This window comes from Diospyros lotus, chromosome 8 (genome assembly GCF_014633365.1).
Source record: "Diospyros lotus cultivar Yz01 chromosome 8, ASM1463336v1, whole genome shotgun sequence".
In the NCBI taxonomy this organism is placed as follows: domain Eukaryota; kingdom Viridiplantae; phylum Streptophyta; class Magnoliopsida; order Ericales; family Ebenaceae; genus Diospyros; species Diospyros lotus.
In genome coordinates, this window is record NC_068345.1 from 7,834,467 (window position 1) to 7,904,377 (window position 69,911).

Below are 69,911 nucleotides of genomic sequence, written 5' to 3' on the forward strand. Positions count from 1 at the left end.
TTTCTACCTTCACTTGCCATTTTTTTGAAAAAAGTATGATAATAAAAAAATATAATAATGATAAAATAATATAGTAACAAGTAATAAATAATTAACAATATAATTGAATAAATTGATAAATAACAAAATGAGAAGATTGAAGAAATTGAAATTAAAATATTAAATGAGAGACAAAATTGAGAGAATAATAGCTTGAGACTTGAGAGAGAGAGAGAGAGAGAGAGAGAGAAAGTGTGAAAAATGAGTGGGGGAGGGAGGGGTATATATAGATAGGAATTATAAAATTTAAAAAAAAAAAAAAAGTTGGGGGTGTCCCAACGGTCCAAATTGGACCGTTGGGGGAGGGGGGGTGTCCAACGGTCCAAATTGGACCGTTGGGGGAGGGGGGGTTGCACGGCCGCACGCGCACGGGGGGGGTTGGGGGGTGTCCAACGGTCCAAATTGGACCGTTGGGGGAGGGGGGTGTGCACGGCCGCACGCGCACGGGGGGGGGGGGGGGGGGGCCGGTTCCGGTTCTCCGGAACCGGACCGAATTTCGCCGGTTCGGTCCGGTTCCGGTTCGGCCGGTTCCGGGTCCGGTTCCGGTTCGAAACGCCGGTCCGATTCAATTTTGGCCATGTCTAGTTGCATTCATCTGTCCCAAAAAATAAATAATTATAAATTTTATCTATGCCCAACGCAATCAACAGATCAAATTCATAATTTGATAATTTCTCGAATCATAATCAAATCGCCATATGTTTTAAATTACTTATATTTTAACTTAGGTCTTGATGAGGGGATATTTTACTAAGGACAAAATTATTATACCACCCTCTGAGACTACTAACCGATGCCGCCATGTGGCACTCTCAGGAAACGTCACGTGTCATCTAGATCTTCAGCCCACGTTCAATTTTGAACGAGGCTGACTCGGTCAATCGAGATTATCTCCAACGTCTGATTCAGAGGTTATCTTATCTTTTCAGAATATGCTCTACGCCATCTTTAAATAGCGGTCAACTTCTACAGGTATAGATTATCTGACTACTGTGTGACTTTCCATTTTGAGTATTTTTCTTCTACTGACTTGAGCGTCGGAGTTCTCCCGAGAGATTAAAGGCCCCGCCCTTGCAGGTACTTGTTTCGAGACAGATCTCGGTGATTGGTCCAATATCATCAGGTCTTATTCTCTTTATTAATTTCAGGTCATTTTTAATTTTCAGTTTGTTAAAACAGTGAAAACGTATTTATTTTTATATTTTAAAAAATAAAAAAAATATAAAGAAAACTCAAAAAAAAAATCATTTTTATTATTTTCATCACAAACACACCCAAAATTTTTAAAACGTTAAAATATTACAGACAAGAAGAATACGTTTTCAACAATTTCAAAACAGATACTCAAAATACAAAACTTAATATAAATTCAAAATTTAAAACTAAAAATTAAAATACAAATAGCACATCCGCTCAATAGTTTGGATGAAATAAATTGTTTCATTGGTTTGAAGAAACATAATATAATAGGAATTGATGTGCATGTATTTCATAGAAAAACTTAGAGATGCATGATAATTAATCCTCAATATATATAAAAATAATTAAAATTACTTAATCATGTATAATAATAAGTATCTTAATTTATAAAGACTTTTCAACTTTCAAAAGTATTGCGATTTATTTATAATAGTTAATATTCATAAAGAATCAAGTATATATATGATCTTATATCGTGAATTTATTACTTGAAATTCATAACTTTATGATTGAATAGAAAATCTAAATTTAAAAGACTTTATTTTAGTGGGGTGCTTGATCGGTTTTGCTATTTATTTGAGACGCAAACATTTGGACGTTTGCAATATGCAATGATTTCTTGCAACCTTCTCAATTTGAAATTTCAATTTGATTCCCCCATTTCAATTTTTTTATCATATTCCCTAACATGTCATCAAATTCAAATGGAGGTTGAATTACGAGAGCTTAAAAAATACTTGAAAATTTTATTGGATATTATGAAAGTAAAATTTTTAAATTTCAAAGTGATTAGAATCACTGCAAAAGCCATTAACTTGATGTCATGATTCCCTACCATATTCTCTGTCATCAAATTCAAGTGAGGGTTGAATCATGAGAGCCTAAAAAATGCTTGAAAATCTTATTAGATACTATGAAAATTCAAAGTGATCATAATTTTGTCAAGCTGTGCCACAAGCCACAAAGCACTGGCCTACATTTTTTTGGCTGAGCCAGGCTGGGCTGGTCGGCTGGACTCATGGGTCGCCTAGCACATTTGCCAACTCTAGTTTTACCATAACTTTGGCAAGTGATTTTGACAATAGCAAGTAATGTTGGAGGTGGACAAATCCAATTTACTGGCTATCATTTGGCTTGGCGAGCGATTTAGGAAGCTTGCTGGAGTCAGCTTAAATAAAAATATATGAATACCATTAAGGCTATTTGAAACATCATGTCTCAATAAGTTTGGACAATGTTTAACTTATAAAGAGAAATGGAGATCGACACTTTGCTAGAATATCATTATCTAAAGGAAATAGGTCATTTTAGTTGGACGCTATCTTCGTAACTTGGAGGTCCAAATTAAACTGAAATCCCAATCCAAGAAGAGATTATAGGCAGTGAGTACATTACGTTAATTCTTCGCTAAACAAACAAACATGTTTAAGTTGTCAATTAATTTACTTTTCCAACTCATCTCTCTCTTACACTCTCTATTATATTATAAACAAATCACTCTCTATTTTTAGTTTACCTACAAAATTATGCGTGTTTCAACCTACACTCTATATTATCCTCTCTATTTCACTTCTTATTTTATTTATTTATTTTCATAAATTTTAATTTTATTTATTTTACTTTATCTATAATTTTCACACATACACAAAATTAATAATTAAATACACAAAATAATCAAATATACACATATACAAAATCAATAATTAAATACACAAATCAATAACTAAATACATAAAAAATTCCCCAAACAATTCCACAAAAATTCCCTAAAAAGAAGCTCCTCGTTCAGCTCAGTCTTTCTTGATTTGCTCCTTGTTTAGCTTGGAGAAGACGAGGTTCTGTTTGTTGCCGATACCAAATCCGATTGTCATTCTACTGGTCACCGTTGCCACCGTTGAATCTGGTGTCTGTAACTGGTCTTCGCCTACAACTCAACTTTGTTGCCGTTACTGTTCGTCGCTAATCGTCAACGACTATATTCCAAATCTATGAGAGAGATTCGTCGAGACAAGAAACATAAGAAGCGATTTGAAACTCAATAATTGTAACAAGCAATTTGAAATTCAACAAAAATTTGGCAAGGGATAAGACAGATAGAGAGCCCTGTTAAAATGGATTTTCAGCAATTACTTCAAGTACTTTCCTTTCGGGTTGAAAATGGCCTTACTATCACAAAAAATAAATACCCCAAGATCGTACAATGATGCTCTTTCATTATATATATGGTCCCAACTCAACCTGTAACGAAATCAATTGACAAAAGAAAGTATTAGAGAATTCAATTTTACACGCTGAATCAAAGGAATTAAAGTGGTCACAGTTGGCATTTAATATTTATATATAGAAACCTTAGAGATTTTTAAATAACCTCATCCTTGAACATAACAAATAAATCATTTTTTAATGAATAAACTACATTCTTATAGTTGGCATTTAATATTTTAAAATTATTATTATATAATTTAATCAATTATATTTATAATTTTTTTATTATTTCAATTATACTCTTAAATTATATAATTTTGAATCAATTACACATCTCAAAAAATTTATTAAGTACAATGAATTAAATATAATTTATGGGTATAATTAAAATAATAAAAAAATTAAAGGTATAATTTACTTAAAATAGATAATTTATGGATATACTTTAGATAATAAAAAATTAGAGTGTGTGAAAGTCGGAGAGGAGATAAAATATGTATTTTGCCGTGGCTTCTCCGTAGCCATCGAAAAGAGAGAGAAAGGGAGAAGGGGAAGAAGTCGAAGTAAACGAATCGCCGTTGCTTCATCTCCGACGCCGTTCATATTCTTCTTAGATTCATTGTTGCTATTGTTTATTCTTCATCTTTCACGTCAATTTGGTTTTATTCGCAATAGAGAGTTGCAGACCAGGAGTCTTCGACTACTTGCGGCGGTAAACAAATCTGGGTCGCCGACGAGTTATATAGTGAATCGTGGCTAGGGTTTTGCCACCGGAGAAGAGGACGAAGAAGTGATGGCGAAGGTAGTAGTATTGAACAACCAGATGTGGCAGCTATTGGTTGGTGGGCAGGTCGGGTCAGAGGTTTCCAAAACCTGCCAGCGGTCAGGACCTATCAATCCACGACAAAAATCGAGTACCCAGATTCAGTTCAAAGTGAATATAATTATTATTATTATTATTATATACATTATAATGTGACAGTAAATGAAAAAAATACAGACTCTATTTGCCTAAAAACACATTTATGTCCCTGCACTTATTCCATAACCACTTATATTTCTTAACTTATTGTACCCCTCAAATTATAACAAAGGCCTATTATACTCTTCAAATTAAAATTTTTAACCCTATCTTATTGTCTAGCTAACACCACACATAAAATAAAGCACGATTAAAAAGAATGAGCCATGAAATAGGTCTTTCCTCTCTTTATACCCATCTCAAGCTTTTTCATTGTTGTCGACACTCCATCTCCTCCATGGAAGTTGTCGACCATTGCCTCCATCCCTATCCTTATCGGTCATCACTTCTAAATCCATCCCCAATGGCTATTGCCTCCTGCCTCTATCGTTGCCTTCTCCATCAGCTTTTCCATTAGTTGTGCCATCATCCGTCTCCTGCATTGTCCAACACTTATGCCTTTATTATCGGGGTCCCCATCCCCCATCACTTTAGGTGTGTATGTGTTTATATATATATAACAGTAATATATATTATATTAATATATTTTTTTAATAAATATATATAATTTATTAATATCTAATAATAAAATTTTATCATATGGACATCAATATATATTGTATTAATATAAAATTTTGATAAATAATTATTTATAATTTATTAACATTTAATGATAAAATTTTATTAATTGAACATCAACATACGTGTGTATGTATATATATATATATATATATATATGGTATTAATACAGAAAACTCGACGACGTGAGCACTAGTAAGAATGAAAGCCTAAGAGACAGAGAAAAAAAAAAAAAAGAGAACAACTTCAGCCCTTTCACATTAAGATTTTAGGGATAATAGAACAACACGTATATGTCATGTGTAATATTTTGAAATAAAAAATATAATAAGTCCTTGTTACAACTTGAAGACACACACAATAAACTCCCCTCAAATAGGGTAAGTTAGTTTTTGGCCAACTCTCTTTAGGCTGGGGGTGCATGAAATATGAATCAGGATGCGTATAAGAAAGGCAAAAGATCAGTGCCAGATATGCACTTTTCTGGTTTCTGGTATCTTCCAGACGTTGAGAGTGACAACTAAAGCCTGTGAATTGTAACACCTACATGTACATCCCCCCACCATGCCCTCCTTGTGGTCTGCAGCCTGCCATCATCGTCTCCTGTGCACCACTTCATTTGCTCCATCTATATCAGAACACGACTACAACAACAAAATCATAATAAATTATTGAATTTGTAGAAATATCAAATAAATTATTTTATTTTAAAATTTGGGGCTTAATTGGCTGGGTATCTTTTAAAAAATACAAATTATTATTTTATAGGAGCTTTCAAATTTAGGCATGTATGACTATGTGAAATTATTTTAATTGGAAGATATTATATAAAAAAATTATAATAATGATTAATGTGACCTCAAAATTGTAATAAGACACTTTAAAATTTTTAATAATTAAAATGTTTGAACGTGTATTTAAATAATTTTCTTTTAAAACTCATGAAATCTCGTTAAAGTTTATAATTTGAGATATTATCACAAAAAATTCTCTTTTTGACACGAAAAATGTGGCAACCGATAATGCTCCAAAACCAATACACTAAATCCAAACCAAAAAAAAAAAACTCGCAATCACAAGAACTCAAAATCAAGAACAACTTTAGTCAAAATACCCCCAAAATATCAAAGGGAGACCATTTATCAAGCAAACCTCTTCTTTAAATTGCCAAAGCATGATAGAGAGAAGCCAAAAATATCAGGGACTGCATTGGTAGGTAAGTGATCATTGGCTTCCATCGTAGTCAATAATTTTCTGGATGCGGCTAAAATCCACAAAATCTCTTCAAAATTAATAATTTGCAACACTTTTAACACTTTATATTATTATTATTATTATAATTAATCATCGTGGTTGTCATGATCATCAGTTTATATTTTACAATAATCTTATAAGTTACGACCTTACGGGTAATGTTAATTATTAATTTTAGGATAATAATTTAAATAAAAATATTTTATTTTTTAATAACGTGCATCTGTATTATTTTTTTAATATTTAAATAATTTTTACTAATTAATTAAATAATTTAAAATACAATATATTTATTATTATTAATCTTAAATTCATTTATTTATTATTATTTAAATAATTTTTATTATAATTTAACTTTTTGCTAAAAAAAAATTTGCTTTCCTTATGTAATTTTAGAAACTTTTTACGGTCATTTTATAATATTAAAAGACTATTAGAAGTGTGTTTTAGATTTTGAAATGTGTTTTATGTCTTTTTTTGTGACTACGTTATAAACGGAAGCAATTTCATCTTTAATTGAAAAATTTTAGCCCTAATTTATTATTTCTTCTTCATTTTATAAAAAATTAAAAGCTCCTAAATTCTTTATATCATTATATTGTCTTTCTAACTTCTTGATCTTGTTTTGGTTCGAATATTAATTTGCCTATCATCATCCTTCCACCACCTGAGTCTTGTTGTGGTTCCACCGTTCAATCATTCCATCCATCTTCGACCAACAATTGTAGCTCCAAACTTTTTGACTAAAGATTATTTATTTTCTTATTTATATATATATATATATATTCGTTCACGACCATAAATGTATTGTGTTTGCATGTATGTTTTTGTGAACCTTTCACATGTAGGCCATGAATGTATTTTATTAAAGAATTTTAATAAATTATATTATATTTGATTATTTTTTTAATTTATTATTTATTTTTTGTTATTAAATTATAATTCATAGATAACAAAATTTATATGTATACTTGATAGAACAATTATTTTTTATAATTTACATATAAAAAATTATATTTACAAAAATACTTCTAAATTTTTTATTTACACATTTTAGTATTTTATTTTTAAAAAAATATGACGCAAATAAAACAAAGGCGAAGGGCTGTAGCGTGAAGGACGGCAGGGTTGGGCCATGACGTGAAGGCGACGGGGGCGTTGTTGGGGGCTATCCGGTGATCCGCACTGCGCCACGTCTCCTCCATCTGAATCTCCCAGTCCCCACTTCCCCATCCTGCTTCCACCAACACCCCTACTCCTCCCCCCCAATTTATTGTCGTCAATTATGATTTGTCAAATTCCGCCGCCCAATAATAAAATTATTATTATTATTATTACTCACGTTCTCAATTTTTTAAAAATTCCTTTAATATATAATAAAGATAAAAAAAAATAAAAATATTGTTATTACTCACCCCTCAATTAAACTTAAAATCTTATAAACTTATAAAACTTGGACAATTAGATATATATTATGAGATTATTTAAAGTATAATTATCGTAACGTTGACTTAGTTAGTGTTAGGGATCTAATCTAAGTACTAAATCTTCAATGGTATAATGATAAATTACATATATATATATAATTATATAAACTTTAGAATCCCAATAAAAAGCCAATTATTTAATGAAGTTGGATTGATTTTCTTGATTTCAAATTAGATCATAATTAATTAATTTTAATTATGATCAAGCTTGTATAAAATCCAAATCGACTGATCTAGCATGACAATTTTATTTATAAAATTTGAATCACCATAAAGTGGTGGCCTAGAAATAGACAAGTTAGATTAATGAGCGATTGAGAGTAGCTAATTGCATAATAATCAAAATTATATGTCGTACCTAATCTTACAAATACAAGTTTAATTAACAAAATTAATGGGTATAAGACTGAGTTAGCCTTACCCATGATTTTCAAATCAAGTAATTAAGGGATAGTAATAATACGGTTAGGTAGGCTACTTTTACTTTAAGGTGTAACAAAACCTTAATATTTGAGCAATATCGATCTACGTACCAAAAATAATATATATATATATATATTTGAACGTTAAAAGAAAAACAACGTTAATAAATTTCTTCTATAAAAGGGGACTAGGGGTTATCAAAGTAGCGGCCAGGCCAGGAAGAGATATATATATATATATATATTTAGAGAGAGAGAGAGAGAGAGAGAGAGAGAGAAAGAGAGAGATTACAGAAGAATGGTGGTGGAGAGAGTGCAAGACCTAGCTTCTAGCTTGTCCAGATGCCTGGACAACATTCCGGCGGAGTTCATAAGATCGGAGAACGAGCAGCCTGCAGTCACCACCTTCCACGGCAAGGTCCTGGAAGTTCCCGTGATCGACCTTGGCTGCGGCGAGGAGGAGGAGGAGGAGGTGGTGAGGCTGGTGGCGGAGGCCGGCCGGGAGTGGGGCATATTCCAAGTGGTGAACCACGGGATACCGAACGAAGTCATTTCAAATTTGCAGAGAGCCGGGAGGCAGTTCTTCGAGCTGCCGGCGGAGGAGAAGGAGCTCTACGCCAAGCCCGCCAATTCGAAGAGCGTCGAAGGCTACGGAACGAAGCTCCAGAAGGAAGTGGATGGCAAGAAAGGCTGGGTTGATCATCTCTTTCACAGGATATGGCCTCCTTCCGCCATTAACTACCGCTTCTGGCCTAAGAACCCTCCTTCTTACAGGTAATTCTTAATTTCATCATCATCATCTTCTTCTTCTTCTTCGTCTTCTTCTTCTTCATTCATTAATTAATCTCATTTCCCTTATTAGATTCTTACGCATTGTTTAATAATGACAAATGAATTCTTTTTCTTTTTGCTAGGTGAAATAAAATATAAAATACTTCACTTTGGTTTTTAAGTCAACTAAATAGATAGATGCTCATTCAACTTTCACCGAGTTTAATTTAGTATACTATTTTATAATTATAGTTAAATCTTTTAAAAAGAAGTTAATGAGATATTGATATTTTTGTATTTTAAAACAAAATTTAGTGACTTTTTGTAATTTAATGAAAAGTTTAATAATTCTTTTATACTTTAGTGTATTTTTGTATTTTTATACAAAGTTTATAATTATTTATATTATTTAATCGTCCACATTATTAATATTTTGTTATTCTCTTTTAATAATAAGTTACTATAGTTATATAATTATAAATTAAATTAAAATTTAATTTTTTTATATTTTAATACAAAATTCACTATTTAGCTATGAATTGTTTGAATATAAAACGCTACATTTACTGTATATTTTTTTATGATTTTCATTTGGTTCGAAGTTAGGTGTTTGGTCAGACGTAAGATAGTATGAAAATGACCAAAATATTTCTGTCACAAAACCCTAAATATTCATCTGTTGATAAGCTTTTATACTTGGGGGGGCAAAATAGTCATTTTGCCCATATATTATGCCCCTTAGAAGATGAATCCCAACCCTCGGGTATTAAGTTATCTCTGTCCATGGGATTCAATTAAACCTCCATCCCATTTATTATCTCATTTGTATATATAAAAACAAACTAAATAAGGGATTATTTTTATTTCTAAATTTATCCTATCCCGCAAACAAATTGAACCCTTCATAGGATAATTAAGAGGTTATGATATTAAAAATGAAATTTTAACACGTAATTTTACTTATAAAGAATGGACAATCAAGTGGATGAATTGAATTAAATTAAATTTCTATGTATTTCAACGTGTAGCCTTAATTACCCCTTTAAACAGAAGACAGACCCTACCATATATTAATTATGAACGCATCCAACCATACCTATCCAACAACCCTAAAAAAGGGATTATGGAGCTGAAGCTAGTCTGTTGTAATTAATGAATTTTAGTATCTTGAATTTAATCAAAATATATTATTTATATATATATATATATATATAAATTCCATTCCGGTCGGATAATACACACCTCTTTAATTAGTTCTAAAGATCATTTTGAAAGGGTAGGGGTTTTGGGGGGGGGGGGGGGGGGTAATTCCTCCTAATTCCTAATTACAGTAGTGTATGGGTTGCACTTAATTATTATAAACAAACCACGAGAACGAATGTGCAGGGAGGCGAACGAGGTGTACGTGGAGAAACTGCAGGGAGTGGCCGAGAGGCTGTTCAGGTGGCTGTCGATGGGGCTGGGGTTGGAGGGGGGGAGGATGCATGCGGCGCTGGGCGGCGAGGAGTTGGAGTATATGATGAAGATCAACTACTATCCGCCGTGTCCGCGGCCGGACCTGGCGCTAGGGGTGGTGGCGCACACCGACATGTCAACCCTCACCATCCTCGTCCCCAACGAGGTTCCGGGCCTACAGGTCTTCAAAGACGAGCGTTGGTACGACGTCAAGTACATTCCCAACGCCCTCGTTGTCCACATTGGTGACCAAATTGAGGTACCACCATCTACTGTCTAATTAACAATTCCCTTTCATTTTGATTTGATATAAACGAATGATCTCATGTGATAATTGATAATTATAAAAAAAAATTGTCTTTAGTTACTAAATTTTACGATTTCGAGATCATTATATTTGTTATATTAGTATTTATTAAAATGAGTAAAATAAGTTTTTACTAAAATAAATTATTTATAAAATTTAAGTTAAGTTATCCCAAAGGAAAAGTGATAAATTTATCTTGAAAGTTTAAGATTAGAAGTCATGTGATTTTTTTTTTAGAAAATTTAACAAATATACAATGATAAATATTTTTCATATTTTACATTTTCTTATTTATATCTTGATAAATAAACGCTATTTATGTAGAATAATAATTTTTGTTATGAATTTTGGCTTAAATAATAAATACTCGTGCATGGGTAAAAGGGATAATTTGGTCTCTCTAAATGCATTTTATATTTATTACCAACTTTAGAGAAAACATCAGATATAATTTTACCCTAAAAATTTTTAATTGTATAATTTTTACAGATACTAAGCAATGGCAAGTACAACGCTGTGTTTCATAGATCGACCGTAAACAAGGAGACCACCAGAATGTCGTGGCCGGTGTTTCTGGAGCCACCGCCGGAGCTCGAAGTGGGGCCGCTGCCGGAGCTCATTTCCGACGAAAACCCGTCAAAATATAAGACGAAGAAATACAAAGATTATATGTACTGTAAGCTGAATAAACTTCCCCAGTGAAGTAATAATTATTGGAGGCAGAGGCTGTGCCGTTAATTACCGTGTGCTTCAGATTGTTGTATATTCAGGTTTTTGTTTCATTTCGTAATGCCAAATGTTTTGGAGTGAATTTTAATATCATGATGCATTGATCTTATCGAGTGATGTAAGCATTTTTGTCTTCATTGTTTAATTATAAAAATAAGGTGTAATCCATATATATTATTTTCAAATAAGGTCTAATCATCTGAAATATTTCTGATTTTTTTGTTAATTTTTAATTTAATCATGTTTTGAGAAATGATTTAATTTATATTTAATATTTTAAGATCGATTGCAATTGTATTTTATTTTAGTACGAGTCTCTATTGATGTGGTGAGATAAGTTGGCTCTGATGTGTTTTAATGTCAATTTATCGTGTCAATTCATTCAAAACTCTAAAATGGCGGTGATTGAAACCCAGAATCAACTCCTTTATTTGCAAGAAACAGTGATATTTTTGTAATGGAAAATGAATCCAAATAAACACGCCTTAAATTGCGATTTCTTTAGGTTTAGAGACAAAGGAGCTTAGGAGAAATTTCCTCCCACCTCAAGCTACCCCACACTGAAAAGGTAAGGAAGAGATTCCTCCATTGACTCAAAGCACTTGTGGTCCAAAGAAAGAAGCGACGTGACTTTAGGTGAGATCGACATTTGTGAATATTCTGCGCAATCAACACTAAAGAAAGAGAGAGAAGGTTCTTTCACTCCAAATGACATGCATAGATACTGTTCCAATTGTGTCTGAATTGGTAGGTAGGAATTTATGATATAGAATTTAAGATTTTAGGTATTCTTTAAGAATTTAATAAGTTAAGGTTTTGATTTTGCAATTTCAAAGCTATATTGTTATTATCGAAATACAACAATTGAAACTTATTTGTTTTGAGAAAATTTCGTAGAAAATCAACGCAAGATTTTCTTAGAAGAGGTCATTCGAAGGGGTCTTGAAAAAATGTGGCTCTAGAAGAGTCTTTGGTGTTTGAAGTCGTGAAAAAGTCTTCTTATTAGCAAGGCAGAAGACAGCTAGAAAGCACAGAGGGATCTTTCTTGTGAGGACCCTCTGATGCCTAAGTTAATGCCATGTTATTAAAGTAGTTATGCAAATACAATCTAATGCAAATGATGCCTTTGAAAGAATAGACTCTTTGGAAGAGATATGTGTGGAAGACTCACGGAAAGTCTTCAAATTCACTAGAAAGATCCAAAAGGTGAGGGGTCAAGGGGTATTTATACTCTTTTAAGGACTAGGACACATTACAAGCCAAGATATGTGATGCACATGCGTGAGGGCATATGACATAATCCTTTCAAATAAAGATGCCTCGCTATCCATGGGTCAGGCTTCGAGAGCCAAAGGGACCTTGGGCCAAGCCTTCAGAAAATTAGTCCCCGAAAAATCTTCAGAAGACTACCAAAACTTTCAAAAAAATTGGTCCTCGAAGAAACTTTGGAAGACTACTCAAGTTTTCGAGGAACAAGGCCTTGGAAGACCTTTCCAAGAAAAGGTAGGGTTGACTTTTAAAACTCCCTCTCGAAGGACCTATGGAGTAAATCTGGCAAAGGGTATCTTTCAATCGCTATCTACTCGTCATTTTAAAATGGGAAGGGCCTTGATATTTAATGGGTTAGGTTAATATTATATATTGATTTTGTATTCTTTTGATAAAGTAGTAAGCTGTGTCAATGGTTTGTGCTTATAAAACACTGTTTGATTTCTGTAAGTGTCATATAAAAACAATGATGGCGCATGTGGGTTCTGTTGAGAATTTTTTTTACTTTATTTGTATTATATTGTTTGTAAACACTATTTGATTACTGCAAGTGTCATATGAAAAAATAATGGTGCAAGTGGGTTCTGTTGAGAAATTTTTTACTTTATTTGTATTATATTGTTTGTCACTAACATCTAAATATGTATAGAAATATATATTTGTCAATATGAAGCTCTTTTAACATATATTTTTCATTGTGACAGCATACATGTGGAGTTATGGCATGGGGGTATTTTTGTAAATGAACATGTGATGATGTATCATGTAAGAAGGTGGGAAGGCCATTCTGTTACAAAATGAGGAAGGTTTGACATATAGGGATTTATTTAATAGAATGGAAGATTTGGGATACAGGCATACAGCTACATCATGAATGCGGCATATCAGAAGTCCAGAGCTGAAGTCTGAGAAGGGTTGGTGTATGTCTCAAGTGATGAGAAATTCTTCAAGATGTATATATAAAGATGGTCTAGGGTATAGGTTCTTGAAGGTTTATGTTGAAGCTACCAACAATAAGGATGCACTAGCTGAGGATGGATTGCATACAATTAATGTAGGTGGAGAGACAACAACAAATGCACATGCAAGAGCTAATGAAATTAATGAAGAGTATGATGAGGGTGATAATGATGACTATCAGTCTGTTAGACGTAGAAGAAAGAATCAAAGAGCTTGTCAGATTTTGCTCCATGGTCCGATGATGATGACGACTATGAGATTGTAAGGCAAAATATAAGGAACCTGAAAAAAAACTGTTATAGACCATAAAGTTTCGGCCCTAATGTTTTAAAAACGGTTTTTGGTCCATCGTTAACTGGCACATCACTAATTGTTTACTGACGAATATTTTTGTTTCATCGCTATTAGAGATGAAAAAAAATTATGTCTCTAACTTTAGAGATAGATTTTTTTCCGTCTCAAAAAAAAAAAAATTGTCTCTAATTAATTTGGTTATGTAATCAGTTTCAAAATTGGTCAAATTTTACATTTGGACATGAAATTTTTTCATGTCTAATTTTTTTCTATCTCTAATTCAAATTAGATACGAAAAAAATTTCATCTTTAAAATTAGAGACGAACTTAAAAAAAATTATCAGTCGTCGACCACCGTCCATTATAGATTTCGACAATCGAAATCAATCATTAGAATTGCCTTCGTCTGATGACCAACATACCCAAAAAATAAAATGATTCAATGATTAGATCTCACTAGATATAGAAATCAATTTTTTGAAAAAATGATGCCATTTCTAGAAGGGCATCATCGGCCACCATCCATGGATTAAAAAAATGCTATTTGGTTCTAGAAGGCAATTGCCGACCATCGTCCATGGTAGATTTCAACGATTATAATAGATCTTTGGAATTGCCTTGGTCTTGTGACCAATATACCCAAAAACCAAAACATTCCAACGGTTGGATCTCATTGGATTTGAAAATTAAAATCCAAGAAAATAAATTTTTATCTTAAATTGGAGAAACTCTGGTTGTCAGCATTTGGGACGACAATTAAGGGCTGAAAGAGAGAAAAAGGGAAGGAAAGTCGATGACTAGCGATTGATGGCCAAAGAAGAAGAGGAAAATGAAACACAAGAGAAAAGGAAAAGAATAAGCAAAGGTGAAGAAAAAAATGTGGAGGAGAAAATAATGAAGGGCATATATATATATATATAGAGAGAGAGAGAGAGAGATTTAGAGACGAAAAAATATTTCATCTCTAATTTCTATCTCTATTCAAATTAGAGACAAAAATTTTCATCTTTAACTTAGAGACGAAATTTTTTTTCCCATCTCTGAGAACAAACAAAAATCAAAGATGAAAAATTTTTTGTCTCTAATTCCAAAAAAACTTTATAGACGAATATTTTTCCATTTCTTATTTCGTCCCTCACATCAAGAAAAATTCAAAGACAGAAAAATTTTCATTTCTAATTTCGAAAAACTTCAAAGATGGAAATTTTTTCAGCTCTAAACAATCAAAAACAAAAAATTTCGTTTTTGATTCTATCTCTGACTTGGAAAACGCTCAAAAACAATTTTTTTTTCATTACTAATTTTGTCTCTAATTTAGAGACGAAAAAATCTCATTTCTAAAGTCGTCTATAAAAGAAATTTCGATTATTTTGGTCATTTGTCTCAAAATCCTTTTCTATTATAGGCAAAATTTATTTTTGTCTCTAAAATCCGTCTCTATTAAAGACAAAAATAAATTATATCTCTAATTTTTTTTTTTGTAATAACTATTAGGGTGTGAAGGAAGAAGAAGGCAAACATTTACAACCCTAGATGTGATCACTTAATGTTTGAGTTTTTTATTGGTATGAGATTTGGCAATGGTGCATAGTTCAAGCAAGTTGTTCGGAAATATGCAATTAATCAAGGGTACAACATTAGATGGGTTAGAACAAGTGCTGCAAGAATGGAAGTTAAGTGTCATGAGACATGCAAATGGAAGGTATATGCCTCTAAGAACAAGATTGAGAGAACTTTTCTAGGTAGGATTTATAATTCTAACCACACTTGTTTTAGAGCCATGATCAATAGGCAAGCCACCATAGAGTGGTTGACAGCATAATTTTTATCAAAAGTTTAGGAAGAACCTAACTATCAAGTGTAGACAATGACAAAAGATTTGATGGAGAAATATACATTGTCTGTGAGTAAAGCTTTGTGTTATAGAGAAAGGAAAAGAGTTTTGAGCAAGACTAAAGGAAACTTGGAAGCTCATTATGGATGGCTGAGAGCAAGACTAAAGGAAAAGAGGGTGATCCTAATGGCACATTTGAGTTGAAGTTGATAGGTCAATGAAAAGAATGAATCTATATTTAAATTGGTGTATATAGGATTCAATTGTTTGATAAAGGGGTTTATTCAGGCTTGTAGGCTTATGATTAGTATAGATGGTGATTTCCTTAAAACTCTAACTGGTGGGGACCTTTTGAGTGCAATAAGAGATGGAAACAACTAGATGTTTCCAATTGCATGGGCAGTTGATAGAGGTGAAAACGAAGCTATTTGGACTTGGTTTTTTTTCTATTGACAAGAGATTTAAGGATGAATATTGGAGTTGGTTATACTATCATAAGTGACCAACAAAAGGTCAATCACTATTACTTTTTCCCCTTATGTCTTATGTTTAGTTTACAATATTGTTGCTCTTTATCTGTTATTAAATCTGATTTTGTTTTGTATTTTTTCTAGGGAATATTAAATGTTGTGACCCAGGGGCAGATCTAGAAACAGATCGGGGGAGGACTAGTACCCAGATCCATAAGCCATTAATGAGGCTGGAGAAGGGCTGCCTAATATTTCAGAACTATGCCTAATAAATGCGGGGGGCCTAATAAATCTGGGGGAGAGGGGGTTGCAGCCCTTGCCTGCCCCCCTAAATCCGCCCCTGTTGTGACCAATCTCCTATGACATGTTGAGCATAGAAATTCTGCATGCCACATCTATTCAAACTTGAAAAAATTGCACAAAGGACAAGAGATGAAAACTGTCTTCTGGAAGGCTATGTATACAATTTATGAGGCTAATTTCAATACTGTTATCAAGGAGTTAAACAATAGAGTACCAAAAGTTGCTAAAGATTTCTTGAACAAAGGGGTTCACTACTTCTGCAAAGATCCTCTTCCTTATCAACAACCTACTGGAAATCAGTGCCAATCTATCCAACCAAGTACTACCACTTATTTGCCTCATTACCAACTACCAAGACCAAAACTATCATTAAGGAAGTTATCAAGGCATGCAAGTCAAAAAATGAATGAAGTTACAAGTAAACAACTCAAGAATAGTTTTAACAAAAGCCAAATACATGTTTATACAGTGAGTACACTAAAGCTAAATATCTTGAGCTAGCTACTTCATTCTTCATCACCCAAAAAATCAACAGAAGCCAACCCAATCCTAACACTATCAAATCTCTAACAAACTTAATTTTTCTTTAATCTTATACTTTTGGAGCTTCATTTTCAGCAGAATTTTTTTTTTCCATAATACATCTACGGTCTTTCTCAAGCTTCAATAGCTTTTTTTTTTTTTATTCTTAATGGGGCTTTTTTTCAATAATCCTCACTTGTTCTTGTAGTATTTCCTTATTTTCAATCATTTCTACCATGTTACGTTTCATTCCATCTAACTTATCTATTAAAACTCCACATAATGCTTTTTTAAGAGCTGTGTTCATAAAAAAATCCGATCAAATCATCTACGATCATTATTGTAACTACCCGTTTAATGGGTCTTAAATAATATTTGCATTGTGGAGTAGAGCATGTCATGTGAGCCTTAATTGTTAGTTGCAATTAAAAAAATATATATATTTTGGTTAAATTTTTCTTGAAAGTAAATTATTTTTAAGTGTGTAAAATTAAAGTATAAATGGTTGTTATAAAGTGGGCTTGGATCAAGTGCTTAAAACCCAATGAAAGTGATGGGTTAAATAGTTTCATGGGCCTTTAATGAATTGGGCCTTGTATGGGCTTGGTCCATGTAGACAAGTGGGTATTCATAATGAATTATATATATATATATATTGTGTGTAAAATGTTTGATTAAAGTAGAAGAGAAATAAAATGAAATAAGAAGCAAATGTCTAAAGAGGGCATATCTTTTGTATGCGGTGAGAGAAAAAGGCAAGGGAAATGTGGAAAATTGCATAATGAAGTGAATAAAGAAATTGGAAAAGGAAAAGGAAATTCAGTTAAAAGTCCAAAAATGGGCTTGATAAAATGTGGTGTGTGTGATATGTATGTGGAGTAAAATTGGAAAATGATGCAAGGTTGGTGGGGGTTGGTGATGGGCAAAAGGGGTGGCCATACCCTCTTGCTCTCTTCTTCTCTAAGCTTCAATCTTCATTCTTCTTTCTCCTTCATTTCTTTTCTCTCGGCAGCCCTCTTGCTTCTTTTTCTTCATCTTCTTCATTCCTTCTTCTTCCATTGTTGATTGGGAAGCAAGCTTCAAGTGGAGGGTCTTTGTCATCTTCTTGGTCTCTCCATTTAAAGTCAAGAATTCATCTTATCTTCTCTATCTTTTAATGCAAGATAACGATTATGTCCTCATGTGCAACCAAGTTTATACTTTCAAATCTCCAAGTGGTGTTTTTAAAAGCTTGAGTTAAATGGCTTGTCTCTATCTTTTTCCAAAAAATAAGGGTGTCCTTCAAGAGGTCATGGAGTCTTGTTTTTGGTCTCCATGGGGCTTGTTCATCCCATTTTTCATTCAAGAAATGACATTTGTGGGTTAGGAAACTAGTGGAGATTGTTTTGGGGTGTTTTGGGGTCATTTCGTGTGTTTGTGTAAGTTGAGTCAACTATTTTTGGGGTTTAGTCGACTCAATGGAAGTTTATTTTCTCATTTTTCAGTGCTAGCCTTAGCCCAGTCGACTAATGGGGGTTCATCAGTCGACTAAGCTTTAGTCAACTATTCCCTCCCCAAAAGTCAACTAATCAACTTTTTTCAACAATGCGCATGTTGCGCTATTTTGACCATAACTTTTGATGTAAAACTCGGAATTACAATCCATTTGAAGTGTCATAAACTAGACTTCAAGGGATTTAATTTGATATATAATATGATATAATTTGGATATACTTTAAGTCATTTAATGTTTTCCTAAATCTATATTAACCATAACAAGCTTGTTCAGGGAAGTTGTTAAGTAATATTTTTGGGTGGCATGTCCACGAAAATCTCTTATCTTGGGTGATGCATTGCTATCATTACCTTTGCACCTCTTATTATTATTTTGGTAGAGCGGCTAAGTCCCGCAAGTGTGAGACGGGATATCCCATTGAGCGCCTAACGCTAGTAAGGTGGTCATATACCTGGCAAGTGATGCTCCTGCCATTGTGGTGGCTGATGGATTATGATATCTATATGTATGCCTGCTAGTCATGGGTATGGAGGCCTAGAGGACCAATGTGGCGCATGTATTTCTATCATTATATAAAAATTGCATGAGCATGAATTGGTGGCTTTTTGTGTGCTATGAGTCACATATGGAAAAAAATGGGTTTTATGCCAACATTTAAATTGTGCAAATATCACTCTATGAGTGGCATGTGTGCCTTGGTGCTAAGTAAAGATATCAATTAATGGGGCATTAATAATGTAGAAGGCATGTTCTAAAGCTTTGTTCTAAATGTTGAGTAGAAGTCTTCCATTGACTCTTATCTTACACAAGCCTTTAGGGATCCATCTATCTTATTCCCTTTGCTATACTTATGTTTGTTGAGCCTTGTGGCTCACTTGTTTTCTTGTTGTCATTCCAGGTAAGGGAAAATCGATAGCAGAAAGGGAATCTAGTAGGGCTTGAAGTTGAGTTCAATAGTGTATAGAGATCTCCCCCGACTTAAAGATTTTTAGGACTTGTGAGGAGGGCCAATGTCGAAGGTTATTTCTTTTGTATGTTAATGGCGCCTTTGTTTATTTTGAGAAGTGTATGGCTTTAAAAGCCTTAAGTAATGTTGTAGGAATGGTTATCGCTTATATTAGAAATGAGGCTATTTATATTATGAAGTTGTTGGATATGTATGTTTCTGTGTTCCAATTTGGAAGGATCTTCTTTCGAATGTCCTATGCTAGCAGGTATACCCAAAAATGGGCCCTAACAATTTGGTATCAGAGCGAAGGTTGGGATAAGAGTGGAGTCTCTGTACACATAGGCAAGTCAGGTAGAGTTAGGACTTAGTTAATAGTCCAAGAGAGATAAATATCTAGATGATATTCTAAGATAAGATGATTTGTTTATGCAAGAATGAGTGGACATTGAGGTAAACCACCCACCTGGGCCTGAGGTAATAGGGATATTCCTGTCCCTACTCCTGCTCCACCACCAGCACCTATTACTTCGGGGGAGCCCATCCCAGGATGACGTCAGGAGATGACTAAGTTGAGGGGTATAGTGACAGGCATGATGAGGCAATTCGAGGCCTTTATAGCTAACCAGAGAAGGTAAGGGCAGGAATCATAGGAGGCTGAAGGTGAACCAGCCCACAATGAAGGCAACGTGAGGCAGACTTCAAACCAGGTGACTCAGGGAGTGGAAGTCCAGAAGGCAGAGGGTGGTGCGGGGAGTCAGTTGCTAAAAAATTTTATGGCTCTCCGACCCCCAGAATTCCATGGAGGACCTGATCCATTAGCTGTAGAAAATTGGATGGAGTCTATTGAAAAGCACCTAATGGCTATAGAGTGCAATGATGCCCAGAGAGTCAGATTGGCTATGTTTATTCTAAGGGAAAATGCTGAGAGATGGTGGGCAACTACCCAAATGAGATTTGTTGCCAGGCAACCAACATGGGCAGAATTTCAGGAGTTATTCAATGGGAACTTTTTCCCAGTGTGGGTCCGTGAGCAAAAGACCTACGAATTTATTAAATTGATGCAAGGGGACAAGTCAATGGCACAGTATGAGGCGGAGTTCATTTCCTTAGCCAGGTTTGCTCCTAACTTAGTGTCTACCGAAGAGAAGGAAGCGACAAAATTTCATAGAGGTTTGAATGTGGAGATTAGATATGCGATGGGCGGTGCTAGATTTTTAGATTATGCCACAGTGGTTCAGAGAGCTTATACCCTTGAAAGGGAAAGAAGCAAGTTAAGAGCAGCACAATTGGTTTCCTAAGGGGCAGGTTCAGCTCACGGGAACAACAGCAATAAGAAGAGAAAATGGGAGGCAGGTTCTTCAAAGAACACAACAGAAATTCCACCTTGTAAGACTTGTGGGAAAAGACACAATGAGCCATGTCGTTTCATCGAAGGTGTATGCTACTTATGTGGACAAGCTGGGCATTTGCAGAAAGATTGCCCTCAAAATTCTAGTACAACCGTCAATAAAGAAGTAGTATGTTATCGATGTGGCAAGAAGGACCATAAGGCTAATGCTTGCAGCCAGCCACAGCAGCGTGGAGGTCAGAGATTTGGGGGTCAAGGGCCAAGCAGAGACCAGCAACACCTCAAATTCAAGGGACAGCTCCACCTTTGGCACTACCTCCGGGGCAACATTCTTCGGGAGCTAATAGGCCTCATGTTTAGGGGCGAGTGTTTGCTTTGACTAAAGCTAAGGCCGAGAAGGGAAACAACACTATCCAAGGTATTCTTACTTTGTATGAGATTGATGTGCATGCTTTATTCGATACAAGGTCTACACATTCTTTTATACCAGTCCTGAAAGTATCACTGTCCTACTATTTGATTGTGACCACGCCCAGGAATACAGAGTTGGTGGGTAGTGAGATTTGTAGAGATTGCAGGATTAAGGTGCAAGATAGAGAGCTGCCAGGTGATCGCGTGGTGTTAGATATGAAGGACTTCGACCTTATATTGGGTATGGATTGGCTATCCAAACATCATGCTAAGGTTGATTGCTATGGGAAAATGATTCATTTCAAATTACCTCAGTAGGCGACCATTGTGTATAGGGACATCAAGCCAATGAGTGCAATTCCCATGATTTCGGTAATAAAGGCAGAGAAGCTAGTGCGTCACGGTTGTGAGGAGTACTTGGCCTTTGTGACAACAAGCAAGGAGAATAAGATGGAACTATCAGAAATTCCAATGGTTCGGGATTTTCTCGATGTGTTCTCGGAAGAGTTGCCAAGATTGCCATCTCCAAGGGAGGTTGACTTCATCATTGAGTTGGTGCTGGGGACGCAGCCTATTTCTAAGGCACCTTACAGGATGGCCCCAAATGAACTGAAGGAGCTGAAAATGCAACTGCAAGAGTTAATTGAGAAGGGATTCATCCGCCCGAGTACCTCGCCTTGGGGTGCTCCGGTGTTTTTTGTGAGGAAGAATGATGGATCTATGAGATTATGCATCGATTATAGACAGTTGAATCAGGTGACATTAAAGAATAAGTACCCTCTCCCACGTGTTAACGATTTACTGGATCAGCTTCGGGGAGCCTCAATATTTTCAAAGATAGATTTGAAGTCGAGGTATCACTAAGTGAGGGTTAGGGAAGAAGATATGTAGAAGACAACTTTTCGCATCCTTTATGGACATTATGAGTTTGTAGTTATGCCATTTGAGTTGACGAATGCCCCTGCAGTTTTTATGGATTTAATGAACAGGGTTTTCAATGAGTAATTAGACAATTTCATCATTGTGTTTATCAATGATATACTGATATACTCACCAAGTTTGGAAGAGCATGAGGCTCATCTTCGAATAGCCCTACAAAAGCTTAGAGAGAAGCAGTTATATGCAAAGCTAAGCAAGTGTGACTTTTGGCGGAGGCAAATCGGTTTTCTTGGGCATATGGTGTTCGAATAAGGGATTGCAGTGGATCCAGATAAGGTGAAGGCAGTAGTGGATTGGCTGAGACCGACTTCAATGACTGGCATTAGGAGTTTCTTAGGATTGGTGTGCTACTACCAAAGATTCATTGAAGGTTTTGCTCGCCTATCATCCGCCACAACTAGATTGACTCGAAAATGAGTCAAGTTTGAGTGGAATGAGGCTTGCAAGGAGTGCTTCCAAGAGTTGAAAAAAAGGTTGACAACGACTCCAATGTTAGCAATTCCAAGAAGTAAGGAGAAGTTTATTATTTATAGCGATACTTCACATTTAGGTTTGGGGTTTGTGTTAATGCAGGATGGGCTAGTTAACTCCTATGCCTCGAGACAACTGAAGAAACATGAAATGAATTACCCCACACACAACTTGGAGTTGGCAGCAGTGGTGTTTGCACTTAAGATTTGGAGGCATTAGTTATACGGGGAGAAGGTGGAGATTTATACAGATCATAAGAGTCTAAAGTACCTTCTCTCCTAGAGGGAGTTGAATATGAGGTAGAGGCAGTGAATTGAGTTGCTTAAGGATTTTGACTGCGAGATTTTATACCATCTAGGGAAGGCCAATGTAGTAACCGATGCTCTGAGCCGTCGTGGAGTTTCTATGGCAACTATGATGGTCCAGGAGTGGATCTTATTGAGACAGATGGGTGAGATGTCTATCTCTTCCTCTGAGGAGAGTCATGTGGTATATTGTGCATATATGAAGATACAGCCAGATTTGATTGAGCAGATTCGATCTCGACAACCTAGGATGAGAAACTGGCTCAAATTCTATCTAATGTGGAGAAATTTTCTTTCGTGGGATTCAGTTAGAGAGGTGATGGCTTATTGACATTCCAAGGTCGTGTTTGTGTGCCTGACGATGAAGGAATAAGGCGAGAGATTTTATCCAAAGCTCACAAGACTCATTATACCATTCACACTGGTGTGACAAAAATGTATCAAGACTTGCGTCGACAGTTTTGGTGGGATGGAATGAAAAGAGATGTGGCAAAATTTGTATCTTGTTGCATGGTGTGTCAGCAAGTCAAGTCTGAACATTAGAAAATAGCAGGTTTGTTGCAATCATTGCCCATTCTATAGTGGAAGTGGGATAACATTTCTATGGATTTTGTGACGGGTTTGCCTAGAACGAAAAAATGAAATGATGCCATTTGGGTAATAGTGGACATGCTGATGAAGTCAGCCCACTTTTTACCAATTAAAAAGACGTATCCCTTGAGTAAATTGGCGAAGATGTATATAGAAGAAATTGTAAGGTTACATGGGATTCTAGCAAGTATCGTGTCAGATATGGATCCTCAATTTACATCCCATTTTTGGGAGGTATTGCATGAAACTTTGGGAACAAAATTGAAGTTCAGTACTACATTCCATCTGTAGATTAACGGTCAGACGGAAAAGATGATCCAGACGATGGAGGATATGTTGAGGATGTGTGCATTGGATTTCCATGGGAGTTGGGATAACCACTTGCCATTGGTAGAGTTCGCCTACAACAATAGCTATCACTCCAGTATTGGTATACCGTCTTAAGAGGCATTGTATGGTCGGCCATGTAGGTCTCCTATTTTTTGGGAAGAGTCTAGGGATAGAGCATTATTGGGGCCGAAGATAATTGAGAAAACTTCAGAGAAAATTAAGACTATTAGGGCACGAATGAAAGCAGCCTAAGATCGACAAAAGAGTTACGCAGATAGGAAAATGCGTGACTTGGAGTTTTCTATAGGAGACCATGTATGGCTGAGAGTAATGCCCATGAAAGGTGTGCGCCGATTTGGGATTTCAGGGAAACTCAGTCCCATATATGTTGGGGCTTTTAAGATTCTGGAGCGGGTTGGCTATTTGGCTTACAGATTGGCCTTGCCACCGCAGTTAGCCAGCGTTCATAATGTCTTCCATGTATCCATGTTCAGGAAGTACGAGCCGGATCCCCAGCACATCATCGACTATCAGACTATCGAGATTGGGGAGGATGTGGCATATGAGGAGATGCCAGTTAGCATTTTGGAGTGAAAAAGAAAGTGCTGAGGAACCGATCGATTCCTTTTGTGAAGGTGCAATGGCAGCGTCACTCCCTAGACGAGGCTACCTAGGAGCATGAGGATGAGATGCGGTGTCTCTTTCCCCAACTATTTGCTTGACCAAGTACGAATTTGGAGGACCAAATTCTTTTAAGAATGAGAGAAACTGTAACGACCCATTTAATGGATCTTAGATGATATTTCAATGTGGTGTAGAGCATGTCATGTGGGCCTTAATTGTTAGTTGCAATTAAATAAATAATAATGTTTTTGGTTAAATTTTTCTTGAAAGTAAATTATTTTTGAGTGTGTAAAATTAAAGTATAAATGGTTGTTATAAAGTGGGCTTAGGTCAAGTGCTTAAAACCTAATGAAAGTGATGGGTTAAATAGTTTCATGAGCCTTTAATGAATTGGGCCTTGTATGGGCTTGGTCCATGTAGACAAGTGGGTATTCATAATGAATTTTATATATATATATATATATATTGTGTGTAAAATGTTTGATTAAAGTAAAAGAGAAAGAAAATGAAATAAGAAGCAAATGTCTAAAGAGGGCATATCTTTTGTATGTGGTGAGAGAAAAAGGCAAGGGCAATGTGGTAAATTGCATAATAAAGTGAATAAAGAAATTGGAAAAGGAAAAGGAAATTCAATTAAAAGTCCAAAAATGGGCTTGATAAAATGTGGTGTGTGTGATATGTATGTGGAGCAAAATTGGAAAATGATGCAAGGTTGGTGGGGGTTGGTGATGGGCAAAAAGGGTGGCCATACCCTCTTGCTCTCTTCTTTTCTAAGCTTCAATCTTCATTCTTCTTTCTCCTTCATTTCTTTTCTCTCGACAGCCCTCTTGCTTCTTTTTCTTTTTCTTCTTCTTCTTCATTCCTTCTTCTTCCATTGTTAATTGGGAAGCAAGCTTCAAGTGGAGGGTCTTCGTCATCTTCTTGGTCTCTCCATTTAAAGGCAAGAATTCATCTTATCTTCTCTATCTTTTAATGCAAGATAACGATTATGTCCTCATGTGCAACCAAGTTTATACTTTCAAATCTCCAAATGGTGTTTTTAAAAGCTTGAGTTAAATGGCATGTCTCTATCTTTTTCCAAAAAATAAGGGTGTCCTTCAAGAGGTCATGGAGTCTTGTTTTTGGTCTCCATGGGGCTTGTTCATCCCATTTTTCATTCAAGGGATGGCATTTGTGGGTTAGGAAGCTAGTGGTGGTTATTTTGGGGTGTTTTGGGTTCATTTCGTGTGTTTGTGTAAGTTGAGTCGACTATTTTTGGGGTTTAGTAGACTCAACGGAAGTCTGTTTTCTCATTTTTTAGTGTCAGCCTCATCCCAGTAGACTAATAAGGGTTCATCAATCGAATAAGCTTTAGTTGACTATTCCCTCCCCAAAAGTCAACTAATCAACTTTTTTCAACACTGCGTATGTTACGCTATTTTGACCATAACTTTTGATGTAGAACTCAAAATTGCGATCTGTTTAAAGTGTCATAAACTAGACTTCGAGGGATTTAATTTGATCTATAATATGATATACTTTGAGTCAGTTAAGGTTTTCCTAAATCTATATTAACCATAACAAGCTTGTTTAGGGAAGTTGTTAAGTAATATTTTTGGGTGGCATGTCCACGAAAATCTCTCATCTTGGGTGATGCATTGCTATCATTACCTTTGTGCCTCTTATTATTATTTTGGTGAGGCGGCTAAGCTCCGCAAGTGTAAGAGGGGATATCCCATTGAGTGCCTAACGCGGGTGAGGTAGCCATAAACCCGACAGGTGATGCTCCTACCACTGTGGTGGCTGATAAATTATGATATATATATATGTATGTATGTATGCCTGCTAGTCATGGGTGTGGAGGCCTAGAGGGCCAATGTCGCGCATGTATTTCTATCATTATATAAAAATTGCATGAGCATGAATTGGTGGCTTCTTGTCCTATGAGTCACACATGGAAAAGAATGGATTTTATGCCAATATTTAAATTATGCAAATATCACTCTATGAGTGGCATGTGTACCTTGTTGCTAAGTAAAGATATCAATTAATGAGGCATTAATAATGTAAAAGGTATGTTCTAAAGCTTTATTATAAATGTCAGGTAGAAGTTTTTCATTGACTCTTATCTTACGCATATCTTCAGAGATCCATCTATCTTATTCCATTTGCTATACTTATGTTTGCTGAGCCTTGTGGCTCATTTGTTTGCTTGTTGTCATTCCAAGTAAGGGAAAATCGATAGCAGAAAGGGAATCTAATGGGGCTTGAAGTTGAGTTCAGTAGTGTACAGAGATCTCCCCCAACCTAAAGATTTTTGGGACTTGTGAGAAGGGCTAGTGTCGAAGGTTATTTTTTTGTATGTTAATGGCACCTTTGTTTATTTTGAGAAGTGTATGGCTTTAAAAGCCTCAAGTAATGTTGTAAGAACGGTTATCACTCATATTAGAAATGAGCATGTTTATATTATGAAGTCGTTGGATATGTATGTTTCTGTGTTCTAATTTGGAAGGACCTTCTTTCAGATGTCCTATGCTAGCGGGTATACTCGGAAGTGGGCCCTGACAATTATCCTGTCTGCCAAACCACCCAATGATCAATTTCATTCCTCATTCACTACATACATTCCATTCACATCAAATGCTTTGTCATTTATAAGAAAAAAAAATTATAAATTACCTTCCAGAATCGACACTTTAAGAAGTGTCTCCCAAGATTAGATGACTTACTACGTGATCTGTAGCACCAAATAAATGCATCATGCTCACACACGAGTCTTTGACGCTAGATAAAATAGTTGATTGAAACTTTACCCTTTTCACAAATTGGAAGCCATCTCAATTAAGAACACATTCAATGGCAGAAAAGAAAACAGGTTATAGCGTTGAATGATTTAGCTTTACCCTAATTCACTTCACATCATTAGTTCATGAATGAAGAAAAAGAAATTGATTCAGTGTGAAGAAAAAGAGACGAAGGAAATTATTGAGAGGAAAGATGACATCGAAACCATGTGAAAAATGAGAACGCTGGAAACTTGAGTTGTTTTGTTTCACTGCTCAAATGAAGAAGAAAGCTAATTAGGGTTCCTACTCACTAACAGTGATTGAAAAACACCATCATTCCTTGCAAAGAAAAGGGTTGATCTTGGGTTTCTAACGACACTGTTTTAGAGTTTTGAAGGTTTGGTTTAATGAATCAGCATTAAGACACACACGAGCGTGCTGCCTCATCTCGCCACATCAACAGAGGTACACATTACAACAAATTATGATACAATTACAACTTAAAGTATTAAGCATAGATTAAAGTAATTCTCAAAACATAATTGAACTAAAAATTGACGAAAAGTTTAGAATAAATCAGGTGGTTAGGCCTTCAAACAATACCTTACCAAATCTATATAAGTTGCATTCAAACTTCAATATCAAATTGTAGTAAATCGATTATTTTAGAGATATTAAAATTGTAATACGATAAAATTCCTTTGTATTTTTTCTCTCTTCTACTTATACGACCAATTAGCTAGAATCCAATTGTCTATTGGTCTTTTTCTCCCTAATTCAGTGATGAGTAAACCATCATCAAATCAAAAAGAGAAAAAGATCAATAAATTATCGAATTCTAACCAATTTCTCGAATAAGAGGAGAGAAAATGTAATGGTATTTTTTATCACAATAACTACAATAAAGAAAAATGTAAATAGAGTTATAAAATTAGAAAAATCATTACCATCCTTCAAGTATTATAAATATTTTTGTCTTTTCTTAAATATCAAAAAGTGTTTTGAGTCTTATTTGAATAAGAAAAACTTTAAAAAAAAAAAAGAAAAACTCAGCTACAGTTTTATTTGTGAGTGTAAAGTAAAGTGTGAATGCAATGTAAAATTGAGAATTGAGAGTTGAAATAATATTTTTATGCTTAATTAATTAAATTAAGTAACTTAGAATTTTGTTAAATGGCTAAAATCTATCCAAATAAAAAGTCATTTAATGCTTGTTTTATAATTTTTTAATAATATTTAACAAAATAAAAGGACAAATTTAATTTTATAAAAAATTCAAAAGTTGTGATTGGAGAGGGTATTATTGATAAATAAAATAATAAATAATATAATTATCTTAACATCAATAATTAAAATGACAAAAAAAAAAGATAATTTTATCATTCTATTTAAATTAGATCTACAGTTATCTGAAGCTATAGAGTCTGTAGCTTCTCTGAGCTGTATTAAATGCAAAGGTCTCACATTGAATTATCATTGAATGATTGGACTCCTCTGTCACCCAATTCGCCCATACCTTACCCACATTAAATTAATTAACGTGATATATATAATTTTATTTAAAATTAATAATATTTTATAATAAAATGTAAACTTATTATTAATTTTAAATAAATTTATTTATATTACATCAATTTATAATAATTATTTTACTAAAATTATTTGCTAATATAATCTGTATCATTTCATATCTTCTAAGAAGATTTTTTATTTTATTATTTAAATGTTAAATTCGTTGTTTTAAAACATTTTTATTTGACAGGGTCGAAATAAGTTCAAATCTAGAGGGAAAAATTTTTAAAAACAAAAATTAAAATGTAAAGTCCATTAATTTTATTATTTATTACTAAATACATTTTAATATTTTATATTTCAAAAAGTAATGACATCCAATTTTATCATATTTTGAAAATATCTTTTTAATATTTTCTAATACATACTATAAAGTTGAAAAATTAAAAAAAAAATAAATTTTCTATTTTTTCATTAGAGATTCAAGAATATAATAAAATATTAAAATTAAAAAGTAAAAATAAATATTTTCTATAACTGAACATACATTCAAATTACGATTTTAAAATACCATTAGTTACGATCCCTCCATCCAAATGCATCCTTAAATTTGTTTCATTCACAAACAATTGTAAAAAGTTAATTTTGCTAAGGTTCTTCATTCTACTGAATCTTCCTCTCGTCTTATCAGAAAAATAAATGAAGTTCAGACCACCAAGCTTAGATGCAACTGTGGCTTCCCCATTGACTCTTGTGCAAAAATGAAGTGCCTCAAGTGATGTAGCATAAACACAACTTTGCAATATTGTTGCTACCAAAATTTTCTATTGCTTGCGCTAGAACATAAAATTTGTCTAACGTGAACAAATTAAGAGAGGGACATGGGACCCATACACGAACCCCAACCCCCTGGCAACCCGCATTAGACAACATAACAGGCCTCGTTGTTCCTAAATAGATATGAACATTTTGACTAGAACAGATGTAAAAACAGTCTTCTGCAATAGCTATTTACAAGCAGCCGAGATCAATAGTTTATTGTGCCATGATATATTGGCATAATAAACTTCAGAAGCAACTTACCATGGATGATTGTTGCAGAGTTCCTTTGCATCGGGCGAAAGAGAAGACAATTAGATCGACGTACTAATTGTAGCCCTTGGCCCAAACGGGTATCGAGTAAATCAAGATGCCCAAGCCGAATGACATGAGAATAGTGATCAAGGCATAGACGTAGGCTCTCCAAGACTGCTTGGTTTGCCTCATTGCATGGAACTCGGCAATGAAGGTAGAAACAGTGCTTAGGCAACCCAACAGGCCAAACTGTACCCCGTTTGCAATCGTATAAAATTCCTTTGTATTCACCTGAATAAATAGAATCAGAATCCAAGTAGCAAAGTAATTAGTAATACTAGCAGCTAAACCAAACTACAGAAATTGTTATGATAAGGCATTCTTAACAATCAAACCGTAGACTTTTGAATGAACCTCACCGCTTTCTTTAATGTTGCAAGAGCTGCCATGACGCAAGCTGCAGAAACGTTGGCAATTAGAGTCCCGAAAGGAATCCACTTCAACAATCCGGCTTTTCCTATGCCACGCCCGTTCAGACGTGCTAAGAACCACCTGATCCAAACACCGAATGGTCCAACTAAGCAACCCAACCATAGCTGAGCTTCACTGCCACCATTTTTAAATTCTCTCTTCTCCAAGGCACCACTGACGGCCAACAACAAGGCTAACATTAACAGCATAACAGCCATAGCTGCAAGCTGACGCCTGTAGTGGTCAATCTTCCCATTGGTTCCAGAATTAGAGAACCCGTTCAACTTAAGTACGTCTAATTTTTTAAGAACCCAACGGATGCCTGGAGCTATCTCTACTGCACATATGATGGAAAAGGCAACAAGGAACAAGCCTGCACATTAATGTGAAAAGTTATCATCTTACACATTGAAATGAGCGATGAAATGTCTTCTTATAAAATTTTCAACACCTCTGCCAAAGAGACCAGGATGATGGGAATAAAATTCAAATTTCGTTCATATCATGGGCCAGTTTTGTATGTTACTTGCTCATCCTAATAAATTCACGTGCAATTTTATATTACCTATGAGAAAACCAAGCACAACAAAAACCCATTGCCCTTCTACACTGAGGTCAAGCATTTTCTGATTCCAGCCACTGAAAGTTGTAAGGCTTCCCAAGTAACCAGTGGTCAGTCCAATGGCCAAATGATCTGAAACTCTGGATATGTCTCGTTTGAAGACAATGCCAAACCACCCCATTAAGAATGAACCGACCTTCAATTAAAAAAAAGAAGCAGCAATATTTGTGTGAGAACAAAAACAAACAAGTGCCTGATGACAATACAAGAGAAAGTGACAAGTCCAGCAAATTGAGCTAATGCCTACCATAAAGCTTATAAGAAAATTCCCCACATAAGTAAATTCTAACAGAAAAAGCAAACATAGGCAACCATTACAACTGTGTGCTAATTTCTTGATCCCAAGCCCACCATAATGAGAGAGACCATCAGGAATTGCGGCAGATTTAAGTGGTACAGTCAGTGCAACAACATGATGTAGAAAAAGGTAATTGGCAAAATTGTCCAGACTACTAAGCTACCTCCTATCATCTACTGTCACACAAAAATAGGGTGTCCAGTAGCCCAAAAGAAAGAAATAGAACAGAGAGAGAGAGAGAGAGACCATATTAGAAGGAAGATCAAGGTACATGTAGAATCCATCACTTGTGGCACCAACTACTCCAGGGCCAAATAGTTTCTGTAGTAAAAACCTCGTCAAAACCTACAAAAATGGCATAAAATGTGTTCAGAATTTTTGCAAAATCGTAGAGAGAGAGAGAGCAGAATTTGCTAAATGACCATTAATAGAACAACCATAACAAATTCACAGGTGAGAAGTGCCATCTGCTCCTCTTTTTTGATAATAATGATTTCCCCACGCTTCAAGAAAAAGTATCATCCAGTTGATAAATTCACAGGTCAACATGCTTAAACAAACTGTCAAAAAATATATGGAAAAATATGGGCAAATTGCTTAAACATATATGGAAAAAGGAGCACGGATACAATTTCCACCAACTGTCAAAAAATTAGATGGAAAACATGACAGTTGCCCATTTCCTTCCACACATAAGTAGATAAGAAGAGTATGGAGGCAAGGAGTTTAGATACTAGGACCTTCAAACTTGAAAATTGGTAATGTGGTATTAATTCACCATCCAAACTCGACACATTTATAAATCACTAAGATTCACGTGCTCGTATAATAATGTTCAATGAAGTGAAGATAAGAAAGTAATTTGGTAATAATTGGAGACCCAAAAGCAACATACTTCTCCCCTATTGTCTTCCAGATGCTAGGATGTAAGATTGGGATATTGTCTTCAGCAGAGTTCAATATCTGATAACAAGAGATTCTGAATTATGATAATATGCTAATTGCTCTGCAGCAACATTAACATTGAAAATTCTACAATCATCCAACAGCCAGACACCTGTTGTTAAGAGACAATAAAAAAAAAAACAAATTCAAGGCTTATGACACCAACAATCCAGTAAACATTAATTATGACAAATTTGGCTTTTGAAGTAGCCTTTGCATTTATTCATCGTTAGCATGACTTTTCTTGAATCTTGAAGCAGTATTGGCATTCAATAATTTTCAGCCACAATAAAGACCCATACAAGAAAAAGACAAAAATAAGAAATAAGATCATATGTAAAAGCTTTGGAGTGACTCCAATTGAAGATAAGATGAGGAAGTTATAATTAAGATGATTTGAACATGTAAGAAGAAAATCAATAGATGCACTAGTTATGTGAGCGGATGAAATGGAGAAGGTTTGTAGCAAAAGAGGAGAGAAAGACCAAAAAACTTGGCGGAAATCGTTAGACATGACATACAATATAATGACCTTATAGAAGATATGGCCCTGGATCCAAATGGTTGGGGTCTAGATTTCATATAGTCAATCCCACCTATTAGGATTAAGGCTTGAGGAGTAGTTGCGGTAATAAAAGACCCATAATTTCTAATTAGTTGTATAAGATAAATGCCAGGGATATTTTCAATGATATAACTTCTTGGATGCAAATTAACTTCATATGAATGACCAGTCACCTCTCTTCATCATTATCCTCCATTCCAGTAAGGCTACATATAAGTTCAAAGTTATCTTAATCCTCTGCTAGCATTTTGTTTTCACTCATAGGTGATCTACTTAGTAGCACGTACTGAATAAATACTTCTGGCCAGCATTTTTCAGTCTTCACATTCTAGATCTTCAAGAGAAGCAATCCCCAACTGCAAAGTTAATCACCTCTCCAAGTATCTCTCCAGTTGTCTTTCTTGAGGATTACCTACCATAACATTTTTGCTAATAAATTGATTGTCTAGAAGGCAGGGAAAAAAGAGTAAAAGTAAGCTACTTTAATAAAGATTCTCCACAACATGCTTACATTTTGATACTTAGAAATTCCAGATGTATAAAAGCAGAAGTAAAATAAACACTCTGGTGTATAAAAGAGTAAAATAAACATACAACGAAATCACTCTTGTGTATAAATGAGAAATAATAGTGTAAAATTACAGTCAGAGCTAGATCAGTTATTGCTAAATGGAGGAAAATACAGAAAAATTGAAATAGGCATTAAAAAATGACAAAGTAAAAGTTTGGCACATTACCCCAAGAATTCCGAAAACAGATAGATGGATAAGGCATGAAACATAATCCAATAGCCAAGGTAGCTCTTTTTTGTTCTCCTACATATGGAACATGTGAGACAATTACAAGTAAATATTTGGAAATAGAAGGGAAAACTGAACAAGTTTCAAAAAGAACCATCTATATGGCCACTTCCCCAGAAATTTGTATCACTAACAATAAAGGCAAATCCTGGATGAAAACTCACTTGCTCCTTGTCTTCAGAATGTATGATTGCATCAGTGGAAAGAGGAGATATAATGTCCAAGGTTGACGGTGATACAGGCGAGGCAACTGTTGACAAAATTGGATCACGAGATCGAAGTACATATGACTGTAACAGAGCATCCTCAGGAATGGGCATAACACTGCCATTTTCCATATCAACAGATAGACGATTCCTGCCACTTCCACTGTACCTGTTACTGTGAAGTGCTCGATCTCCAATATCACCAGCCTCTGAAACAGACTCACTGTCAAGGTCATCATCTTTACCAGGGGCGACTGCATCTGTGAAACTAAAAGAATGCCTTCTCAAAGAAGAACCACCACTGCTTGACCGACTAAATGATCCAGTTCGCCTGGATTCAGAATCATTATTCTGACGATCCATGAAGCCTGCATCAGGGCTCTTGAAAGATTGTTCCTGTTTCCCTGGCTTCACAAGCAACAGCAGTGGGACTCCAATGTTAATTCAACAAACAGGAAACGATGACGATCATAATGATGTAACTACTTGCAATTTTCAATGAGATAATATCAACTACTCCACTTGGGAAATCTAACAAAAAATATGTGTGGCAATTAGTAATTCCACCGGCCTGGAGTTTGATGTCAAATAGACAATCTTGAAATAAGTCTAGACAGGATAGTAATTGTATTTGATAGATATTGTTTACATGGAAGCAGGAGAAAACACATAAACAGTTATGATTGCAACTAAAAGAAATCGTTGGTAAGTGAGACAGATCTGCATATAATTCAGCTTTCTAATTAATTAATACCCATACCTGACACAATAAGGGGCTCTTAAGGCCATTTGTATGCATGAGTATATAATAATAGATTAAGGATATCACGCTTGCAGCTGCCGATTTAAAAGAAATATACAGAAAAGAAATAACAACAAAAGGAAATCAAAAGCAATGACGTAATATAAGATACGGTTGCTTTACTGTAACTTTGTTGTTGATTTTTCTCAACCACTGGGTTAAGACTTAGAGAAATGACTGCTACAACCCAAAAAATGAAACAGCACGCTCACAAGAAGAAAGCCAGCAAACAAACAAACAAAACGAAAATAGGACACTTTTTTGTCATTTCTAAACATTGAAGCATCAAGATACTTCACAGTACTGCATAACTAGTAACTTCTCCAGGTTTATCAACAGTCATCTTGAAACTTAAAGAGAGTACTAAAGTAGAATACTGTAAACCTAATAAAAATTTAAATAAAAAAAAGCAATTTGAACTATTTGAAATGTAGAGAAATACACTCCCCCTTCCGTCCCACCTACTACTCCCCCTGATTCCCTGGAGGAAAAAAAATAAAATAAAAAAAGCCCTTGTATATTCAGATACACTAGAAAAAGGAAATCACACAAGAAAGAAACCAATAAATTTTATGAAATAGGTCATAATTCCAGTCCCCTCACCATGATACCAACGTGATTAATAATAACAAAGTATATAATTTTGACATAAATTTTGTCATAATTTACGAAAGTGCAATTTTATACCAAGACAAGATCACCAAACGTACACATTCTAGATGAGACAGATCACGGAACCAACACCACAAAAAATATATTAACAGCTGAAGTAGACTACCACTTGATAAAACAGTGTAACTTATGAATCTAAATATAATGACTATGAAATGCCCACACCAAACAAAGCAATTTGGTGATGCAGCACCAATAGGGGAACAGGGACGCAGAAAGAGAACATGAACAAAAGAGAAGGAAAAGAAGAAGAAAAAGAGGAAGAGGAAGAGGAAGCAGAAGAAGAAAAGTAGAATAACAGAAAAGAGAGAAAAGCCAGAAAATACCGAGAGGAAGACAGATCTGCCAAACCCAATAATTGAGTAAGGTTAACCAAATATTATTATTTTTTACAGAATGAGCCCCATATATACTGGTGATGAAGGGATTGCCCAATAATGAAACAAGCAATAAGAAAGAGGGAAGAACTAGAGCATCTAATACATAATTTAAAATCATCAAAAAATGGGTATTAATATTCTTGTGGCAAAATGACAGAAATGGAGGAAACAAAAGCAGGCAGAAAAGAAAAATACGCTAGATATATCAATGGTGCACAAAAATGATTAAGTTGGACGCAAATTTAAGTGGGTCCAAGACTTCAAGCATAATTACCAACTTTTTTAGTTGTAGAAAGCCTGAAACTGTAAAGAAGGCAATTTTGGCCCACCACCACTATCGAGGGACACAAATTTATGTGTGCTTCAGCGTTCAAGATATGTCCTCAGCCGAGAGTGCAGCACAAAAAAGCCAAAACGAAACTAAACACCACTAACCAATCCAAAGTTAATTAGGGTGTTGAACCAATATTTATATTGATTTCATGCATATTTACAGTCATAACATTAAAAAATATAGAAAAGAGCGAAAAAGTGACACCCAAAAAGGGTTGCCAAGTGAGGCCATGAAACAAACGTTCAGTTGAGAAAAGACAAAGCATACAATTCCTCCAACCAAATAACATGAAAAAGATGCATTCATGTCACACCAAAGATCTGTTCTCTGCACTTTCCAAATTCATATTGAAGAATCAATTAATTAATCATACAGCAAAACCCAGATGAACAAAAACCATCAGACAAGCGAGATATATCCCAGAAGTAAGATAACAATAGGGCCTGATTTGATCCACGCATGATATTATATATACGCACATACAAGAGACGGTACCATGAAAAACTATGATGAATCCCCCTCCAGACGCCGGCCAAATCAAATCCAGGAAACTAGGATGAAAGGCGAAACAGAAACGGCCGTGTTTACGCTCTTCAATATCTGCAACAGATATGCATTGTCTTCTCGTTCTACTTTCCCCAAAACCCAAATGGTTTGGATTTGAGAACACAATTTAAAAAAAAAAAAAAACAGATTTACAGAAACTAAATTGAAAGTCGCTATACGCATCACATGAATGTGGGTTGAATATATATATATATATATATATCCTTAAAATTTATTATTGGAAAAAAAACTAAAAGAAAAACCCTCAAAAGTCAAATATTGCCCGCTTACGCCGCAGTATTTGACCCGACTTACGTCTCCTACACGCCTCCCCAAACAACCATTTTGGGGGTTATTCCATTTTACCATTGGTAATATCCCTCTTTAACTTTAATTCCTTCTTTTAATACTAATCTTCAAGTTCTAAATCTTTAATTTAATTCCATAAAAAAACACATTTATTTAAGTGCTTCAACTTTCATATTAAAATCAATATAATGCAATTATTCTTTGATAATATTAGCAATGTTACTTTTGACATAATTTTTTTTTTTAATTAATATTTAGATTTAAACTACAACGCAAAATGCATAGAGAAATTAATCGTCCTTGTTTAGTTGAAAATGTTTCGATTTGAACAAAATTTAACAGATAATTTATTAGATTTAAATTTCCATCTAAAAACAAGCCCTAGTTTTAACTTCTATTCTCAGTTATCTAATATAGATTCTAGACAATTATGATTTGAATCGAAAGTTAAAGTAAAAAATATAATACAAACAAATTTTCACATACTTTGTAAAAAAACAAAAATTCACGCATTTGACTTAAAAGAATTATGATTAAGTAGTTAATAACTACTAATTTTTATTAATCATTTTTATAGCATAGACTGCAGAACGTTACAAGAAAATGACGACAATAATTTTAAAATAAATGTTACGTTTCATAAAATTATAAAAATTAGCATTTTTGTTAGTGGATAATGCTATCGGTATTCCTTGAACTATCTTCAAGCTACAAAAAAAACTTTTGAAATGATAAAATTACCTTCACTCAAATTACAAAATTGCAAAACACCCTTCCTTTTTCTTCCTCTCTCCTCTCACCTAGCGGCCATGGCTACCTCATCTCTATCTCCCCTCTTTCCATAGGTAATTTTCTTCCTCTCTCCTCTCACCTAGTGGTCATGGCCGCCTCATCTCTCATCTCCCCTCTTTCCATAGTTATCTCTAGTAATTGTTTATCACTTTCATCTTGTTGCATCACCTTCTCACCTCACGCACATCAACTGTCAGTGCACGCAAGGTGAGGTGATAGGATGGCCATGATGGGCGATTGTTGGAGATGACTATGGAAAAAGAGGAGAAAAGAGACAACGAGTCACTGGATGAGGGGAGATAGAGGAAGAAGAGGGAAAGGCATTTTGTAATTTTACAAGTTGAGTGAAGATAGTCATTTCAACTCTTTTAGATAGTCTAAGGTGTAAGGAAAATTTTATATGTAACCACCTATTTTACTCTCTACACTTACATTAAAAAATACTTAAAAAAAATCATTTTTACTATTACTTGCGGCCACCTGTCATTATTGGCGACTACCCATCATCGTCGGTGGCCCAAGCTTCCACCGGCAGCCACGTTCCTCACGACTACTGGCGATGACGGACGATGCAAATGGAATGACTCTTTGCAAGGATATTTTGAAGAAATAATTATGTAATTATAGAAGGTAAGTATGAAAAAAAAATGAATATAAATAAAATTTCCAATTCGAGGAGTACTAATACTATTTTCCTTTGTTAGTTGACTTCTTTTCTGCTTGGTCCCATTCCTCTAATGAAAAGGACTTTAAACACTGTACGTGGGCAATATTGGTTTGACCCCACAACAGTTCATTTCAACTTAAAAAGCAACGCTTATCGCTTCTAAAATTTTCAACTCAAACCAAAATTGTACACCATGACTATGGGCTATTGTATATTTTTAGGGTAATTTTCTTGATCGATTTAAATGTATTTTTTAAATAAAATTTATGTATTATATACTATTTTAATTACAAAAATATCTTATTAATTAATAAAATATTACAAAATATAATAAATTTATCATCAAATAATATAAGTGTTTTTTAATTAAAAATATAATATAATATTATGTAAAAATAAAATATATATTTATTACATCATCCTAAGCTTTCAAGGGTCATTCAAAATAAATTGTAGCAAACACAATTGTTATTATAATTTTGAAAAATATGCTCTTGGGACATATGAAATTTAATATAAATATAAATAATATTCTAGACGTTTGAGAAAATGTAACATCCCGCATCGAGCGATAGGAAGGACCGGAACAACTTACCCTGATGGGCCTACACGAACTTCCCAGGGGGGTCACCCATCATTGGATTGCCCCAGGTCAACCACGCTTAACTTGAGAGTTCTTTGCCAACATTCAGCCCAAAAGGTATCCAGTTGGTGTTGTTTTCTTTCTTACACTATCCTCGATATATACTAACCTCTCTGGGCTCTCGGGGTATTACATTCTTCCCCCCTTAAGCACATGACGTCCTCATCATGCGACCTTACAACTGGTCCCAGACCTTATCCCCTTGGGGGCTGCCATCCTAGAAGCCTGCCAGAAGCCACTCCTTGTACATGCCCTCAAGCCCCGGCACCACTCCTCGCCCTCATCGAACCGCCTTCGCCAAGGGTCGACTCTGATACCATTTGTAACGTCTCGTTCGAGCGATAGGAAGGACCGGAACAACTTACCCTGATGGGCCTACACGAACTTCCCAAAGAGGTCACCCATCATTGGATTGCCCCAGGTCAAGCACGCTTAACTTGAGAGTTCTTTGCCAACATTCAACCCAAAAGGTATCCAGCTGGTGTTGTTTTCTTTCTTACACTATCCTCGATATATACTAACCTCTCTGGGCTCTCGGGGTATTACAGAAAATACAATAAATACTTTTATATTTTAATATTATGTTATAATTTCCATTATCATTAATTAACCCCAATTGAATGTTCAAATATGACCAAAATACCCATATAACTTTAAAAACTTCTATTTCTCTCTCTTCTTGAACTTATTTTTATATCTTCTCTTCTTCAAGTTCTCTCTATCTTTTGCAACGATAGAGATGGTTGTTCTTCTCTCTCTCATAGGCAATTAGATTACAAAAACTCTACCATATCGCTAATCTCACTTACAAAGCTATTTTTTCTATCTCTTTTTATTAGTCAACTATGAGATTCATAATAATGACGTCCATAGTTCTCCATGCATTTAATTTGAGAAAAAATATTTTTTTTCCTTTTTTAGTGCCTAGTTGTTATTTTGATCTATTGACTTCAAATAACGCTAGCCTAACCCTCCCTCTCTTATTTCGTATTCTTCTTTATATTATCTCTTTCTTACATTTTTATTAGTGTGAATCTCAAGGTCGAGGCTCATGTTGGAATTCCAAAAAAACAAAATGTATGTATAAAAAAATGGCCAGTATATTTACAATAATTAAAGCAAACCTAAAAAATGATTATAGTAATTTACCTATAAATTATAAAATTCTTTAGAAATTAACAAAACAAGTATATAGTATCGTCTTAGGTTACATGGGACATGGCATCTATAAATTCTAAACGTATGTTTGTATCTTATGGTTATAAAAGTGACTTTTCCGATTTGAACCCAGAAAACCTCAAGAAAATGTGTTTGAGCAATTAGAGTTTAATTAGCATTGCTAATAGCTTTATATTATTTCTTTAAAACTAACATTTAATAAAATATAATTTTATTTTAAATAATATTAAGAGTCATGTCATATCGTCTTCTCATTGAAAGAGGTGAATGAGACTTTGTGCTATTATCTTCTTTGTCTACCACTTCCTTCAATGAGAATCCAATATACCGTCATCAATCATGACTCTTATTATTATTTTTAAAAAATAATTATTTAAGAAAAATAAGTTATTTTTAAACAAAAGTATGGATAGTTCCTGTAGTTTTGTATAAAAAAACACAGTAATTTTTAGTGGACATACTATTATTAATTAAGTTGTTTATTTTTCTTTTAATAATTGCCACTTTCTAAAGCAGTTTTTTAATACCATAGTGTTTTTTTAGTATTTTATAAATTTATAGCACAATAATAAAATATTATTATTTATTTTTAATATTAACAAACACAATACCTTACTCAATTATTAAATACTATTTTATCAATATTACTTTTACAGCACAAACATAATAAAACACAATATAGTACCCACAGCACAACAATACCCAATAGAGCCAAGTCTTGGAACTACTTTTAGATATAATTTTATAATAATTTTGTTTTATAAACAATAAAATACTTTACCTGGTTTTAGAGATTATTATTCATGAAACATGGAATACAAATAATCAATGTTTTAAAAATCGAACCAGAGAAGGAATCGGCCTATTAATTGAGTCCCGAGTCACTTGGTCTGATCGATTAGACTGGAGTGGTCCGATCAGATGATGTCATAAATATATATATATATATTTTATAATTAAATAATATATATTAAATATATATTTAAAATATTAATATTTTATATATTATTATGAAAAATGTTATTATTAACTAATATACAACTAATATTTCATATATAATTGTTATATATATTATTATAGAATTAATTAATAATCAAAATTTTAAAAATGAGTGAGGGGTAAAAAAATCGAGGTCAATCCGGTTCCCGATTCACCGGTCCAACGAGATTTTGACTAATTTTGACCGAGTTGAAGAAGATTTGACCTTTTAAGTTAAATCGGACTGGATAGGTCACTGATTCCTAGTTAAATTGGTCCAACCGACCGATCCGATCTGATTTTTAAAACATTACGAATAATAGCATTTTAAGATGCTTAGTTCTAAAAACATTGAAATAAATACAAATTCAACCAAACAAGTCCTTAAAAACTTTGGCAATACTTTCTTTTTTCTTTCTTTTTTTATGAAAAAAAAAAAAACAAAGTTGGGATTTAAAAAGACAAGAATTAGATATGACATAACTGAAAATTTTCTCTTATTTAAATTTATTTGTGAGTATAATATTTTTTCATATATATATATATATATATATATTTTACAGTTATAATTTTTACTAGCACAATTGACACGCTCACGACGTCTAACGATTATGAAAAAGAAAATTAATTATTTATTTGGTTCCATTCTTTTTTTAAAAGAAAAGGATAATTACAAATTCACCCCTTAAGCAATTTTATTTAAAGAAAAGTTACAAAACATAAAAAGATGTTTTTGAAGAGTTAAAAATAAATTTACCTAGAATAACACTAGATTATGGGTTTGCTTAATAGTATACAATAATAGATAAAAGATAGTTAATATAAGCAAACATTTCTTTTAGATTTTTTTTATTTGTTAAAATATTTTTTTATATATTTTACTTAAAAAAACCACAAAAACTAATGAGCAGTATCCTCGTTTAAGAACTGCTTAAAAACAAATAAAAATTAAATTACTAGCGCCGGCGTTTCAAGATCGTTCCAATCTTAAATTATAAAGAACAACTAATTATGAACCAAAGGAAGACAGAACGATCGATCGAGTACGCGAAAACCAGCGTAAAAGCCACAACTACAAGCAAGTGCATCATAATGCATACAGAGAGAGAGAGAGAGAGAGTACCGTATGAATGTGTGTAGTCCCAGCAGGAACTCATCAGGCGAAGCTCGAAAGGATCACAAACCAAAACTGAGCCCGAAATCAGCAAGTTCAAACCAAACGAATTCGCTTAAGAAGGAGCTAGCGAAGAAAATTAAGCGAACCAGAAATCAAGGAGCTAGAGCTAGAGAGGAGATTTGGATACACACGGTGGAGAGATGAGACACCTTCGGAAGAAGCGCAGCTGCGTGATCAAGACTCACAAATACACACACGCATATATATATAAATATATATCTATATGAGAGGGAATATGAATTTGAGGCCGAAATTTTGTTAAGGCGAAGGCGGTGTTCAGAGAAAGAAGAAGAAGAAGAAGACGTAACGTAAGAGTGTGTGGTGTGATCCACAGAGATTGGCAGATAGCCTCTTCCTTTTGGTTTCACGGTCACGCAACGGAAAGGGGCCAGAACAGAGCGGAAAGCCCCTGTCAGTTTAGACGCCCCAAATTACCTTTTTGGCCTCCATATTTTCTCGCCTTCACTATTTTATATTTTTTTTTATCCATATAACAACTTTACGTAGATTTCGTGAGGCCTCGCGGATAGTTGACCTCGAAAAAATTAAGATTTATTTGTTGAAATTTTTATTATCAACTTGAGTGGATCTAAAAACTAAGGGCCAAACTTATTTATTTAAAAGATTGTTGAATTTAAGTTCAATTTATTTATATTAAAAGAGAGCTTATTTCTTTTAAATTTTAATTTTTTGTATTTGATGAGTTTATATCGAGATCGTATTTTCTTTTTTTTTTGCTTATCGAAAAAAAAAAAAGAAGCTAATTTGTTGAATTTTTTTTTATTTTTGTTCATTTAGTTCCTTAACCTTTTCCGACTTAAAATCACTCATAAAGTTTTTAAATATGTTAATTCAATTATGAATTTGAGTTGAAAAAAAAAAACAAATAGCACCTTTAATAGCAAATTATATCATTTTATGGGCAAAGTTAACTATTTTAAAAAGTTTAAGAACTAGAGATATTCGACGCCAAGCTAGTGATAAATGTTATGAGTAGTAGGTAAATAGATTGAAAATATTATTTGAAAATTGAATTATGATGTTTTTGATGATATTTATACAATGATATATTATATATTAATATAACACATAATATAAAATATCAATACATCGAGTGTCATCAAAAAAATGAACTCTATTGCATACACATAGCAAAAAAACTTCTAAGAACTCTATAAGAACTTGGGGCCAACAAAGAAAATTTTGGCATCTGAATTAATCGAGATCATGCAACCAAGAAATTGTATATGTAGCAAAATATTAAAAAGGTTCTTTAGAGGTTTGAAATAGGCTAAAGCAATTAACTCTTCTTTTTAAGTTAACTAGCAAAGAAAGTCCTTCTATAAAGAAAGAGAAGAAAGACCTAGAAAGAGTTTAGTATTAAGTCATTGGAAACTTGACATATGCAATTGTATACACAAGACTAGACATAACCCATGCACTTAGTGTTGTTAGTCGTTTTTTGTCAAATCCAAAATAAGAACATCAAGCTGCAATCAAGTGGATTATAAGATATTTGCAAAGTATTTCTGGTATGTGTTTTTGTTTTAGTAATGAGAAACTAGTATCGTAGCTGCGAATATGATCGAAAATATTGATTATAACAAGTCTATCTCAAGTTATGTGATCACTTTTTCAAGAAAAGTTCTGTCTTGGCAATTAAGATTACATAAACGTGTTACACTTTCTATTACTAAGGCATGATTTATTGCAACTACTAAAAGTTGCAAAGAGTTGAAGAATCTTTTTCATGAGCTTGTTTTCAAACAAGACCTATGTGTTTTGTTTTGTGGCAATCAAACCACCATTCACCTTTGTAAGAATTCTATATTTATGCAAGATTCAGACAAATTGGCAAAAGTTATCATTAAATTTGAGATATTTTTAATGACAAGTTGTTTGAAGTTGAGGAAATTCACATCGATCACAATGGATCAAATATGTTAACAAAAGCAATGCCAAGGGAAAAAATTTTGAGATTTATCATTCTACTATCAGGATGATAAATCTCTTCACATTGTAAAAAAAGTGGAAATTTGTTGGGTTGAGCTTACTCCTTTGTGGAGATGGCCCAAAATATTAGTTTACTATTTAATAATAAAACCCATTTGGGTTAAGCTCATATGAAGACATAAGGGCATTTTTTGTTCTACAAAAATGTAATATTTAAAATGATTATTTTACCTCGTTTAGTTGCTAGTCGTTTTGGGAAAAATTAGAGACAAAAAGTGTAGAATTTTTGTGTTGAAGAGGTATAATTTAGTTATGATCAAAAGTCTATGTGGAGAGGTTGATATGTGGTTCGATTTAGTTGAAATTCGTTAGCATGTTCATGACACATGGATCTACAAATTAAATGGTGAGGATCAGTTTTGGAATTTTCTATTAATGGAGTTTTGTGGTAGTTTGCTAAGTTTCTATTTAGTGAAATTTTTCTTATTTTCCTTATTGAAGTGGTTTAGTTTTCAAAAATGATTATTCTTAAAAATATATTTGTTGAGACATTATTTTATGCTTTTAGTTATTATAATTATTGATAACTAGAGAAAACCTTTGTCTATTCCTTTTTCTTTTTTTTTTTTTATAATTGTTGTAGCATAACTCTCAGGGAAAAAAATATCGTTCTCTGGAGAAGGTTTATTCTCTTAGAGAAAGTAACGATTTCCATATCTCACAACAACATTCTCTTCCAGTTGAGTCATTCTTTTAAGGACACCCCTAGACAAGTCACAAGTAATAAATATGACTTGTTATTGCCCCGAGCAATACTAGCCCCACCTTAAGACATTCCTTCTCCCAAAGGATTTACTAGGGCTATACTCCTATAGGTAGATTTCTCCTGGGCTTAATTCATACTTAACCTAGGACAATTGTGTCCACACTTGGTGCATAAGTGCAACGTGACCCATTACTAACATCTTAGGGGTATAAATATCCCTTACCCTTCATTTTTTAGAGGAGGGATATAAGACTGGACAAGAATTGAACCTAAAACACAGTAACCTCTCATTTAAAGCTTGACTTATTTGTTTAGCCTGATTGTTTATCCGAATAAGTGACTATTTCTTCTCTCATACTACTTTAACTTGCTTCTTCATCGTGACTCTAATTAACTTAAGCATTAAAGGGCACATGAGAGGGGAATCCCCATGTCTTTTGGTCGTGTTATGCTTTGCAATAACTTTCTCCCTAACAACAAAGACTTCCCTCGAACTGTTACTCGCATCTCTCTCATGGAAAACTTGTTATTTGTTCAAGTTTGTAGTTGCTTATTCAAAGCAGATCCACTCGTAGAGCTCTTTCTCAAATAACAGCATCATCTTCTCCCAAACGAGTGGTCACTTGTCCTTTTTGTGCATTATGCTACCTTGTTCTAAATATTCCTGCATTATAAATTTCAATTGTTGTATTTTGTAGAAGATTAGAACGGACTCAAATTCCATAATTTTTGCTCATCACATTAAATGGGGGGTTTTCACGTAAAATTTTGATATTCTTATGGTTGATATATTATTTTATATTTTACTTAATTTAACTCTAACTAAGTTGACATAAGAAGGAAGAATTTAACAATTTTTAGATATCTTTGTGTTAAGTTATTACTATACCGTGCCCTCTCATATTACCAAGTCCCCTTCAAAGAGTGAAAAAGCAAAGTTTAGTGATTAACAAATTAGTATTTTTCTTGCTTTGCACAATATTTTTAAATTTGAGTCTCTAATTTTAATCTGCAATATTTTTAAGGTGGTCTCCCCTCTTGATTACAATTACCCCACATATTAATAGCGATGAATTTGTACTCTTTTTTCAATAAAATTAGAACTTCTACTTGTACAATAAGTTAATAACTACAAGTAGACCCAATTGCTTGCAAGATTAAACAATTTTTCTTCTCCAGAAATAGAAATTTTAATTTTTTTTTATTATCTTAAAAATTAATGAGCCAAGAATCTTAGCTCACAATCTTAAAATCATAAGAGTTAGTTTTTTATTTCTTGCAATCCTGCCCCAAAGCTACCCAAAAATCATAAAAACTTTTAGTCTAATCTTATGTTTAGTCCTTGGTATTACAGACCCCACTGTGTCAATCATCAATGATCACTTTAAACCAAAAGTTAATTGATCTTTGTCCATAAAGCACATAATTATTTGAGTTGATTGACGAACAATGAGCTAATCCAACTAGTGATGCTCATTATAATTAATTCTTTTCTAATATTTTTTAACATTAAAGTATTTGTTAGCATTATTACACGAATCAAACAGACAATAAATCCATCTTTATGAAAACAAAACTATCAACTCTTACTACTCACATAACTCCAAATGACTAAATTGTAATATTTTTAAATAAGACTACTTAGATTGTTATTCTAAAATTTGTGTCCAAGTAAATTTTATTTTTCTATCCATGTCTCTTAGGATGACCGTGTTTGTGCGGTCTTCGATATTTGTGCTCTCGATTATGTTAGGAAAGATAAATCGCAGATTGGACCTTTGATTATTGTACAGGGCGAGAATCGAACTCGCAGCCCACCAAATTAATTTTCTATCCATATCTTTATCCGATATAATTAATGACATATTAATTTTTTGTCACCTAATAAATTAGTAAGTTTTGACAATGGTCAACTTGGTCTTGTCGCAAAGAAAATTTGGAAGACTTATATTCTCTACTTACACTCAAAAAAGAAAGTTATGAACAAAAAAAATTGATTATGATTAGTTTGAAACTTATTAGAATTGTCACTTTGATATTTAAATGATAAAAAATGATGGAGAGTTTTAAGGAATCCAAGGACTAAAAAAGAGAAATGAGAAATAAATGTCACTTTTTTTTAAAAGGGAATCTAGAATATATTTTAGAGTTCAAAATTTATTTTTTTATTAGGAATTTTTTTTTTCAATAAAGATTCTATCGATAACGGTTTGCTAAGCTTTACACTTGTTTATTCAACAAATATATATTTTTTTATTTTATATAATATTTGTTAATTAATATATAGATAAAAAAAATAAGAGATGAAAAGTATTTCAGATAAAAGTATTTTTTATTGTATTTGTTAAATTTATCTGATAACCATTAAAAAAGAAGTCAAGTGACTTCTTATCTAAGTTTTTTTTAGATAAATTTATCTCTCTGCATCTCTAAAAAAGAACAAAATTTATCTGAAGAGGTGGAGAAATAAATTTATTTTGGCTCTTATAGATAAGAAAAAATTACGCATGTATCCTCCAGTACATTTTAAAAAATTTAATAAACAATTTGATAAAAATCTTGAAATGTTTTTGAGATTTATCTCGACAATTTCATATTTTGATCCAGAAAATATTTTAATATTATCTTAATATAATCTTAATTTACTCATTTTAACAAACATTATCTTAAAAAATATGTTTACACCCCATGGATAGTTCTAGTGATAAAAATAGGGGATGGACATGCCTGAGATTTCAGGTTTGAAATCTCTTAAAGACACTATATAAAGATTATATCATGATTTACTTGGGGTGTGGGTTGGAGCGAGGCCCACCTCTCCTAAGGACTAATCGAGCAAAGTCAAAATACCCAAAGTTAATAAAAAAAATTAAAAAATTATGTTAAATCCAATCTCACTTTTCCCACCTATGTTATTATGTCATCCTGTTTGGATTTTTTTTTTTTTGGAAGATACACATGAATCACCAAATCAAAGGTGAAATAGAATCTAACAAATCAGAGATTCAACCCAACATTTTGGAATCAAAGATTAAACAGAATCTAACCCAAAAAAAAAATAAAAAATCAAAGATTCAACCCAATATTTTTTCTAATTAACAAATAATAATTTTGTCAAATAAATAGATAAAATTTTGTTATATTACTCACATCAAACAACTTAAGAATTGTCGAACGCGAACAAAATGAAAAACGAACGTGAGTCCCATAAAAGGTATGTGACCCACCCCGTGTGAGTCGCGTCGAAGACGCCCTAAACAAATATTGAGTCATCAATCATATTCTCAATTTCAAATGCATAATCAAAATAAAAGTATTTATAAATCTTTGGGACATTCTTTTCATTATTATGTGGAACGTGAAGATGAAGAGTTTGAAAAATTAAGCAGAAACCTCTCTAAAAATATAAACCTACGAATGCTCACATTTTTCTAAGATTGCTCTTTTTGTTTTTGTTAGGTAAAAGATTAATTATTACTTTGTTTTTAATGGGTAATTTTATATCTTTTAAAAATATATATTGAATTAAAAAATAAGCATAACTACTTTATACTCAGAAGATCAATATGTTTTTAATAGAATATGAGAGAAACATAGGTAAAATTACTGTGATATAATATTTGAATTTCTAAAATGCAATCACAGTTGCAAAGATTAATACATTGAAAATAACATATTCAAATTATATTTTAAAATTACATAAAATTGACATTTTTATAAAAATAATAATTTATACATTTAATCTGCCCATTACACATGTTTATTGGCTAGTTTAATATTATTTATTTTGTTATCTTCAATAAACAATTTTAAAAAATATGAATATTTTTATTTCTATCATATTCAATTTCTATAAATAAAGTAACCCCTCACTTCTTAAGTACGCAAAAAACTTTATAGATACTATATTTTTATTGCCGCATATTCTTCTTATTTTTGACTACACTGACTTAAATATTGAAAAGTCAATACGAGAGACACCTCGTATCTCTTGGCTGTTTTCCACACATTTCAAACCCATCTGTAAACATCTCAAACAATAAAATTTAGACTAAAAATATTAAAGTTGTAATTTAGTGATAGATAATAGTGCAAGTGTGTTTTAAGATACATATAAGTTGAAATTCAAAATATGTGGGGGGCAAAGGGTGAGATATAAAAGGTGGGAGTGGGAAAGGGAAAGAATCTTCTAATCTTGCACAGGCGGATGAGGAAAGGAATCTCCTTGTTTTGACACATCAAACTAAACTAACTAAATCACCAACACACACACCCTGCCACACGTATTCTCTGCTTATTTATCCATTGCCCACCTTCCTTCTCCTCTTCAACTTTCAACCCAATTACCAACGCACCAGAGAGGTGGCAATGGCATCAGCATCACAATATCACAGTCCCACTCTGTTGCAATGTGCTTTGTTGGTTCTCACTCTGTTCTCATCAGGTTGCAGCTCAAAACCTTGATTGAGTTCAATTTCTTTCTCGCAATGTGCTTTGTTGTTGATTTGTGCATTATGTGTTAGTTTTCCTAGTGTGTGTGAGTGTAAATGTGTGTGGGTGGTTATGGATATTTATACTCCTCTCTCACACTTGGATTTGGGCCTTAAGGGGCATCCAGATTTTATGAGCGGCAAACCCCTTGGCTCACGTGTGGGCCGCCGTCGGTCAGGCGGGCAGGTCTGGTCGGGTGCATATGCGGCCCTTGTTGATTGTGTAATATATTCGTTTTACACTGATGTCCTAACATTATGTAATAATAGATTAAATTTGTAACAGACAAAGATAAAAGTTCTCTCTTATACTGAGAATGTGCCCATAAGTGTATGATAAATCTTAGAAAAATAACAAACGAAGAGAGATCATATAAGAATTGCAAGCATGTATTAAAAATATTTGTGATTAACAATTTGTTGAAGGGCCAAAAGTATCGGAATCGGCAAGAGTATTTACAATAATAAACAGCTGCAAGGAGACAATCTGGCCGGGAGTTACGCCGGGAGAGAACTTCAACGGCGGCGGCTTTGCCCTAAAACCAGGCCAATCCATCGTCTTCACGGCCCCTGTCGGCTGGTCCGGCCGCATTTGGGGCAGAACCGGCTGCAAGTTCGACAAGGCCGGCAACGGGTCATGCCAGACCGGGAGCTGCGGCTCGACCCTCAAGTGCGGGGCCTCAGGCGAGCCCCCGGCCTCCCTCGCCGAATTCACCCTCGCGACGCTCGATTTTTACGATGTCAGCCTCGTCGACGGCTTCAATGTACCGATGGTGGTGACGCCGATCAACGGCAAGGGCAACTGCAGCGTGGCCGGCTGCGATTCGGACCTGCGGCAGAACTGCCCGTCGGAGCTGGCCGTTAAGGCCAACGGGAAGACGGTGGCGTGCCGGAGCGCGTGCGACGTGTTCGACACCGACGAGTATTGCTGCCGGGGCGTTTATGGAAATCCGGTGATTTGTCAGCCGACGTATTACTCTAAAACGTTCAAGTCGGCGTGCCCCACGGCTTATAGCTACGCCTATGATGATCCCACCAGCATTTTCACATGCTCTGGAACTGACTATGTCATCAACTTTTGCTCATCCAGGTATACCATTAATATATTTTAAAAAAATATTATTTATACAAATAATTGAGTTATCGAAAAAATAATCGAAAGCATCAAAATTCAAAAAATGTCAACATCTAATTTGCCATTACTGCCTCTAGATGAAACTCTGGACTTCGTCAAGCTCGATAGGGTTTACTAATGAAGCCTAATCGAGTTTGATGATTGATGATGAAATTCAATTTATGAAGTCTGATTCGATCATCGGACTTGTACATCTTACCAATATATATAGTACGGTCTTATATTTTAATATATTATTTACGCACTTAATTGTGATACTTTAGTTTTACGGGCAAGTTTATGGAATTAAACATTAAAAGTGATGATTGTAGGAAGCGGCCGGTGTGCACGTATCACAATCGCAAGCTGGTGTGCAGTGGATCGGAGGGCTTGAAATCCTTGATTGGAAGATGGTGGAGCTTCATGATTGGATTGCCCCTACTGATTAACCTGTGGATCGTCATTTAAGCGAGCATCATCATCATGGTCTTTCATTCTTGAATTTAAGAGTTACTTATGCGTCTCTTATTGATTTGTATGTATGGATATGTTTGGTTTACGTGTTTTTTCACTCTAATTTGTTCAAATTTGATGAAATATAATTAATCAATTATTTTTTGGTTGGTGATTTAAATGGATTTTACTTAACAAAGTTCTAACTAATCTCATTTAACGTAAAAATAAGTATGAAAATAATTTAAAGATACATGAATTAGTTAAAAATTTATTGAAATAAGCATGTACATGAGATTTAATTTAAAGATACATGAATTAGTTAAAAATTTATTGAAATAAGCATGTACATGAGATTAATTAAATCGTATTTAAATTCCCATTTTTATTGGTTGAAAACTTCTTGTCTATGAGTGTTACAAATAGTTCATGGACGATTAAAAAGCCTTCAAAAAATTTGGGAAGTTTGGAAGTGAATAGAGAACAAAAGGGTCGTAATAAATGGTTAACATGAGATAAAATATTTAATATAAATTGTTATATTACGTTATTATTATATTAATGTGATGTTAAATTTTAGGACTAATTATGAAAATAATTTAATTCTATTCATGAATTTGTAATTTTATTTAATTCGACTGATACATTTTCTATGACCAACAATTCTTTCATCTTTTGTTCGCCGATAACCTTTACATCTTCTGTTATCGTTGACACCTTTTTATCATCAATTGCGCTTTGCCATAGCCACCACTGACGATGACCGGTTTGTTTTCGTTTCTTATTTTTATTTTTTTACGTATATATACATGTGAGTCTATAAATATTATTATTATATGACACCTGACATGCTAAATAACATATACACACTCCTTCTAAATAGATATTATATGTTGGATAAAATTAAATCCAATTGACCCAATTTAGACTTAGATTATCAAAATTAAAAGAATTGAATAAAAGTACAAATTCACAAAAAAGAATTGGGTTTTTTTGATGATTAGCCCTAAAATTATTAATGTATCTACATGGTAAATACTTGAGCAACCTATCATGTCTTCGCTTGGCAGTGTTTGAAGATGTAGCAATATATGGTTGTTTATGATATTAGGGCACCATAATGGTGTGATATCATAATTATAATTATAATTATATTTACTATATTGAATACCAAGTATATTTTATAATATATTCAGATTGTAAATATGAGACATAATAGTTGATCGGTGCTGTACAAATTTGAAGTAAAAAAGAACTGAATTCCCCCCTCATTGTAGTTCGGTTAAGGTGGGCTGTTTTGGAGCTCTAATGTGTCACAATTTTGGGTCATTTGAGCTACTAGAGATTGGGCTTAACTAAAGTTAAAATTGAAAAGGAATCAAAATTTGGGTTGAAGAGTGTGAAAATACCATTAAAGGTTTGGATTAGGGTAACGAGCCCAAGTGTGTCCCAAAGATTAGGCCATCTTTTTCCCATTTGGGCTTAACATGTTTAAATAAACACAAGCTTAACATTACCGAATTTAATGCCCAATTAAGACTTAATTTATATTCAATGAAATATAATCTTAATTTAACATTACCAAATTTAATTTATTTTATCTTGATTTTAATATTCAAACAATTTTATTGGTTAATTAAATGATTTAAAACATGATATATTTATCATCAACTAATAAAAATATTTAGATGTTAAAAATAAAATAAATAAATACCCTTTATCTAAAAATAAAATACATTTATTTTTACTTAATCATTGCACTGGTGATAATAATTAGCATTACTCTTTAAATATATGTGCCTAATGCCTGTATGCAAGCAATTGAAATTTATTTGCTTGTTATCTTGGTTTCTAAAAGAAAACAAGCTTCAGAAACCAAGAAGCTTGTTGCATGCAAGCTATTGGGAACACCATTAGCAGATTCCATGTAAAAGCAAACTTCAAGAGATGTCTGCATAATGTGTGACTCGAATCACAAACAATTTAGATAAAATTTACATTTTCTGTTGTTATTGTTGTCGTCGTTATTATTATTAGTTTTTAATGTATCAAGAGAAAAAAAAATCTAAAAAATAAATTAATAAACGGATCAACACAGCTTAACTGAAACTACCAAGCAATGGAAGATTGCAAGAGATCTGCAACAAGTGGCTAACACGATCCACAGGCCGACAAAGAAGTTGCGGAAGTCCCACAAACTTCCGCAAAAAGCACCCTCGTGGCCTAGCCACACGATTGCAGGCCAAACTGGGTGGTTGGGAGGGGGGCGGGATAGCCCCGTGGCCTAGCCACATAATCATGCGGGCAGCCTCGAGGCCACGAGGGGCTACCCCATGCAGACCCAGCTGCGCAAGTAGCTTTGCGGCCTAATTGTGGGGGGTTGTCCTGCACAGACCCAACCGCGAAAGGACACCCCCGCGACCTTGCCATGCAACCTAGGCTTGCCGAGGCCAGGGTCATCATGCCTTAGTCATGACCCCAAGGGCAATACCGTTGCCAAATCATTTTCTCGAATATTGGGGGGTCCTATGCAACACGCAAAACAAGATCACTCCAACATCCTAAAATTTCTCCAAATATTCTAAGAAAATAATAGGCAATTATCCATAAAGAATTCTAATTCTGAAAGGATTATAGAATATGGGGATAAACATCATTTATAAAAATCTTAATCCTAATAGATTAGGAAATATCGAGATAGACGTTATCTATAAGAATTCTAATCCTAAACTACTTAGGATTACTCCATAATTTATACCCCTCTATAAATAGGCAATCACTTATTCTAAAAAATGTACCTGTTTGATACTGGTAGAAACTCTACTCTATAGATTTCATCATTTTCAGTATTTGATTTAAGAATTAAAATGTTTGCGCGAGGACCTCATTGCACCCTTTGACTGTTTCATTCCTCGCAGACTCAAGCAGCCAGAAAATGACATTCTCAGTTAAATAAATTCATTGTTATATTTTGACAACAACAATTGGCATCATCTGTGGGAACTATATGAAAAGCCAACGAATCAGTCTACAATGGGCTGAATGAAAAGCACTACTGATCAACAAAGTCAAGAAGGAGCAGAGGCTCATTCCATGAGGCGTTCACTCGGAGCAAAAGATGGTATCTCATGCCCCATGAGACTGTCATCTGATAGCCCACTTCACATCACTTGAGATCTTCAACCCCAGGGCCATTTGGGGGACTCCTCCCATGGCCAACTGAGAATCCATTCCTAGGGCTAGCACAAAATTCTCCTCTAGAGCTTTCTAGGGGCCTCATCTCAGGGCCAACAAGGAATTCACCCCTAGGGAACTTCGAGAACCTCCTCCCAAGGTTAGTTAGAAATCCACTTTCAATACCAGTTGGGAGTTCACCCCAGGGACCTTCTCCTAGGGCTAGTTGGGAATTCACTCCTAGCAACCTCTAAGGGCCTCTTCCTAGGCCAACTAGGAATCTACTCCCAGGGTCAACACGAAATTCACCCTTACTGTGTAACATCCTGTATCGAGCGATAGGAATAATCGAAACAATTTATTCTGATAGGCCTACGCGAACTTCCTAGGGGTCACCCATCCTTAAGCTTCCTTAACTCAAGTACGCTTAACTTGGGAGTTCTTTGCCTACATTCAGCCCGAAAAAAAATCTAATTGGTATTGTTTCCTTCCTTACTTATCCTCGATATATATTATCCTTCTCTGAGCTCTTGAGTATTACATTATCCCCCCCTTGAGCATGTCCTCATCATGCAACCTTACAACTAGTCTCAGATCTTCTTTTTTGGGGGAGTTGTCATCCTAGAAGCCTGTTAATAGTCGCTCCTTGTTCAGGCTCTCACGCCCCGGTGCCATTCCCCGCCCTCATTGGACCACATTTTCCAAGGGTCGGTTCTGATACCATCTGTAACATCCCGCATCGAGCGATAGGAAGAAACAGAACAACTTACTCTGATGGGCCTACGCAAACTTCCCATGAATCACCCATCCTTAAACTTCCCCAACTTAAGCACACTTAACCTGAGAGTTTTTTGCATGGTACCACGGGTAAAGTATGAAGACTTGTGATGATAACATGAGAAATAAATATGGGTGTTGCCATCAAATGGCAATGCCATTAGCCCTGAAGAGATTTGTATCCAGCCCAATCCCTCTTCAAGGAGCACAAGAAAAAAGTTATGAGACTACACTAGAACCACAAGAAACTCGGTCACAATCCACTCATTCTTAGAGAATTCGAGCTCTAGACCTTCTCTTTCCCAAATGCGAGATAAAGAGAAGAAGGAAACACCAAAAAAGTGCAAAGGCACCCAAAGGGATCTTCAGAAAAGGAAATACCTCAAGACCATTGAAAGTACATTCACTAATAAGGAACAACCTCCACCAACAAGCCTTATGAAAAAGATCAATAAAATTGAGGAACTATAGGTATTTCGTGCTTGTGAAATGGAGAATATAGAAAGGATGATTGAAAGAGTCTTAAAGCAAAATAAGTTGTTACCCATGACAGAAGATCAGTCCAGGAAAAGAGTTCCTTTTGCCCCAGCCATTATGAAGAAGCCTCTGCCAAAGAAATTCAAAATGCCCTAGATGAGTATGTACTCAGGCAAGGGTGATCCTTACGAACATATTAAGAACTATGAGTCCCTTATGATATTACACAGATGGGAAGATGAAATTATATGCCGAGCTTTTCCTCTGACCTTGACAGATCATACTCAAGCATGGTATAACAGTTTGCTCGAAGGTTCCATATTCACTTTTGAACAATTGAGATCTAAGTTTATTAAGGCATTCATCATCAATAATCAAAGAAAAAAAATATGCAACTTATCTTCTCAGTATCAAATATGGCAACGAAAAGACCCTTTGACAATACATGGACAAGTTTCGCAATGTAACTTTAAACTAGACAATACGTGGACAAGTCAGAATAGCGGTGATAGCCATGTTTTAAGGAACTAGGTCCATTTATCTACAAAAATCTTTAGCCTTAGACAAGCTAACCATCTTAACAAACTTGTTTGCTCGAGCTAACAAGTATATTTTACGAGCCGAAGTAATCCAAATAGTCAAAAGAAACAAACAAATAAACCAGAAAAAAAAAATAAAACGATTCTAAATGAGAGATAAACTAGAGGGAATAGAAGATCAAAAGACACAATGATACTCTTCGACTCCAATTTACAAAATATACTCTGTTCACACTGTCATACTCTAATATCTTGGCAACTATCAAAAGAACGGGCCTTGTTAAATTCCCCAAGAAGGCTAACAATCCTATGGGGAGGAAAAGGAATGTCTTCTGCCAATTCCATAGTACTTAAGGCCATTTTACTAACAAATGTCAAGACTTGAAGAATCAAATAGAGGCACTAGTCAAGTATGGGGAACTGGTAGAATTTGTGGACATAAGAGCTCAGGGGAAAAAACATACTGACTACCATGAAGGCCAGGGGCATAATTCAAGGCGATGAGAGTAACAAAGGAACAAAATGTTCTTTTAATAGATCCAAGAAACTTGTTTTATCACTCAAAGGTCAAAAGCTCACAAAGAAATTCAGACTCCATACACTTGCCTCAGGAAAGCATCATAGACAGGATTAAATGTATATATGTCATTCAATGATGCATAAATAAAATAACTTTAATCTTGTGGTAGTTCCCATTTGTGTATTTCATTTTGTAGGATAATCAACCCATTGAAAATGGGCAAAAACTCCAATAGACAAATAAAGCCTAGAATCGAAGCGCAAAACTGCAATAATAGTCTAAAATCGATGCACAAAGGCATGAGAATAGTCTAAAAATTAAAGCACAAATATGCAAGAATGGTTAAAAATAAAAGTGCGAATGCGAGAGAACGGTTTGAAAATCGAAGTGCGAAAGTATGAGAACGGTCTAAAAACCAAAGCGCATAAAGTGCAAGAACGATCAAAGAGTCGAAGCACGAAGGCATAAGAACGATCTAAAAACTGAAACGCAAAGGCATGAGAACAACTCAAAAATTGAAGCACGAAGGAGCGAGAATGATCTAGGAACCAAAGCATAAAGATGTGAGAACGGTCCAAAACTTAAAGCAGAAAGGCCAAGAATGGTCGAAAAATTAAAGCACAAAGGCCGAGAATGGTTCAAAAATTGAAGCACAAAAGCATAACAACAGAAGTGCAAAAGCGCAAGAACGGTTCAAGAAGTTAAAGAAAACAATAGAGAATCTCTAGAATGATAAAGGGAAAACCTAGTATCAATGATGTAGAATGTGTAAAATCGAATTATGAGTCAAAAATGATCTAGGATAACCCAGAATCAAAAGTGATAGATGTGCAAGAACAATCGAGCATAATCTAAAGTTAAAAAGAGTATAATGTATGACCAGATTAAAACTGAAAATGCATACACGCAAGTTCATCATCAACAAAGAACTAAAGAGTCAGGAGCAAGCATTACGCCTATCCAACGTTCATAAAGGACTAGGGAGCAAACGTGACACCCCTTCCTAGCAAAAGCAAAAGTGTAGGTATAGTAAAAGTTTTGAACGATTTACTATTCAAAAGATAAACTGTAAAATTTTATATACTGCGGGAGTTACTAACATGTTAAATAGAGAAACAAGCACAAACCAAGAATCGAGAACACATAAAGCATGAGAATGATAGAAAATCGAAACACAAAATTACAAAAACAATCTAAGGCAAACTCAATGTCAAAAAGTATGGGGATGCATGAACGTTATCCAAAGATCATCGTCCAAAGAAAAAAGAACTCAAAAGCACTGATGGATTATAAAGAAGATCATTGTAATACCCCATGTTTGTATGAGGCTGCCATGTAATTTCGATAGGTTTAGAATACCGAAAAATTAATTTTATAGCAATTTCAGGTACCGAATCAACTGCAGGGAATGTCTCGGAGTGAAATTGTCTAAGAAAAATGATATGGTCTTGATATGCGTTCCGAGTTAAGATTTATGGTATCGAAAGAAATCGAATCAGGAATAGTTTTCGGTATAGCTAAAATACAATTGTCATTTATGGTGTAAAATCGAATCGTTGTAGGAGACTCCCGAAAAATTAACGGACCCCTAGGGGGGCTTCTGTTTTGCGTAATGAACAACTCTTCAGTGGTTTCAGGGTAAAACGATAGCCAGTAAGGACACTGGGGTAAAATCGTCATTATCGAGTAATTTTGAAGTTATTAATTTTGCGTTTTCAGTATTGTAATGCAAATTAATTTGAGGATTAAGGACATTGTTACAATAAAGAAATTGCTTGAGTGAAATTAAGAAGAAAATTAAGGATTATATGTAATTTTCTTTAGTTTAAATATGTAATTTATTAATGTAATACATAATTATACATATATATATGCACGTACGCGTGGCCAGCTTTTGAGAAGCTTTAATGGCCAACATTTGCTGCAATGGGAGAGATATTGGGAGCATGAATTGAGGAAAAAATCTCCAAGAGACATGGTGTAGGTAGGACAGGATGATTTGATTAAATGTAACATGCAAAATATATAAATATATATACACACCCGTGTGCATGTGTGCGTGAAAGAGAGCTTCTGTGAAGCTTCATTTTGCTGCAACTTGAATTATTCAAATGATGAAGTGATGGACCCTCTGCAAGATTTTCATGGCCGAGCGAGATTTCCGCAAATTGAAAGAGAATGGCAGCGGGATTTAAGGGGATATGGCAGTCGAATTTGAGAGATTTTGTTATTAATGTAATGTATAATATATATATATGTGTGCTCGTTGGACAGCAAGCATGGCTGCCTATAAATAGGTAGGGGTTTGGGTGATGGAGAAGCACCAAGAGGAGAGCCGAGAAAGAGAGATCGAGAGAGAGGAAGCTGGCTGCATCGGGCACAGCCACCATGGCCGCAAGCCGCAGCCATGGCAACCGAGCTGGTGCGGCGGCCCAGCAAGGGTCACGGTGGTGTCCAGGAAGGCCGGCGGAGGCGCTCGCGGGCAGCGAGGGAGGAAACAGCCGGCGACAGAGGCACTGGAAACGGCTCGCGGCTGGTTCACGCGAGGAAGAAGGAGCAGAGGCGCAAGAGAAGGAAGAAGAAGAAGAAGAAGAAGAAGAAGAAGAAAAGAAAAAGAAAAAAAAAAAAAGAGAAAGAGAGTTGCAGGCAGCACGCAGGCGGGAGGAGGAAGAAGAAGAGAGGAAGAAGGAGGAAAAAAAAAGAAAAGGAAAGAAAAAAAAAGAAAGAAAAGAAAAGAAAGAAAAAGAAGAAAAAATAGGAAAATGATGGGAAAAATCCTAGAAAAATTCTGAAAAATAGGAAATTATATTTCAGTAATATTTCGGAGCTTTTGGCGAGAAAAGTGACCCGGGCACGCGTTTGGGGAATATGACACGCATACCGAGAAGTCGGAGATGCTAAGTCAAGGTGAGTAAAATTCTCTAGAAAATTTCAGAAATTCTAAAATATTATTTTATGAATTTTCGTAGTGAAATATTCAAGGAAATATTTTAGAAATATTTAATCTGGATTTATTGAGGAAAAATATGAAGAAATAGAGAGAAGATTAAAGAAAATGCTAGAAATTATAGAAAAATAGGTTTTAATGTTTATTTAAATAATTATGGTGATTAGGATACTTTGAGGCTGAAGTTGAAGAGATTCGTGCAAATTTTGAGATTGGCACGCAAATCGAGGTAAGGCACGGATATCGAGTTAGCCTGATAAGCTTGAGAAGGTAAGTGGTACTCCCCAATTAAATTTAGTTTTATGGAAAATGTTTTCATCATATTAACATGTCCTGATATGTATCCATCACGTAGACTGCATACATAACTATGAAATGCATAAATACACGTTGATATCATCGATCACGCGCATTTGTGGCTGTAGGGAGTACAAACTGGCACCGCTGCTTTACCAAGGGTGCACCCATACACCTCGACTTTGAAAGTGGGGGCCACAAAAATGGTAGGTAGCATGAGGGGTGCAGTTGACACCTACGATGAAAGACATTGCATACACACATGACATAGCATTATGTACCCTTACTCAGATGATTCATCATCTAACTTGGGTTTTGCCCTTGGAATATTCAAACGTTTCAGGTGGAGATTGTAGCAGATATGAGGATAGATAATGCAAGAAATGACACTTATCAGAGTGCATAAATAATGAAATGTATGTTACGTAGCCCATGTATTTAAGTTCTGCTACTTTAGGTTCTGAACATTTTGAGGAATGTTGAAGATGTAAGAATTTATTTATAATTAATGTTAAGATATCATGTTTCGATCTTTACTTCTGCATTTGATGTGTATAATTCTCTTTCGAGAATAATGTATGGGAATTTTGGGACGGATTCGATGAATGATGTAATTTAGCATTAATGTTTGAAAGAAAAAAAATTTATTGTCCCGAAATTGCCCCAATTTATAACGCGCCCGAGAAAACGAGGCGTTACAATCATTAAGATGTTCGAGGGTTATCTGCATCAATGGACAAAGGACTCGTGCCAAACTCATGCGGATGATAAGATGCCCACGAGCCCTCCCTCACAGCATTTAAACACAAACGAACGTCTCATCAGAACCAAAAGGACTGGAGAACAGCGGGGCAATTATCCCTAATGTGAAGTCTTATAATAAACTAGATTAGTTAAATAAATTTATTGTATTTTGACAATAATAATTTTAAAAATAACAAATATTGTGGAAATCATTGTTTCTCAAGTTATAAGTTTTGGATTTTTTCAATGGAATGTATGAATTCAATTAAAATGGGAATGTTACACGTAATTATAATAATAATAAAAAAAAGATAATAGGTAATATAATTGTAGAATTATAGCGATATTTATTGAAGATAAAATAATAATTAACTAAAATAATTTGAACATATTAAAAGAACATTGATAAAATTATCTAAGAGTTGAGGGAATGACGTAATATATATATATATATATACATAACGAAAAAGGCATATAAAGACCAAATTAGAAGACTAAACTCTTAAAATATCACCCAAGTATGATAGAGATTATTTATAAAGATTTATAATTCATTTGTTGGCTCAATACACAGTACAAAAAAATTGATTTTTTGGAGTAATTTTAAAAATCGTCGCAAAACATAGTGTTTTGCGGCGGTTTTCAAAGCATCGTCGCTAAATTTTAAAAATAATAAAAAAATTAAATTAAAATTTGCGACAATTTTTAAGAAACTACCACTAAATTAAAAATAATTAAATAATTAAAATTAAAATAACATTTGTGACAATTTTGACAAAACGCCACAAAATTCATTAAAAATTTGAATTTAGTGGCGGTTTCTCAAAAATAACAACTAAATTAAAAAATTATTAAATAATTAAAATTAAAATAACATTTGCAGTGATTTTGAAAAATCGTCGCAAAATTCATTAAAAAATTAAATTTAGTAGCGATTTTTTGAGAAACTGTCGCTAAATTAAAAAATAATTAAATAATTAAAATTAAAATAACATTTGTCACGATTTTCAAAAATCGCAACAAAATTCATTAAAAAATTAAATTTAGTGGTAGTTTTTGAGAAACCGTCGATAAATTAAAATAAATTAAATAATTCAAAATTAAAATTAAATTAACATTTGCAGCGATTTTTATAAACCGTCGCAAAATTCATTAAAAAATTAAATTTTGCTTAATAAAATAATTAAAAATTAAATTAATAAAATGAAATATAAAATCTTAAAAATAAATTTTAATTTAAATTTAAATTAATTGTAAAATTCATTAAAAACTTTAATTTAAAAAATAAAAAGAAATTTAAGAAAATTTTAATAATTTTTAAAAAATATATAAAACTTCTTTTTATTTTTTAATCAATTAATTTATTTAATTTAACTCAATTAATTTATTCCATTATTCTTTTAAAAAATAATCAATTAATAAATGTTTTTAATATATATATTAAAAAATATAAAATATAATTTTGAAAAAATAGTGATTAGATTAGTATATAATTTATATACGTGTATATATGTCAATGAGGCTTCGCAAATCAGACGGTTCGCGCGCACATGCACGTAAGCAAGATCCTGGGTTCAAAACTACGGAAAGGGAAGGCTGGCATTTAATTTCCAGCATCGCCACGTGGCGCGCACGAGCCAGCGCCCGGCCGAGTTGCCTACGCTTGCGCACGCGCCTAGCAATTAAAAAATTAATTTTTTTAATTTTTGCCGCAATTTTTAAACTACTGCTAAAATTAAAAATTCAATTTTTTTTTTTTAATTTTTGACACGGTTCTGAAATCGTCGCTAAATATTATAAAAATTGCTACTAAATCACTTATTTTGCGGTGATTTAAAAATCGCCGCAAAAAATATAATTACTAGTAGTTACTCCAGCAGTTGTTGAAAATCGTCGCTAAATGCTAATTTTTTTGTAGTGACAATAATTAATTTGTAATGCGGGAAAGAATGTTCTTGAGGAATGATTCTGAGAGTTTTTAAGTTTGAGTGTTGATGATTATGAGACCTAGAGATCTCGATGCAAATGATATGGAGACATAAAAGTCTAGATGCAAATGATCTGGATACTTGCAAGTATGAGTGTAAGTGATTTGGAGAGTTTTGTGGATGATTAGGTGCCTTAATAACCAAGTGTCCTGATGATCAAGTGCCTTGCTAATGATCGAATGCCTTGCTAATGACCGAATGACTTCTTGATGACTAGATGACTTATTGAGACGAACAACCAGGGCGTAGGTGGATGTTCTCGCGCAAACCCTCATATACTTAAGTTAGTTTTTGAGTGCTTGAATGCAAAGAGTAAGGGTCTAAGAGGAGAAGTGAATTTACTTAAGAAATAAGGTGGCGAGATGAGGGATATGTGGCGGCTAACGCACACTTCTTAGATAACATATTTTTGGCATATTCTTGACATATTATGTAAAATTTTGAAATATTCTTGTGAATTCCAGGGAGGGTCTCAAAAAAAGGCTCTCAAGCTTTGTTTAAAGAATGCCTCTGGAGAGTCTTTTAACTACAAGAAAGGCTTCACACACAGCTATCTACGACCAACACGCCAAACGGTCTAGCCACTACGTTAACTCCCACACCTGGAATGATGGTAGAAACAAGATAAGTCATACTCGACATACGCCTCATTAGACAAAGATAAATAAGAAATAAACTACAATCGAAGTACACATTGCAACTTAACAATAACAAAGCTGGGAATACAACCCTCACCCAGAATATACCCGCACAAAGTGCAATGCAACATATGAAAATGCCACGCCATATTGTGTAAGAGGATATCCAATGCTCAACAAAAAATATAACAATGCACATAATAGTCCCTGGGGCCCACATAAGAAATGCACAACCTGGCATCCAAGTCCCAGCATACCAACCTGCCACAGCCATGAACTGGCTAGCATAAAACCCATGAGCCCGAGACTCTCACAACACGATCCACATGAGCCTGAAGCTCTCATCACAGTCACATACCAGAGTCCCCGAATCATAGCTATCTGGAGCCCAGCATCCACTCATAGATATCAAGGGTCAACTTCATACCACAATCCTCAATCATAAACCAAATCAACGGTAACCACGCGATGCAACAAATAATAAATGCAATGACTCTTGCAGCATTAATGTGATGACAAAGCCCACATAAGTCAAGCATCAGGCCATGCTACGCCTATATAAGAACTCACACAAGCAAAATGCTCTAAATGCATATGCGTGCCTATCGTACCTAAATTGACACTTAACAGGCTAACCGAGTTATGTCAATGAGCACACATCCTCGTACATACAAAGTATGACCCTCAATGGATGTACGCTCGATCCCATACAATATAATATCATGTAATATGTCACATAATGACAGAATTGATCGACAGTGACGAGGGGTGACAAGGTTGCATGGTTAAGCTTGGAAAATGAGATGGCCAAGCCTTGAGAAGATGAATGGGTGGGGTACCCATTCATGATCGGATGGGGTGTACCCTATTCAGTAATTACTTTGTTTTTAATTTGTTTTGTCTTTCTCTTTACCTTTTTTTACTTGGATTTTTTTTTATTTCAACCCATACATATATATATATATATATATATATTTGACCCAAATTCACTACCCGAAGCTACTCTATATCCAAACTATCTGTAGCATATCACATATAATTCAATGTCCTTTAATGAAATTAAGACATCACTGTGATGGAAAGGGAACAGATATTGCTGTGTGATTGTAAACCAAATAACATATGAAATTCTCAAAGAAAAGTTGTTGAAAACTGAATTGGCATCTGGCGCTGTCACATAAATTAATTATTGCTGTTAACCTGCAACTGCAAGTGCATCGTGGAAAACAACCGCACCGGCCCATTTCTTCCTCAAGGGCCCCCCCCCAATTCAGTACTTCATCTGCTTCTGCTGCTGCTGCTGCTGCAATGAATGGGCAGAGGTCCACCGCCACCACAACCGGTGGCGGGTTGTGCTGTGACTGCCCGTGAGACAGTAAGTAAATGAGGGCGGGCAAGCACAAGCGCACTGCCTGTCTGTCCCATCACATTTCACAGGCGCCTCTTCCTCCTCTCTCCTCTCAACTGCCCAAACTTTCATAGCTCTCTATCTCTCTCTCTCTCTCTCTGTCTCTGTAATTTCCATTTCCAAGTTAATTGTTGTTTGTGTATCGTAGTTTGTCTGTGACAGGGAAATGTGCAATGTTTGTAAACTTCAATGGAGTTTTAGTAAAAAAAATTATATTTTTAATAAATTTTAAAATGTGATATAATATTTAATATTAATTGCGGCATCACAAAATTTCTAAACCTCAATAAGTTTCCAAACAGAAGCCCAAACATACGTTAATATTTTAGGGTATGCTGACACTTTTCCCAATCAGCGCCGGCAAAGCGGTGGCAGTTTCCCCCTCCCCAGGCGGTGGTCCAAACACAAGCGCTCATTTCGGAATGACTTCCGGCGATGGCGGGCCCCATTCCGTGTCAAATGACGATTTTAACCTTCTGTCCATTGCAAGATACACATGTACCTAAAAGTAGGATTTGCATTGTTTTAATAATAATATATATTACCTCTTGCTCTTTCTTTTACAAAAGTAGCATCCTTTCTAATTTAGGGTGGTGTGTCCACTCTGAAACCACAAACGTTTGGTTTCGGTTGTGGGTCCCATTCTTGTCTCCTTCGATTAATATCTTCCCAACACTTCCATGTGCTTCTTCCCGCCGTTCACTGAGTATTATTAAGGTTTAAAATGCATCAACTACTGTTTGTGTCACAAAAAATGAACCTTTAGGCGTATACTATCTTTTTTGACTGTTTTGAGGGTTGGCTTGCGCTAGTAAGAAAGTGACACACTAACAAATGGGCAAAGTAATTTTGAAACTTCATGGAAAAAAATAAAAGTAAATTTTGAAATTTAAAGATGCTTTCAGTGGGTAATGATATCGGTTGCTTCACTAATCATCATAGTTTTCCTTCCTCTAGCCGGCGTTTGATACAAAAATAATTTTTAAATTTTTAAAAATATTAGGTTAGAAATTTATATTCTTATATTCAGTATAATTTTAAAAAAAAATCTTTTCAAGATTTATTTTTTCACAAAAAAATTTCACGAGGAGTTGAGAATCTTGAATTCTTATAGGAAAAATTTTTAATAAATAAAAAGAATAAAATATCTTTTACCTTCTTATACAAACAAATATATACACACATATACGTAATATCTTAGATACCCTTGTGCTTAATTATCTCAGGTTGGCAAAATGTTCCTCAAATCAGATAGAAATAAATGTTGAACTTGAATTCTTTAAATATGTAGTGAGCTGCTATATTTAAAGTTATCTTTAATATTTTTATACTCAATTATCTCGTGGAGAAAAATTTATAAAATTAGATAGACTTAATGAACTCGTCAAACTAGTATAAATAGTTATTTTTGAGATTTTTTAACTCAAGTTTCTCAAGCTATGTCAATAGTAATTGAGTTATTGATTAGAATTTGAGAGCTAGATTTTATAAATTTACCCTTTAAATTTGGCTAACTAAAGCTATCTCCAACAGAGTTAAGTTCAGCTCGCCAAAGCTATTTGTGGCGAGAATATTATCGAAAACAAGCTCCAGCAAAGCTCGCTATAGTTATATTTTCTCGCTAAAAAATTGACAACCTGCAAATGTCTCGTCAATGTTGACAAGTGAATTTTTCTCGCTATATCTCCCTCACCCCCCAACTACTCAAGGTGGGAAGAGAAAACTAGACTAGGGAAGGGTGAAAGAGTTGCAGAGCAATGGTGGCAAGAGGAGATCCGGAGGTACACACTAGATTTGGCGACGACGGTCACGAACAGCAGCAACAACAACCAGCGACGACAGTAGAAGATCCAACTTTGACTTCCAGCGACAATTATATTTTGTTAAATAATTATTTTTTATAAAATTAGTAAATTGATTTAAAATATATTAAATATTATTAATATTTAATATTATAATATTTATTATTAAATTACAAAATAAATAATAAAATTTTATAGTAGTTAAACATATATGTAAAAGAAAATAAATAAAATTGAAGTTTATTGATAAAGAAATGAAATAGGGAGTTAAATAGATAAGAGAATAAGGAGTATTGCCGGAGCAGACATGATTTTTGAGGTAAAATCAAAATAGAGAGTAAATTATTTATAATATAATAAAGAGTGAAATGAGGAGACTTGTTGGAGATAGCCTAAGAGAACATGTGTTATATCTATTTTGTTGGTCGGTAAGATTAATTAATTTTTAAGAATTGCTTAATTATTTTATTTATTTCAAGTATTTCCAAGCAAGTAATGATTGACCGGCCACAATCCATCGGCTCGTTGACGACAAATATTCCATAGCATTGAAGCTAACTTATGTAGCCGGGAGGCTCTTTGGCTTACCCTTTTTTTGTTTTCTAGTTTATAAGTTCTTTAAGTTATAAGTTGTGTAAAATTTAAAAATTAGATAATGTTTAAATTAATAATATATTTAAATAAATATATTTTAAACTAACAGTTATATAATTATGTGATTAGTTTGAAAAAAATAATAAGTTACTAAAATTTGATAAAAATACTAAAATGAACCTGTTACTGAATAAAATAAATAAAATTTATAAAATATTAATTTTTAATAAAAATAAATTATAAATGATGTCCGACTGATAAAATTATTACTATTACATGTTGATAAATTATATATAATTATTAAAATATATTAATATTATGCTTTATGTTTAAATTTAGGTTTAATTTATAAAAAAATTAAATATATTAATACAATAAATATTAAAATATATATGTTAAATATACATATATATATGTGTGCGTTATATATATATATAGGTGAAGGCAAGAGAAGAGGGCGATACAGGCGACAGAAGAGGAGATGTTTGGCAATGGCAATGGGCTAGGGCGACGAAGATGGATTGAAGGCGTCAACTGATCTACTAGCAGGAGGCAACGATAGACGCAACAAAAAATAGGAGATTTGACGACAGTGACGACGCTGGGTTGGAGGTAGAGGTGTCAAAAGGGCCGGGTAGACATGGCCACGGTTCATGAACCGCCGGTTCCGGTTCATGAACCGCCGGTTCCGGTTCAAGAAATCTTTGAACCTGAACCGAACCGCCCAAGGGCGGTTTGGGACGGTTCGGTTCCGGTTCCGGTTCGTGCCGGTTCGGTCAACGGTTTGGACCGGTTCGGTCAACGGTTTGAGCCGGTTCGGTCAACGGTTCCGGTTCCGGTTCAAACCGAATTTTTTTAATTTTTTTTTAAATATTGTTGTATTCAATTTTGGTCCTTGTTCCGTTGTTCGGTTCGGTTTGGTTTCGATTTTTAATTGTTAAATGTAATTGTAAATATAAATATTCTCAACCATATTTTTAATAAAAAAACACTACTAAAAATTGAAGAAATATAAGTAATAATTTCATTAAAAATAATTAAAACAACTAAACAAGTATGTAATATAAGTAATTAATTTTTACAAATGTGAAAAATAAAAAATAAAAAATAGAATTAGACTTAATTTCATTAAAAAATAATTACAACAAAAATGTAATACAAGTAATTAATTTTTACAAATGTGAAAAAAAATAAAATATGGACTTGGATCCTACGCATCTTCATTGGAGTCGGAAGTCGCCGTTGTTGAACCATCATTAACCCATTCGTCAGATGATGATGAATGGATAAGTTCTTCTTGACGTCGCATGTTAGCTCTTTCCCAATCATCGAGGCAAACTTGAGCTTCCAATGATTCTGGAGCCAATCTTGATCTTCTTTCGTCCAAAATGTTGCCTCCACTACTGAATGTTTGTTCAACGGCTACAGTTGAAGCTGGAACTGCAAGAAGTTGACTTGCAATAATTGCAAGAGTTGGAAATGTCTCCTTGTGCCTTTTCCACCACTCCAAAATTTCAAAATTTAAACCTGTATCATCACCAAACTCAAAAACTGTGGTTAGATAAGTTTCGAGCTCCGAATGTGAGCTCGATCTAGGTTTTTTCCTCCTTTGATCTAAAAATTTATGACCCCATTTCATTGGTTGGGAGGAAGAGGAATGCGGAGCCATGGATGGAAATGATTCTTCACTACTAGGAGCAATAACATATGCTTCATATAATTGATTGCATAAAGTTCTAACCTTAGAAATTATAATATTCACATCAATTTCTTCATTATTTTCTAATCCTAACAACGAATAATAGTTAGACAAACACTCAATTAAACCATCAAATTTACACCTAGGATCAAATACCATAGTAACAAGAAAAATTTCAGGAATAAATTGATAATAACGTAACCATTTTTCTCTCATTTCTAAAACAGCATGACAAATTTCTTCAACATTAATTCCTTCCATTAATACACCGGCCACATTCATTGCTTCTATTAAAAATTGATGTGAAGTTGGTTTATAAACACTACTAAGTGTATGAGTAGCATCATTAAAAATTCGTAAAATATTCAAAATTGAACTACAAACATTCCACATAGTTGGAAAAATAGGATATTGTGGAATATAATTTGCTGCAAAAGAACACAATAAATCTTTATATTCAAAAGATTGATTAAGTAATTTAAAAGTTGAGTTCCAACGAGTAGGGACATCTTTTGAAAAACGTTTTGGGGTTTGACCATTGGAGGTGCAAAAATGTGCCCATGCTTTTGCAGTTCGAGGGTGTACCCAAATATAAGAAATAACATTTCTAATTGGATCTAAATAAGAATTAAGTGACTTAATACCATCTTGAACACATAAATTTAAAACATGACATGCACATCTAACATGAAAAAATCTTCCACCAAAATTTGGTTGGCAAATTCTTTTCAATTCATTAATAGAAGCAGTATTAGCCGATGCATTATCAAAAGAAATTGAAAAAATTCTATTAACTAATCTATATTCTTGTAAAATTTGTTGAATTATTCTACAAATATTTTCAGCATTATGACTTTCATCAAAACATCGATACGCAAGAATTCTTTTTTGTAAAACATAATTTTCATCAACCCAATGACAAGTAATACCCATATATGAATGAGTTTGCCAATGATCACTCCAAATATCACTACAAATAGAAACATTAATATTATTGTTTTGAAAATATGTTATCAATTCAATTTTTGAGTTTTTAAACAATTTTAACAAATTCCTTTTCAAAGTATTTCTAGGAATTGATTTAAAACTAGGATTAACAAAGTTTTGACAAAATCGAGTAAAACCTAATTTTTCACCAAAACTAAAAGATAAATGATCAATTGCTACCATTTCAGCTAAACCAGACCTACAATTAGCTTCATTATAATGAAATAATTGAGGAGAGTTTGAAGAGGTAGCAAACCCGGATATTTGTGTTTGATCGCGGCTC

General features: G+C 34.1%; 3 protein-coding genes across 6 annotated transcripts; 2 read left to right on the top strand and 1 right to left on the bottom strand.

Moving 5' to 3' along the window:
* Positions 1-8,353: 8,353 nt before the first annotated feature.
* LOC127807794 (flavonol synthase/flavanone 3-hydroxylase-like) lies at positions 8,354-11,595 on the top strand. Its single transcript, XM_052345906.1, has 3 exons — positions 8,354-8,921; positions 10,305-10,632; positions 11,170-11,595. The coding sequence occupies exons 1-3, from the start codon at positions 8,446-8,448 to the stop codon at positions 11,380-11,382; spliced, it is 1,017 nt and encodes a 338-aa protein (XP_052201866.1). The 5' UTR covers positions 8,354-8,445; the 3' UTR covers positions 11,383-11,595.
* Positions 11,596-29,606: 18,011 nt separating this feature from the next.
* On the bottom strand, positions 29,607-42,560 carry LOC127807793 (fluoride export protein 1). Of its 4 annotated transcripts, none has more exons than XM_052345902.1 (7): positions 42,208-42,560; positions 33,741-34,186; positions 33,514-33,591; positions 31,513-31,611; positions 30,912-31,104; positions 30,295-30,719; positions 29,607-30,166 (listed from the first exon to the last, which is right to left on the bottom strand). In XM_052345902.1, the coding sequence occupies exons 1-7, from the start codon at positions 42,239-42,241 to the stop codon at positions 29,948-29,950; spliced, it is 1,494 nt and encodes a 497-aa protein (XP_052201862.1). In that variant the 5' UTR covers positions 42,242-42,560; the 3' UTR covers positions 29,607-29,947. The 4 variants fall into 4 exon arrangements, with proteins under 4 accessions (XP_052201862.1, XP_052201864.1, XP_052201863.1 ...); XM_052345904.1 differs by having other exon boundaries at positions 33,741-34,190; positions 42,208-42,559; XM_052345903.1 differs by lacking the exon at positions 42,208-42,560 and adding an exon at positions 36,466-36,687 and having other exon boundaries at positions 33,741-34,190.
* Positions 42,561-49,293: 6,733 nt separating this feature from the next.
* LOC127807795 (pathogenesis-related thaumatin-like protein 3.5) lies at positions 49,294-51,190 on the top strand. Its single transcript, XM_052345907.1, has 3 exons — positions 49,294-49,424; positions 49,897-50,560; positions 50,917-51,190. Exons 1-3 carry the CDS (start codon positions 49,349-49,351, stop codon positions 51,050-51,052), a joined length of 876 nt encoding a protein of 291 aa, XP_052201867.1. The 5' UTR covers positions 49,294-49,348; the 3' UTR covers positions 51,053-51,190.
* Positions 51,191-69,911: the final 18,721 nt, after the last annotated feature.

What these genes read in the sequence shown, in the direction of transcription:
- LOC127807793 (XM_052345902.1), bottom strand. Translation starts at nt 42,241, where the DNA reads ATGAGTTCCTGCTGGGACTACACACATTCATACG. An exon ending in GGACTACACACATTCATACG is followed by an intron (nt 34,187 to 42,207) that starts GTACTCTCTCTC and finishes TTGTGAAGCCAG; the next exon opens with GGAAACAGGAACAATCTTTC. An exon ending in ATTCTGAAGACAAGGAGCAA is followed by an intron (nt 33,592 to 33,740) that starts GTGAGTTTTCAT and finishes TTCCATATGTAG; the next exon opens with GAGAACAAAAAAGAGCTACC.
- LOC127807794 (XM_052345906.1), top strand. Translation starts at nt 8,446, where the DNA reads ATGGTGGTGGAGAGAGTGCAAGACCTAGCTTCTAGCTTGTCCAGATGC. An exon ending in AAGAACCCTCCTTCTTACAG is followed by an intron (nt 8,922 to 10,304) that starts GTAATTCTTAAT and finishes ACGAATGTGCAG; the next exon opens with GGAGGCGAACGAGGTGTACG. An exon ending in ACATTGGTGACCAAATTGAG is followed by an intron (nt 10,633 to 11,169) that starts GTACCACCATCT and finishes TAATTTTTACAG; the next exon opens with ATACTAAGCAATGGCAAGTA.
- LOC127807795 (XM_052345907.1), top strand. Translation starts at nt 49,349, where the DNA reads ATGGCATCAGCATCACAATATCACAGTCCCACTCTGTTGCAATGTGCT. An exon ending in TCTCACTCTGTTCTCATCAG is followed by an intron (nt 49,425 to 49,896) that starts GTTGCAGCTCAA and finishes AATTTGTTGAAG; the next exon opens with GGCCAAAAGTATCGGAATCG. An exon ending in ATCAACTTTTGCTCATCCAG is followed by an intron (nt 50,561 to 50,916) that starts GTATACCATTAA and finishes TGATGATTGTAG; the next exon opens with GAAGCGGCCGGTGTGCACGT.